Below are 72,089 nucleotides of genomic sequence, written 5' to 3'. Positions count from 1 at the left end.
GAGGTCACTGGCTACTTGGATCGCCCACGACTTACTGTACGCGAAGTTTGATTTGACTGTACTATACGCGATCGCGACTCTTTCCACAGCAGTTTTTGATATCATAATTCAAACAAATCTTGCCGAATGCATTATAAAAGTGCTGGAACGTTTAGACTGCCATGATATTTCTTACAAAGAATACTAGCGACACACTATCGCAAACTACACGGGGGGGGGGGAGATGTAGTCGTCAGCGTGTCGTGTTGACATTCGTCTTGCCAAAAAGAACTCGTTTCGAAACCAGGGATTCCCCACTTTCAGTTGCCATTCTCAGGCTGCACGCATACGAACTGGCAAGATGTAGATCGATCGTCTCTGCCACAACAAATTCGATTTCTTCACATGTCGTAGTTCTCTTGACACCGCGAAACTGTCTTTTCCAGTTTTCTATATTTTCCATTTGACTGCCACAAACAATGCACGTTGTTTCCTTGGTTCTAGGCGATTTAATAGTTTTCTTTGCTATTTTGGTTGGAGTGACTGTATTCATTGTGTTCATAACGTGAATAATCTACGCATTCAGGGGTCATTTAGAGTAAAATTTATTTTGTTACGTCAGTATCAACATGAATTATTCATATCAACTAGAAACCTGCAGACAGGGACAGTCTCTCGGGACTAAAGTTCCTCGCGTGATATGTTTCGCATTTCATTAAGCCTTATGAAACACAATTACATTAGGCCCGAGGACTGTCGACAGTCTAGTATTGCTGGAGAATAACTGGATGTCATTTGACTCAATGAATTGCATATTTTGAGACTTTGATATTCAAACAAACGTTAATTTTATTTCTCATTGACATGAATTAGTAATTGTGCTATGGTATCACAATCCGACTGTTGAAATATCCGGCTCCGGACCGTTTTAACAAAACCAACATCACAATTTTCGCATAGTATGGCATATAATGATCATTTTATGACACAATTGCTCTATTTATTTGAACTTGTGGGCATTATATTAGGATCAGCATTGTCTATGATTAATGATCATGGTAGTTCGATGACAGAATATTGCAATTTCGTACATTTTCTTAGCATATATTTTAATCGCATATTCCACACACTCTTTTTATTCACGATAATTCTTTTACGTTAAGGAGTCATCAACTTTGTTTTCTCGCCAGTTCCCGGTTTTCCAATGGGTACGACGACCTAAGTGAAATAAAAAGAAGGTAAAGTAAGTCAGTTCCTATTGCGAGCGTAGCAAGACCGGTGAATCACGTCTGTCGCTTGACTGTCATCTCGCACTACATATACACATATAAAATTGTGAACAGCAATTACCGATTCCCGAACTACCGTCAAACGCGATGTAATTCTATTTGCGCATTCGTAACCTACCTAGCAATGGGCGAGGGTAGGACAACAATTTAAAAGTAAAAAGAGCATCTAGACAAAAAACCCGGAAGAAGTCAGCGGCATATTTTAAACAGTTTTTTAAAGGTAGCGGAGTGAGTGTTAGTGGGTGCAAACGAGGGAAGCTAGAAGAACTATTTAAAGGGCTTTGGTCGTCGCGTTGCGCATGTGCAGCGTTTGTGTTGATAATCATTGATTTTTCCACAATCCAATGCGCTCTTCTAATGGAAATCACAAGTATGAGGTTATTGGTGACTTGCACCAATTACCGCCGGTGACTCCTTCGATACCTTCCAATCGCCTAAAAATACCTAACTAAAGCATGGAAACGTCTCAGCTTGTAATCTGCGCAATAGCAACATTCGCCATATTTGTTTATATGGTACCCATATATCTCGCGCATGCGTGGCGCGACGAGACAGCCGAGAAACGTGGATTTCCAGTTGAATAAGATGAAAATGAAGTGAAATAGAGATGGTACGTGTGTGTTTCAAAGAGTAAATTTTAACCGTGACATAGTTTTCAACTCCCACAACCCATAGAAAGTTTGCATGCTCGTTATTCTTGCTTAGGGAGAATAGTATGTAAATTTTAATAGGCTTGTAAGAGTTAGTTGAATTTTAACTGGGTTTATTAAGAGCTCATAGCGAATTCGTACATAATTAATTTGGAGTAAAATTGTTCATTACAGTCCCAATAAACTTTCAACCGTGGCAGTAGTTAATTTCCCGTTGCTATTTCATATAAACGTACGATATGACAGTTTGCAAAAACATGAAGTAACCATGATACTGACCAGTGGAGCACCTTCGAAAATCATTTTTTTTAAATTGTATTTCTCCTAAGACATATTTCTTTGCCCATTTAAGTGAATTGTTGTATTTGATAATATAGTTTATTTGCAATTTACTAGGCCTAGACAAATACTTTGTTTCATATATTTATTCTGTATTCCACAGATTGAAATGAAATTCGTTTAAGCATAGCGTGTAAACTTTTTAGCGTCAATATTTCTCACTTTCATCATCACCATCACCATCATCACCAATTGTTTGCTAATCCTTGAAACTAAATACGATTGTTTCTAGCTTTTAGCGGCTAACAAAGCTGGACGCATAAAGAAAATGTTGAGTTTCTACGAAAACAATGACCGAAAAACCACAAAAAAGGCGGCGATGTCAAGGACAGGGCGTCCTATAAATTGGATGCTCGAAATGTAACGGAAACACGCGTGCGTTGCGTAAACCGCCTTGATCAGCTTTGGGAAATAATGAATGGCTGCTTGTATTGTCTTGCGTCAAACAGCTTAACCGGGATTTCGATTTTCTCTCGAACACGTTTGTAATAAAGAAAGCCAGAGATTTGATCAGGATTGATTAATTTCGTAATTTAGAGTGCGATTGTTTCCCTTGTAAAACCATGTCACGTTTCTTCATATACTGTAACATTTTCAAATGTTCGAAAATGATGTGAAATATTCATAGAAACCGAGTTCTCGTCAGTTATTGCACAATGCGCGCAGCTAGCACAATTTAACTGGGCGCCAAAGATTAGTAAATTCTGAAAAGAATTGATGGCATCTTAATGTAGTGCGTGGGCGAACACAAAATTGGGTCGTTAGTTGCAACACCAGTTCATAGATCTTCATACACTGAACAACAACAGAAAAAAAACTATCTGTCACAACCAAGAATATCATAAATCAGACTGCGAATATTCCCGATTAAATGTGGGATTAGATACATTACATTGTTGTTTATTATTTCACCACTTCATTAAAACTCTATTAGCCTCAGCGAAAATGACTTTTCCCCGTGACTTTATTGACCGATGGACGGCACAAGCCTCATAACATTGCACCTGCCGAATCATGTGATTTCATCATCTCGCGTATCGGAGTAACATTACTGTTGTTAAACCCCGAACATTAGAGTAACGAAAGCGCCCGGCTGTTGGGAATGTGGAAAAACATACTGATATGCTAGTGTGTCGACGACTAATTTAAAGCATGGTTATTGTTTGAGGTATTCGCGTTCTGCTCCTAGTGCTGGGTAAGTACCTCGTGTTCGGCCTCGGCTTATTTTACTTGGGTATAATTATCCCCGTATTTGACAATGGATGTCTTAGTCTCAGTAACAGTAATGTAACAGTAGTATTCTAATTAAAATTCAAACTGCTGTTTTACTTCTTTTGTTGTTATTTATCGTCCTATTTCATTCACTGAAATATCAGACAGATATAGTAGAAATCATGAATATTACTCGTTTCCAGTGTTTCCCGGGTCCTAACTTCCACAACACTTCTTCACGATTTTGGAAAGCGTCAAAATGTGTATAACACCCCTATCCAAAAGGACCATGGAAATAGAAAAAAAAACATGTAGCCGGTGCTGAAAATTTCATTCCTAACCAACACGTGTCGTGTGTTTTGTTCACCCCCTCCTCAGTCTTTCTTGTTCTTATAAGTGGCTCGAAATTATAACCTAAACGGAAAAGACGATAGAGCGTTTAGGTTTCCTGGCATTTGAGAATCCATTTAAGATTTGGTAATTCATCATTACTAAACAATGGGAGATTTTCGGAGAAATCAAGATGTTTAGCCTATGTAGAGTTTTCCGCTAGAAGTACAAATCGCGACTCAGCTGATCAAAATTATGTACTCCCAATTACTCGTTTTATACCGAGCGTCCCTCCCGGGTGCACCACCCCATTTTATGATCATCAATCGATACAAAATTACTCCATCGACTATTCCCCTTCACCGCCATGACCTCAAGGCATCACTATTTAGTCGGGGTTCGGCAATGGCACCGTTTCACGCGTAACACGGCGCGGCAACACAATATTTTCCCTGAGAAAATAAGGGCCATATCGCCCCTACTATATAGCCCTACCTAAATCATTCATCTGTTCAGTGTCCTGACCGTTATGCTCATTTCAACAATGTCTATTTTCTCACTCGGATTGTTTCTTTTCTAATTAAAAGGGAATTCATGATCTGAACGGGGTACGTTGTGTTAACCGTGACTGCAAAGCGCTCTCATTAGGCGTCGTCTTCGCATGGTGTCTATAGTCAAACGTATTTAAAAAAAAGAAAAGAAAAGAAATAAAATAAAGTTGTAACCAAAGAGAGTCATGCTATTGTGATTCAAACCCGAATTCACACATTACAACTTTTGTGTACAATAATTAGTGGTGAAATGATGGTGAATGCATAGTTGGTCCGCGATGATAGCCATGTGATGGTGACATTGTAAAGTTTAATACAGTTCAACGGCGTGCTCAATGGGCAAAACACTACTCATCTCACATAGCCCGTCTCGTGTCCTCCTGAATGTTCTCAATGAGAAGAAAAAAATGGCCGACCTTTCATTATTGTCTCATTGAGCACACACCAGCGGGTCAGCGGTACTGAATGGGACGATCCGCCGCACCTGTTGGGTGATGTCACGTGACCGGCGATGTAGAGATATAGCTCGTCTTCCGCTAATAAGCGGTTAACCGTTTGGGCGTGAATACTTAAAATCGTTACCATGGAAATGAATTGTGTGAGAGGAAAAAAAAGCTCGGGGCTCATTTTTTAAACAAAATTTCGTATCGATATTCTTTCTGATGGCTTGTCTTTTTATAAAAAAAAACAAACAAACTACTCGACACGTCGTGTATGTGGCGTCAAACCGTTATGATCGAAATTCGCCCTGTTACATCTACTAAACTTGAAATTTTTAACTGTGGACAAAGGTCAGTAAAAATGTGATTATCTGTAATATATTGATTTGTTTTGTCTGGCCACTCAGCGGAACTGAGCCTAGCATAAATGATTTATCAAATTTAATAGTGATTTTCGAGTCATGTAACCAAAAGTTGTATTCGTCGCATCGGATGATAACGTATTGATAATGTCTCAGGTATGTTTAAATGATATAACTTCCTGGTATCGATTCATACGCGACGCCAGAACAACAGGTAAAATGAATTAGTCATCGTCGAGTGTCTGTCAATAGTGGCGTACAATTACAGTATCCCTAGCTGTAACAAAATAATATGCAAACAACACAGAGGCAATGCATTAGTTTTGTTTTCAAAAACATTAATTCAAATAAAAAAAATACCAGGTTGATGAAGATGTCTTATACTGTCACCGATTGTCGCTACGCAATAACAACTTGAGTTTATGGTAACTTGAGTGTTTTGTATCGACGCTCATAATAATATCTTTCAAAAGAGTGGCCATCGTTACGTTAACCGAAAATGGTATACTGTATCCAGTGTGCTTAGTACGCCAATGTCCTTTCACTCGTACATATGAAATTACAATGAATTCAAGTCGTTTCGTCAAATCGCGATAAATGGTCTTGTATTTATACTTTTTCAGTGAACCGAGTATATAAAGTGGATCGGCAATTTACTCTGAAAACCAAGGACGAAGAGGGATATGCGGTAAATCACTGCGAAACGAAGAATACGACTTAACATCTTTGCCTGGCGGTATTGTTTTGAGGCTTTATACATAAAACGTGAATTTACGTACATTGTTAAATTTCAAGTTTATTAACAAGAATCAACACATTAAACTGTTCTTTGCACATTTGAGTTTGCCAGGGCCCAGGGCGACTGCACGTAACTGCATGTAGTGGCAATATCGATCGGCAAAAACGCTTTTCAAAAAGAAAAACAGATCCGCGTACAAAGAAAACACATTGTTGAACTGTATTCAGCTCATCACCTACACTATCGAACACTTACCCACTAGCTAACTGCTTATCAGCTCTAAATTGTCTACAAACGAGGCCTGTATTAATTATTGGTACTGTGCAGGTGTCTCGGTACATTACGATGGTTTAACGATTATAGAATCAGCTTAAATTAATTTAATTTAAGAGTTTATTCCTATTTATTATTCGTTCGTTGTGATATATATACGTAATCCGAAAAAAAGGTAGATGGTGCTCTGTACGATGAGATGTACAGCTACGTAATGTCATATTCCATATTGTACGGCATAGAGAAAAATAAAAAAAAACATGCTTTCGGTTGGAAAATTGTTCAATATATGACGAAATTTGTCAAACGTTAGCGCGGATCTGACGTACTTTCTCTTTTGAGTAAACTGTACAATTGTGTTCCCGCATCTATGTCTACATAGCAGTTACTGGAACTTGATGGGACCGGGCCGATGGCACTGGGAGAATACATTGTATATTACGTATGATAAATTACTAGAATTACATAAAGAATTTCACTACTAGATCTAACAGTTTGTACCTACGAAGTGATGTTACCCGCTATCAAACATATCTGCGTGAATGAAACGCCGCGACGCTTACCATATATACTACGGCACTTCACGCAGTCAACCGTCACGCTAAAGAATACAACTTTGTATTGCGACACTTTCATGGCACTCTAATGTACTATTTAAAAGTATAAGCAGAGTGTTTAACTCAGTGAACTACCTGCCCACGTTCTAGTATCCTATTTCAGGACTTATTATAGCGAGTGTAATTGGCAACACATTCTGTGTCTCATTTCAGCAACCACTTTATCAATAGAGTGGCATCGATCACTCGAGTCTGCAGCCGCTGCACACGTGTATATGGCGGACGATATTGTATGTCGGCGACACCATATAGCTCTAGCCTAACGAAATATTGTTTAATTGACTCTCAACTAATCCTCGGATTAAATGATACTAAATCATTCTGTTATGAAAACAGATATTTTCATTTGAATCGAACTATGTCGATATCGTTATTAATCTTCAGTATTCTCACTCATCTGCGTCAACCAATACTTGTTTTTAGATATGACGTTTTCTGGATGGGCCTGAAGCTTTCATGTCTGGTGATGGGGTGCACCAGATTTAAAACGCTGGAATCGAAATGCGCCAGCCGCAGGTTCGCTGAAAAAAATTTTGATGTCCTGACTTAGGCAGTCATCATTTGCTTTTGATCACCATAATCGAAAAGTGTTAGACCCATGTTTACGTATGTTTGTTTCAGGATTCTGGTATTCGTAGCGAAATGTGAAGCATATCATATGTTTCCAGCAAAACTGATGACACCGCGGTCCTACAGATACTAACGCCGGATATCTTACCTTCACTCATCGGTTCCCTTTTCGAACATTTCCAGTTTAATGATACAGCTCTATGCTTGATATTAATCAGCCGAGTTTTCCCACGAGATACTCCAGTACAATTTATTTAGAAAACACTGAAGACAGACGTTTATTAAAACGAAACCATTGACAATGATCCAACTTGAACCTCGGGCATGTTGGGGTAGAGTATTTACATCATAATGCAGTTGGATCTTGTCTCGAGTGTAACAACGGGCAAGTGAAAAACTTGAATCAAAGCAGTTGTTTGACACCGTGTTACGGGTTCATTCAGTGTAAGAGAAACACGAGTAGAACGTGAACTGAAGTACAAAATGCTTTGTTAATTGAGTGTCTCTACTTCAACAACTTTGTCCTTACTAAGCGAGCACGTGTCCTCCGGCCCGTCACTGTCAACAATACGTTTGTCAACCCGGGTCGTTGTAAAGTGCCCAGATCAAGTCGGCTGCAGACGACTCTAATAAAGGATGGAGGTGTGAAAAGTCTGACTTGCGATGGAGACGATTGATATTGTCGAGATAATACAGTAATTTGCAAGACCTTGAGACCTATCCTAAGTGAGTTAGACCATGCATGGAGGTTAAAACGATCAAATTTTGAAAAAATATGGCCTGTATCGTATGTTCAGAAATAATGTTAACAAATATGATGGAGAAATAGGCAGGTTACGCTCTCGCAATAGAGTTGCATATAGTGTAGAATTCAACCAAAATAAAATAAATTTGCAATGTGGGATGCATTTGTGCAGAGCGAATGGGGACCGCTGATCTTGGCAATGTAATCCGTCTAGTGAGGAGACCGCCAATGTCGGAGTGGAGATCGCCGACTGAGGCAAGGTAACCTTTCGGGTGGAGATCGCCAATCGAGGCAAAGCAACCTAACGGGATGGAGACGGCCAATCGAGACAAGGTAACCCATACAAATATATACATGTTACAATTCCTTTGATTGTCGATACTGCCGTGGAACACTGAACACCAATGCTGTGGCGAACGTTCAATTGAAGTTGTTATGTAGCTCTTTATACAGTTTTTTTACTCTCAAGTAAACTTTAAGGAAAACCGGCAAAGCAGGAAAGTTTGTGAACATTTCTAAGTGGTGGCCACTAGTTACTTCGTTATCAAGTGACCTTTCCTGAACATTTGTTGTCAATTCAATTAATTGTGTTTTTCCGAGCAATTAGACAACAACAGACACATTTTTTACTAAGTTACAGTTTCCGGTTCCAAGAAACTGTCTCCTATACTATAGTGACCCACACGAGGCAATACTTGTGTGTCACTGGTCAGTTCTTTGTTCGAAGGTAGCCTTAACACAGTGTACATGCGCCTTTGACAATGGCGAGGCTAATTTGGCAGCCCTTGAGGCACCTTTATTGTGCAACGTGAAAAAGTCCATTTACCATGCAGGCAACCGACTGTGATACTAGTATATTATATATAGACTAGTATATTATATATAGGTGACTCGTGTTGGCTCAAGTTAGCATAACCTACTCTGGCCATGGCAGTACGGTTGAAACAGCGCACTCTCCAGCCCGAGCGATGCATATTTCCTTCAAAATTAAACATAATATTCTAAAGTGTCACAGCACGCGTTGAAAATTATAGAAAGTGTGCCCGGCGTCAGTCCGACACACGTTTACACAAGTAACCAGATTTACTCAAAACCCCCAAATTAATTGAAATTACGGTATTAGCGAACAAAAAAGGAAAAGATAAGAACCGCTCATTTTGTTGTGATAAACAAACCAATGACACTTAAAGGAAGATTGGGTAGATGTATACCTTGGCTATTAAGTGAGCATTAATGTATTTAGTAACAGTCACCGATTTAATGATTCCCCTATCATCCGTCACTTCTTTGCGTACCGGGCAGGTGATGACGTAGATACTAATAAAATGGCCTCTTCAATTTTACTCGAGTCGTATGTGTACCGTCTACTAGTACCCAACGTACGCGAATTTGAAATCGAACACATCGCCTTTAGTTAATACAAGTAAATACTTTAATTTAAACAATTTGAGTAAATTGTGAACTCAAAAGTGCAACCTGAAAATACAACCGGAAGATGTTTCACAAACAACGTGTTGTTTGTTCTTTGAAACCAGTGAACAGTCTGTTTGCCATTAAGCATTCTTTTCGAAGTCTGATATTATTATGCATCAAAACTGAAATATCAAATAATATCCTATAAATAAACTTTGCGTCTCAGTGTTCGTTTTTTTACTTTGCTTCTTTGCAATCACGTCCAATTCGCTCAGTCACGGGAACTTTCCAAGTATCTTCATTCCTTTTCTTTTCGGGGACATACATTGTACCATAGGAATGCGGTTGCTTTGCTTCTGTTCAAGGATCTTCATTGACAGTTTGTAGAATCTTTCACGCCTAGTCAGTCCCACTTTATCCAGGAAAGTCGAGCTGTTAAATCTGAGCAAGATAATATATAACAATATTACAATACAAAAGAATTTTTTACACAGAAATAAACATAAACTTGAAATTTTGTCATAATAACGTGGTGTACTTGTATCATTAACATTACATCATAGTCGCGTAGCGCGTTAGCATTCCGTGAAAAAAAAACAATGTATTTCACAGCGTTGTATGGGTCGCTTGGAACCGACAACGAACACGGCCCGGTGTGACGGTTGACACGGATGGACCTACATCGAATACGGTGCGGTGTGATAGATAGAGGTACTTTTAACTGTAATCATTTTTAAAACGTAAAATTAAAGGAAGCTTACCGCTTGTGTTCCAAATCGGTGACTTTCCGTCTTTGAATCCAGACTTCATACACCTTTCAACATACACCATGGGCGGACACCCAGACAGAAGAATCTCACGGAGTAGGGCGATGTAGGCGATTGCTAAGCGAAGGGTGTCGATTTTTGACAGTCTTTTCTCGTACGGAAAGGTGGGCACATGACACCTTAGTTCTTCAAACGCTGAATTTATGCTCATCATACGTTTCCGTTCTCTGATATTAGCCGCATGTCGTTGGACGACGTAGGGATTTGCGGTGGCGATCCGTCTCCGGCGTTGGCCGCGTTTTTCAACTTCGACATCGGTGGCACACTCATGCATGGTCGAATCATCAGGGTAAAACCCTTGACTACCGTAGTCTTCTTCGGATGAGATGGCGGGGTAAGTGTTCGTTTCTTGGTAAAAGTAAGTTTGTTCCTGACCACTGTACGCACACGACGGATAAACATGATGATTTTCCAAATTCTCGTCCGTGTTTTCCACATAAATGGTACTGTTCGTCACGGAACTGGTATTTAAAGCTGCGTATTTCATGTTTTCGTTTTCGTCGTTGCCCTCCTGGTAATACGATTCTGCGCCGCAAATTGGTTCGAACTGACAAGGGTGTCGTTGGCTTTCTGACGTGGTGTACATATTTATCCAGACTTCTTATGCACTGCAAACAAAGCCAAAATAAACCTCCTCCAAATAATGGCAATTTTGTTATCTATTAAACGCCAATTTACTTATCGTGGGCTATTGTAAGTACTTAACCGCCCGCCGTGTGGTCTCTAACTTTTGGCTCGCCCCGGCGCGTGCTACTGAAACAATTGGAGAATCGGGATGGGCGTTGGGGCAGGCAATAGCTATTATAAAATAGTGACGAGCAGACTCTATCGTATGCGCCTGACAGTTTACAAAAAAAAAATTAAAATCAATACTTCCTTGTTTATCGCTATATACGAATGCCTAGTATGGACCCGCGGGTGTGTATGGCACTTTTCGATCATGCAGACGAATATTCTAAAGCTTTGCAAGGTAAAACACTTATCAAAGGAATCCCATTTCGTCTCGAATAATAAGGAAGATTTGAAGCTCATTTAATAGAAAATTGAACATGCTTTCTTGACATTTCAGCAATGATGTTCTCTCAAATAAACTAATTTGCATATTACACTCCTCCCCACTGTAAAAGCATTAATTTTCACGTTTATCATATAGTCTAATTTAACTATTTCACCAGGATTTAAATTCCTGATTTTTTTCAGTACAAGTTCTATTTTAGTGGATCTCACTTATCTGTGAAAATAGAGACATTATGATCATTAAATTGGGATTAATGTATTTACAGTGTTTTGGCAGGCTTGAAACATCAAACATTACAATATTTTCGATGTTGATTCAAGAAAAAAATTCCCAGTTTTTGCAAGTAGATTTCATTTCATTTTGATTACTGTTCCATTTGTACGGCCGATTTTTATTGTTTATATCAAACTTTAAAACACGGCTCATGCGTAATGTCCAATTAATAATTAGAGAACACAAACGTAATTTTCTTTGGTTGAAGGATGCTTTATCTTTTCTGCAACGGAGTTTGAACATTAATGCCGTAGGAGACCAAGGAGCTTAAATGGCATGCAACAACTAACGATGGCTTCCTTGTTCGATCGTATGACACGAACAGCTGACTTTCGGCCTAGTTTTGGATTTGGACCGCATTAAAGGCTACATTACATTCTTCATCCCGGTACTCGTTGAGTTGCCATGGAGACTTTTTGTCTCTCCTTGTCGTCTATGAGTAGAACAAAGAGTCAACAAACCGAGAATATACGAAGCCTACAAAATACTGAGAGCAAGTAGATAAAAAATAAATCGTCTTTGCTCAACTAGCGCCAAAATTAGGTAAAACGCGCGCAGTTTTAGCATGCATCTTTACAACTGCATTGACATTTGTTGAGCTGGTAACATTGCTCTCATCGACATTAATCACTATATTCGTGGATTATTCAAAACTCCCACTTTTGGTGAGTACCGTACGACGTTCTTGACATTAACAAAGCATCAATGCAAAATGTAAACACGCGTTGATAAGTTATTTTTAAGTTTATTTACGATCTAAAGGTGAGAGACAATTGTTCATTATTGCAAAACCACCATTTAATGGTAAACGTTAAAGTTATTCTTCAGATAACCTTGTATTGGTGAATTGTAACGATGTCCTTCACACAACGCGTGTGAAATACAAGAATTTTGAGCGCGTTGCGTGACGAATATGAATCTTTACAAGTTTGATGAGTTGAGACCCACTATTTATATCGAACACGATTTATTATTAGATGATTCAAATATAGTTCTGGTAGCGCGTGTTTCCTATTATACGTCCTGGCCCATTAAGTGTGCACAAGTAGCAACTTAAAGTGACATGTTTCCATGGAGACTTTTTTCCAAAGGGACTTGTTCTCACTTATACAAAATACCATTGCAAATGAATCACAATGGATGTTCATGATAAGTATTGGACGTCATAATATTAACGGCCAAAACGTTTGTGAAGATATATTTTTATTGTGAAAGTTGACTTTTACAGTTCGGCGTTCAAAGTTTAATACCGTGACCGTGACCCCTGGGTTGCCCACTTCGCTATATTGCGGTACTGTACGCCTCGGCGGTAGAAGACGTGAAACTGACGGAACAGCCGACTAATTTCCAGTGGACCGACTACGGCAGACCAACGCCAGCGAGCTTGGACGGACGTGATGAACCTGGATGAATCCGACATTGATTGCCACCTAGTTTAACCCAGACAATATTACATTTATTTCTAATCACTGCTTTGTTTTCGAAGATTCAAGTATCGTATTTCTACATTAGCTATGGAAACCACATGATCATTTACTCGACTAAGTGATGCAATTGATGTCAGTTTGGTGGTGATACAAGTCCCAGTTATTTTTATTGAACAATACTGTACAATTTTATGACACATTAAATCACGAAATACTTATCATTGCGTGATTACAATAATCATAGACGAGAGATTTTAATTAAATCATTAAAAAAACATGCTCACGCGATGTCAACGCGTAAATTATTATTTCAGTGACGTCGCGCTGTTCAGAATGTCCGCCACTCCAGCCAATCAAAGTACTGATTGCAGAGAGTTGACTGATATCATGAACTTTTATTTGATCTGAAAAAATACGTTGGTGATTGTGGCATAATCTTAATAGCTTTATTGTAAATCACAACAGTTTTTTCAGCAGAACAACTATTTTTGTATCAAATACGATCGACGATATAACTGAGATGTTATACTCCATAGCTGTGCATTCTTACTGTAACACTGTCTTCAAATTATTCTAATATCTACCGAAATTATGAATAAATTACTGACTTGTGTTCACTGTTATAATTGTTCCAAATAGACGTTTTCAAAAACTTTCGCTGCCAAAGAGGTTTTTCGGACGTCATATTCTTCAAACCAATAAATTTCTACTGATAAAACAACTACAAAACTACATTTCGTATTACCTTGCATAATGTAAATGTACAGTGACTGTAGATTTAACACAAATATCTTGACACTTGACAATAAGCTCTTCGATTCATTTAAATTATTTCATGGGATATTTTTGGCTAAACATTATATTTGAAATTTAATGCAACTGTAATCTAAAGAATAAAACTGTATTTCCATGCTTTGTTTAGTTTTTCTGATACCCTGTAAATGAGGAAAAGAACAGCGCCCTAAAATTGTGATAAATTTACCGGAATAAATAATCTGTTGAGAGCTTGGAGTGTATATCTGCTTGTTCTGAATGATTTGAGCAAGTTTCGCAGCCAAACTTAATAAATCGTTACTGCAGTCAACGTTTAGCATTACCACGATGGCTGCGAGTTCCTGCAATATGCATAGCTTAAGGTCTCATGCTACTAATCAACCAATGGCTGCTCGTAGCCAATTTAAATGCCTTGCAAGAACCAATGAAATTTTTTAAACATTTATTTTCTCAGGTGCTCCCTGTTTGAGGGCGTAATCACCTGGGTCAAAGGTGAGACCAACATGTGGTCTTTTGTTTACTACTTAGCGGCTGTGTACCTGTGGGTTTATTCTGTGTGTATTTGGATGTTCTAATCTTGGTCTAATCTTTCCAGTAATTTCTCTTGGTGCAATCCAAATACAGTAGGTGTGTCTTGTTTACCTGAGATTTGCAAGAGTTTGAGCTGGCCAACATGTTATTTTTTTCATATGGTTTATTACTGGCATGTTGATTTCCCATTTTTGAGCCATGTTTTCAACTTTCTTTATCATTTTCACATAGCTATCTCGTCATATGTTAACATTGTCGTCTATGGAAATTAGTGGTATGAGCCCATAATGTATATTGCTCACTTCTGACCACGCAGATAACGTTTATTAAAACAAAAATAGACAGCTTAGCGACTGCTTACAGCGCCCTCGTCGTTCAATACAATGTTCATGGGCATAATTTACTGACATGACTGAGAGGTCAACACACAGCTCACAATTGCCTATTGGCCTCGATGACCATACTGTGTTTACGTTTATTTAAAGGGAAACCGCTCAATCCCATGGATTGTACCAAAGAATCATGGGACACTGTTGTTTATGTTGTTTACAATGTTAATCTATCTTTTGTTATCCATTGTTATTTTAATCCAGAATGTAAATTTGTTGTGAGATTAGGCTTAACTGGAAGGTGCCCCTTTAATAAGTTTTGTTCCGTACACCGGGTTTCATGAAAGCGTGAATTTGGTATTTGCTCTTCATTTAAATCTAAAGGAGATGTTTTCATTGGCTGGAAAAACCATCGGTGACGTCTATTACCCACGAATCTTTTAGGGTTTCATCAATTATTGACCGATTTACCGCCATGAACTCATACCATTGATTCCATAGAAATTGTGTAAAACAGTGATTTGTTCGCTGAAGACAATTTAAATGAGTGTCAGTACAAGGAGTACCATTATCGCTTGACACAGAAAAAATGTAAAAACGAGCCAGTGTCAAAGAAGAGATTAAAGGTTAACTGACCACAGTGGAGTTCTTTATGGGCGGTATTCATCCGCTAACTTAAGGCATTTTAATTTATAAACATGACTAGTCTTTGTCTGATATTACAATATTGACAAAGATATATTTTAAACGTAGAATGATTGAAGCGGCACAGCCATCGCAACGTACCGTGATCGAATGGGTCCATATGCTACGTATACAAAATTCAATGTTTTACATGCGCGCTATCCGCGCTGTCGTAAGATTTTAAAATGTCGTATTTCATTTTCTCCACGTTGGATTCTTTCACAACAAATCATATGTGTCCAAAACTTTACGTTCAATAAATCCTTCCGTGAGGGTTATATTGTAAATCAAACATCATGCACAAAATGTTGTCATTGTTGGTCAATCTAGCCTTACAAAGGCTGACGTGCAAGTGAGCCCGTCGGTGAGGGCGAAGTAACGTAAATTGGGGGTCTTGTAGGTTTATTTTCTTTTATTAGACAATTTGTATCACTGGAATCTCTGGTTGTCAAGTGAAATTAACACTGCCTTGGTCATATCTTGAACATATCGTGACATTGTGTTAATTAGTTGTCGTCACGGTTATGCCGTGACGTCACTGTTTCCAAAAAGATTTGGCGTACGCCTACACAACTGCTGATCATCGTCTTCTGCGCTTGTGCCACACTTCCGTATAACCACGATTATACAAAGCTATATCAAGTTCACCGTTGGCACAATTATAATCTGAATACGCGACAGAATAGACAATTCTATTGTAAGTATGCTTGAGATTTTTCATTCAAGTTTCAAGATAAATAAATCAGGCTGAGCCAGTACGATATACTAACATCGCTCATCCAAAACAAACTGAGCGTAAAAATGGCGTACAATCATCTACAGAAAAAAAGTCTAAAAAAAATCGACTGGATGAGCTTGATTGTACAGGGAGGACATGGAAGGACAGCTGGTACAGGTTACAGGAAATAAAAAAAGGCATTTTACATAGTGAGACCGATGTCAATCATACCCAAAAGATTGAAAGTTTTATTCAAAATTGGTGTGAGAACCGTGACGTTAGCCTGAAAACAGGAGAAAAAAAAGACATGACGCACCATACAAGAAGACTTTACAATATAGGGATTAAATGTAATCATTTAAAGTTTTCTTCAAAATACAGGTTATTCCCCAATTACGTGCACGTATAACAAACTTTAAAGACACTTTAAAGAAAATTCCATAAAATCACAGATCGGATAAATACTGTTTCAAAACAGTCAATATTTTTGTTATGAAAATTCAATTATCAATTCATTTCAAATGGTTTTAAATATATTTTACACACCAAATATTTATCAACCCCAAATGGGAGCGGAGAATGTGTCGCCGAAAACTCTAGTAGACAAGTAAATGTGTACAAATGCGTACGATGCAACTGGGTAGTTTTGGGCGAGATATTGTCTGATACATTTGGGTAGGCATTTTAATTCAATGATGCAAATGCGCAATATTGTTGAACCTGGTTAATTTGGGCGTTACACAACGTTTATCGGCTAATTTCTAAAAGACGAATATGGTTTGGATTTTAAATTGTATCTATTGCCACCAGGCTCACCTTGCCAGCTTTGAAGGTGGCATTGATTTGAAGTCAGCGGTAATATTACACTTTGTTTTGCGAAATGCGGTGAGTTTATCTATTCAGTTAGAAATGGTAGACTGCAGGTGATATTACCAACTTTCAATAGGTTCAAAAACCTAACTGGTCATCAGATAAGGATGCTCCAAAAATTATCACACACAAATCAGTTGAACCTCTGAGAACGTCAGTGGTTTCGGCAAGATGGTCGCCATTTTAAAAATGATAATACCTAATTTTGGGGCGTTTTTATTTTTCAAAACGTTTGTTGGATCCTAGTTATTAGATCGCATGGCTTTTCGAAGGGTCACACACCAGATCACAGTGAGAATAGTTGTCGTGTAGCTACTAAGGTCAGTGTACGTATACAGATGTTGCAATAGAACCCTCTGTGTCGGCAGACGTGGTATTTCCACATGTTTGCGCTGAATAACACGTAATACATCGTACAGAAGTGATTAAGCAAAGAATGCAAATATTGATGTCTGGACGTAATGATGTTATTCTGTCATGATAGATCCTGCGATGGCTGATATACGATTATATTTTCCAGAATTCACACAGCTATTCAGTTTACACTATATATCCTGTGATGGCTGATATACGATTATGTTTTCCAGAATTCATACAGCTATTCAGTTTACACTATATATCCTGTGATGGCTGATACACGATTATGTTTTCCAGAATTCACACAGCTATTCAGTGTACACTATATATCCTGTGATGGCTGATATAAGAGTATGTTTTCCAGAATTCATACAGCTATTCAGTTTACACTATATATCCTGTGATGGCTGATATACGATTATGTTTTCCAGAATTCACACAGCTATTCAGTGTACACTATATATCCTGTGATGGCTGATATACGATTATGTTTTCCAGAATTCACACAGCTATTCAGTTTACACTATATATCCTGCGATGGCTGATACACGATTATGTTTTCCAGAATTCATACAGCTATTCAGTTTACACTATATATCCTGTGATGGCTGATATACGATTATGTTTTCCAGAATTCACACAGCTATTCAGTTTACACTATATATCCTGTGATGGCTGATATACGATTATGTTTTCCAGAATTCACACAGCTATTCAGTTTACACTATATATCCTGTGATGGCTGATATAAGAGTATGTTTTCCAGAATTCATACAGCTATTCAGTTTACACTATATATCCTGTGATGGCTGATATACGATTATGTTTTCCAGAATTCACACAGCTATTCAGTTTACACTATATATCCTGTGATGGCTGATACACGATTATGTTTTCCAGAATTCATACAGCTATTCAGTTTACACTATATATCCTGTGATGGCTGATATACGATTATGTTTTCCAGAATTCACACAGCTATTCAGTGTACACTATATATCCTGTGATGGCTGATATACGATTATGTTTTCCAGAATTCACACAGCTATTCAGTTTACACTATATATCCTGTGATGGCTGATATACGATTATGTTTTCCAGAATTCACACAGCTATTCAGTTTACACTATATATCCTGTGATGGCTGATATACGATTATGTTTTCCAGAATTCACACAGCTATTCAGTTTACACTATATATCCTGCGATGGCTGATATACGAGTATGTTTTCCAGAATTCACACAGCTATTCAGTTTACACTATATTGCGAGTGTCGCATCAAAATTATGCGTATAAATGTAAATAAAAAATAAGTAGACCGACCAAGGAGGCGAGTACAAGTAATAATAAGTATACTGATTAACGTACTGCAAGACTCGACTTAAGTAAGCCAGGCGAGGTATACCAACAGTGACTAGTACCCATCTCTTTGATTGGTTATTTACATGTACATGTAGTCGTTGGAGACATACTAGATATCACTGAACTCATATCTTTTTGAAAGCTTACCAATGTCTGAAGTAATGAATAAGAAAGACATTTACAGATGTACTTAAAGTATGTACTAACATATTTAGATTATATGTGTTAGACCCCTTGCAGAGCTTCTCAATTCCAGTCTGGATCTTGATTTTCAGATGATTATTAGACGTGACTGCACATAACATAATGCTCAATAACAAGGAGAAATACGTGTAGCTTACAAGAGGCACATTTGAAATATCTCCCCAAAGCATTGGGTCATTAATATTAAACTAAACTCTTGAACTCGGCTGAAAATCCCCTTAATTTATGGGTCAAATTTGAATGTAAAGTAAACGTGGAATGGGTGAGTTATTTGCGCCATGTTATTATTATAAAGTATGCACTCTAACATTGTTTACATTTTAAAAACACAACTGGTTGAGAGACAGGACACAAAAATATGATTTAACAGTGTCTGTTTTTCGACTGTGTTTGGGGTATTGGACGATAGATGAAAGTGTGAATTAGTTTCCTTTTAACCACGCCATTATGCAATTGCTCTCAAATTATCATTAAAAGTATATTTTAACATTTACTGGTACACGATTTATTGTTGATGATGATGATGATGGGTTGTTTTAAGGTAAGTTGGGGGATTCTGACGGAAATTGAAACTCAAGAAAATTTACTTTATTGATATTATACGTGTCTGGGGCCAGTCGAATACGTTCGCATCGTTTAGCATATGCTGCTAACTTTAATTGGATCGATTCCTCATTACATTAACATATTTATTTTGAAAATATTTACAAATATATAATGACAATATTTTTTTAATGTGGTCAATATAACTATAGTATAATTCTGTCATATTTGGAAAAATGTACATGTTATTAAATTCCTATTTTTGCAGTATTACACACAATGTCATATACAAAGATAAATGTATATACAAATTAAGTCATTAGATCTTAGATACATTTAACATAAAGCATTTTTTGGAAAATTGTTTGATAGTTTGGGCTTGAGTGTGTATGTATGAACCATATTAAGGTAAATTACACATTTCATAACTAATATTTTAACCAGTATTTAAGAATGTCATTTTACAGAAAAATACCTTTATTTGATATTTTAGGTTGAAAATTGTATTCTAAAATATGTATTGATTAATAGAATCAAATTTGCCGTGTTTAGAATATATTTCAACATAAACCACTTTCATTTTTACATATAGAATTAAGGGGTTGTATGTAGTCTGAATAAATAACATAAAACATTAAATCAATCACAAAATGTTACAACGGAAATATATAGAAATGTTTTCATCCCATCTTTAAGGTTATTTCTGAGTTCTACTTTAAAATACATTTCTGAATATATCAGTAGTCTAATGGACATAATTATTTTATTTTGATATAATTGAATAACTTTTCAAAATACATATTTCGTTTTTAGTGTTACTTTGGAACATGTGACATGTGATGTCTGATGTCATTGGGCGTGTTCGTTAATTCATGGACTCTCTTGTTGGCAAATACAATATAGTTTTACGCATTATCAGAGAAAAGAAGTAACTTTGCTGTTACAGCTCCCTGGTTACAAAGACTACTGAGCCAAAGGGCCGCCACGATTTGCAATTGACGATTGATTTATACTTTTAAAATAAATTGCAATCTTATATAGAAATACAATGTAAATCAAACTCAATTAAATTGCAATCTTATATAGAAATACAATGTAAATCAAACTCAATTAAATTGCAATCTTATATAGAAATACAATGTAAATCAAACTCAATTAAATTGCAATCTTATATAGAAATACAATGTAAATCAAACTCAATTAAATTGCAATCTTATATAGAAATACAATGTAAATCAAACTCAATTAAATTGCAATCTTATATAGAAATACAATGTAAATCAAACTCAATTAAATTGCAATCTTATATAGAAATACAATGTAAATCAAACTCAATTAAATTGCAATCTTATATAGAAATACAATGTAAATCAAACTCAATTAAATTGCAATCTTATATAGAAATACAATGTAAATCAAACTCAATTAAATTGCAATCTTATATAGAAATACAATGTAAATCAAACTCAATTAAATTGCAATCTTATATAGAAATACAATGTAAATCAAACTCAATTAAATTGCAATCTTATATAGAAATACAATGTAAATCAAACTCAATTAAATTGCAATCTTATATAGAAATACAATGTAAATCAAACTCAATTAAATTGCAATCTTATATAGAAATACAATGTAAATCAAACTCAATTAAATTGCAATCTTATATAGAAATACAATGTAAATCAAACTCAATTAAATTGCAATCTTATATAGAAATACAATGTAAATCAAACTCAATTAAATTGCAATCTTATATAGAAATACAATGTAAATCAAACTCAATTAAATTGCAATCTTATATAGAAATACAATGTAAATCAAACTCAATTAAATTGCAATCTTATATAGAAATACAATGTAAATCAAACTCAATTAAATTGCAATCTTATATAGAAATACAATGTAAATCAAACTCAATTAAATTGCAATCTTATATAGAAATACAATGTAAATCAAACTCAATTAAATTGCAATCTTATATAGAAATACAATGTAAATCAAACTCAATTAAATTGCAATCTTATATAGAAATACAATGTAAATCAAACTCAATTAAATTGCAATCTTATATAGAAATACAATGTAAATCAAACTCAATTAAATTGCAATCTTATATAGAAATACAATGTAAATCAAACTCAATTAAATTGCAATCTTATATAGAAATACAATGTAAATCAAACTCAATTAAATTGCAATCTTATATAGAAATACAATGTAAATCAAACTCAATTAAATTGCAATCTTATATAGAAATACAATGTAAATCAAACTCAATTAAATTGCAATCTTATATAGAAATACAATGTAAATCAAACTCAATTAAATTGCAATCTTATATAGAAATACAATGTAAATCAAACTCAATTAAATTGCAATCTTATATAGAAATACAATGTAAATCAAACTCAATTAAATTGCAATCTTATATAGAAATACAATGTAAATCAAACTCAATTAAATTGCAATCTTATATAGAAATACAATGTAAATCAAACTCAATTAAATTGCAATCTTATATAGAAATACAATGTAAATCAAACTCAATTAAATTGCAATCTTATATAGAAATACAATGTAAATCAAACTCAATTAAATTGCAATCTTATATAGAAATACAATGTAAATCAAACTCAATTAAATTGCAATCTTATATAGAAATACAATGTAAATCAAACTCAATTAAATTGCAATCTTATATAGAAATACAATGTAAATCAAACTCAATTAAATTGCAATCTTATATAGAAATACAATGTAAATCAAACTCAATTAAATTGCAATCTTATATAGAAATACAATGTAAATCAAACTCAATTAAATTGCAATCTTATATAGAAATACAATGTAAATCAAACTCAATTAAATTGCAATCTTATATAGAAATACAATGTAAATCAAACTCAATTAAATTGCAATCGTCCCTAGAAATGTTCAGCCTATATCAAGGTGATGATTCATATGTGTATGCTGTAGCACAGTCCCTCTATCAGTGATATATGGACTGTGGCTGGAGGGCTGCGGCAAACATTGCTAGATACAATGAGGTCATGTATTGAGGTTATTGTTTGCAATGCGCATGCGCAATGAGGAGCCGGAAGTCTCAGATAAATACTAAATACGGGACTAAATACTACCTCCTCCTGACCTGAACCATGGCAACCCAGGCTTATAAACACCTAATTAATGACCCTGAAACATGTGTTGATGATATGTTAGATGGGGTCCTTGCAATGCACCCTAATTTGAAGCGGCTAAAAGGTACGTTATTTCTGTTCGATATGCGCTAAAGGTAACCTTTTGTTGGCACGGCTGGTGATCTGGGGACCCTTGCTCGACCAACAATAACCCCACTTCCACATCGTATTTCAGAGTGCATGCTACGATTGACAGTGAAGGGTTGTGTTAATGTAAAGGTTACCTAGCGTGTACCACAACGCTTACCCCGAACAACCCCCATATGTGGTTATGCTGAGTTTGAGGTGTACGCCCGGGATGACCACCGTGACTGGGTATACGACGTTGTCAGAGTGAACGTTAATTGCATTCGGTCGTCGGCTTACCACTCAAACATCCCCATTTTCAAAACTGCCCAACTTTACTTTCCTATTCACTCAAACAATCTATACAAGACGACAAATGCAAACACCTTTTATATTCTAGACTTGCAGCTCAGCCGATGTCATTTGCGAGATGCTGAATTGTTCGAGTTACAGACAACTCGATGTTTTCATAACTTGAACAATCCAGCATCTCTCATTTTTTAACTGTTTGTAGCAACTACAAATTATAACTCTGGCGTATTAGTGACTGTGCGTGCATGTATGCAATTGATGTAGGGGCCAATGTTTTGCTGTGGGCGCCCTCTGTTGGTGTATACAAAGTTAACGAGCAGTTGTCGCTGGAGGGCGCAAGTTATACGAGTTGTAACAATTCAACTGATGAAAGTCTAACGTTGTTGTACCTACCATTACTTTTGAGCTTATATTTTCCTTGAAATTTCTCAAAATGAAGTTGTGACATTTTGGGTACACGCTTAGCTGTGAGTTCATGTCCATTTGTAGTGTTGTTTCTGCGAAAGTTTCGTCGCTGTTTTGTGCACAAAGTGTTGGGAAACCTCAAATTTCAAAGAAACAAGCAGTTACTGACGAACATGGGCACAAGTTTGGTCATGGAACCACAGATTGTTAACTCCCCGTTTTGTACGACACGAAAAATATGCACCGATGTACCTTGATGCCTTGAAATGCAGACATTCAATAATGCAAAGAACAAATACGATTTTCATGCTACAGAACTGTGAGTGTAGGCAAGACTCTCAATTTGCACAGATCTCTACGTTGAAGTATTAATTGTAAACCATTATACAGAACTAGTTACATAAGAATCACGGTATGCTTGTAAGCCAACATTAAGATTTTTGATGCCTGTGTCTGCCATAATTGGTGTGCTGACCAAACGTGATAGATTACTGATTATAGAGTACGTCTGTTTTTTTGTGATTCATTCAAGAATACCGATGGTCGATCATGTTGAGTTTATTTTCATGATTTTTTTTTCAAAATAGGTACAAAGACAAACGGTTTACATATACAAATTGTTATACATATTTTTCGTTTTATTGACATTTGACCGACATTTCATTCAATTTGGTAATTGTATTGGTTGGTTAATCATTTAATATAATGCAAAACTGGTGGCAATTTAGCTTTGTTCATGTATCCTATCTCTTTCTCAGACGCACTTTTCCAATTTTTTTTAGAATGTGCTACAAAGTCATGACATGATGTTCTGCATATTCTTTTCAATTGTTTTGGGTTTCGATGAAATTTAACCGGCTGCGAAAATTTTTCGTCCAATAAAACTCAATCGCAAAATGTGAACAGGCATGCTTTGGCCGATTGTATGGACATTACACTTGATAGTTTAGCACATTTGCTTGTTTTGTGATTGGATTGAAAATGGCCAAGTGACGGCCACGTTGGTTTATTTGTCACGTGTCCTTAAACATGTTTCGTCTTGCCTTGACAGATGTTTTTGAAAGTTGTCAAATAAAAACGAGGGATATATCTTTGATAGTGACTTGTTATCATAAAGATCTCCATCATCTTGTCGAAATATATTTCGTTGGGGATAAAATGACCGACAGTTTAGAAAAAATGTTTGCATTTCAAATAATAAATTTTACGCAAATACTGCGTCGTTCCACGATGTGGCTTTAGGTCGCCAACGTTTCGTACGTAGTTTCACTTTAAATTTTGGAGTGTCTAGATGCCGTGCACTTACAACTTGAATCTTTCTACAGTTACACTTCTGCAAACAAAAAATAGGCAAAATTTTACACATCGAAAATTATTCTCGCATTGTGTTGTATGATGGGTAACTGAACGTCATCGATCTGACCTTTGCTCTCGTACTGCATGCATAGGCTATCGCGTAATATTGCGAGAAGACATCGAAGAATACAAAGCGTCCGGTAAAGTGACTTTGCTATGCGGTGGTGGGTCTGGACATGAACCCTTTGCAGCTGGTAAGTAGGTTTCGTGGAATATTATACATATTATATTGTACCGTGATCAGAGCTCTGGTGGTACGGGGAGGCATTGGTAGGTTCTTACCAGCTTTTTCGGGATATTTTTTCTGAGGACTATATTTTGAGAAATCTTCATTGACACCTCTTTATGTTTGCAATCATCAGGCTTGAGTTCATTCTCGTCCGCTAATGAATAAACATCAACCAGCGATCGCTTTAAAGCATTTAGAATGGGAGTACAGATCACAGATTTGTTTTTGTAGATATATTTACATCATTATATATTGAAAATGTTCAATTTAGTGCGTCATATTTCTGTATCACTTTCTGTAAAGTCGAACGAACTCCTTATTGGTACACATACCGTTTGATTGGTTCCAGCACTTTTCACGGACTTTGGCGGTTGGAATAACAGAGTTTGCCTCTTGATGTAACAGCTGAAAACAGCGCGATTCAAGTTGCAGTATGATTGTCACACCACGTTACTTTGCCAGCTGGTACAATTGACATATTCATCATGCAGTTTGTATTTTTGTACACAGGGTTTCTAGATTGAATAATAATAGCGGAATATTTTTACTGTATATAACTAAAGTTAAAATTAACCATTCATTCTGTATACACGTAAACTATTGCCTATCATATACAATTCGCATAACTTTTTGTTGCATGTTAATTCGAGAGAACGAGACATGTCAGTCGACTAGCAACGTTTCAATAGAAAACTATCCGATCCTGTCTTAAACATAAACGGGTGTTTTGCGTAACGCGCGTAATAGTATGCGTTCGTACATGCGCACACGCAATGAATTAATAGTACGTACCACCAATACGAAAATGCAACAAACAATACAAAACTACTAAAACAGAAACTCGAAACTATCGCCCTTTCAGTCACACTGGACATTTGAGTTTGAAAATTGAAAAAAAAATATATCTATGAAAAATATATGATTATATTGTAACTGTATCGCAGTTCAATTCAGAACTGTTTAGGATCATAGTCACAGGAAATATTGTTAATTAATCTTGAGCAAAAAAAAAAAACTAAAATATTCAGTTTATCATGTTTGTTCTTATTTTTAGTAAAATAATACATTTTTCACATTTTCATTACATGTGAATACGCACAAAGGACTGTGGGTATTTTATAACGAGAAAAAGTATTATAAACATGTTCCCATGTGAAATGTACAGTTACATTTGAAATGTGTCCCAGCTGTGTGATGTATAACATATAAACACTATGTAAAATCAGAAGAAAAAAAACAATTGTATTCCCGTGTTTACAATCTTTCTGACCATGTTTCAACATTTTAGGCTACGTTGGGAAAAACATGCTATCTGCTGCCGTTGCCGGCGCTGTATTTGCATCTCCGCCACCCAATGTGGTGCTGGCCGCTCTGAGGGCACTTGCTTGCCCAGGTAAGCGAAGTTTTGTTCGAGTATATTGTTTGTCAGCACTGTTCAAACTGAGTTATAGCGCCACCATGTTCATGAGTTTAACTGTTACTTCGTTTTAGATGGCGACCTTGAGTTAGTCATCAATACGATATCAATGACTGCAATACTGTAAAACATTTTGAAATAACTACTTAAAGAATTTCGATCTCTGACTGAGTTAAAATGTAGCTTATGTCACAAGATTCTTATTATGAGAATACACTTTTTGAATATATCTTGAATTAGTGGAGATATAACGAGGTGGCTACACGAGCCAATGTAATATGTTGTATATACGTGAACACAAAATCTTACTCTATGTTTCCTATGTTCTATGTTCCTATGTTCCATCTTCAGCCGGTACACTGCTGATATTGATAAACTACACGGGTGATAGGCTGAACTTCGGAATTGGTGTTGAACGAGCAAGAGCCGAAGGCTGCAAAATCGATGTGGTGACTGTCGCCGAAGATTGCGCCCTCACTAGTACAGACAAAACAGCAGGGCGACGTGGGCTGAGTGGAGCTGTATTTATACATAAGGTACATATATAGAGAAGTAATTTCCATCAGGCGATTGTGATAAATTAGAAACACTGGAGATGAAAGCATAGTCAGTGATCTCTCAAAGTTGACACGAAATTGTTTAATGGATCACAGCCTGATGTTGTTTGATTCACAGTCCCTCTGTATACTGTAAACTATTCACTAATTTTTAATTTTACTATTTTCACTGATAAGTAAAATCCGCTAATTTAAATCTACATGAATATGCCACTTTAAAACCTGGTAAAAAGTCTCAAAAGTAGTGAAATTAAACACCAGTAAAAAATAAATGGTTCTACAGTAGTATATTGTGTGAATATGGCAGGCCTTGCCTTTTGAAATTGCCAAGAGTCAAACAATGCCTCTACTTGGCACAGAAAGGTGAATAATTAAGGGAGCTATCTCTTCAAAAATGTATGGATTAGGAGACGGATAAATGACTCGTCTGGGTCTTGATTCGTGCGCCGGAATGATAGGCGACGGTGAAGTGATCACATCATGAAATAAAACACTTGCTCCATTTACATAGATTGCAGGTACATTAGCAGAAGAAGGAAAATCGTTGGAAGAGATCGTAAAAATAACATTAGAAGCAACACAAAACATGGGTAAGCTCGATTTTGCTCATCACGAAACTTTTTTAAAACCTGACTACCGCAAGGTTTAGTACTAACTAGTATAGTTTGTTTTTTTAGAAATATAGATGGCGTATTCTCAACTACTTATACAATGTACTTTATTTCTCCGAAATATTGTAATAATATAAGGAGCATTGCAATTACAAAGAGGGATTGTGATCGATATACAGTTCTATAAATTAGGAGGTTACACAATTCGCTTAAGTTTTCAAAGTATCCTCGATTTAACTGCGCGTGGCCCGATTCGATATATCATGGGGTAGTTGTGTCGCGTATTCTTCAACAACTGAGAATATATATATATATATATATATATATATATATATATTGCATGACACACCACAATATTAGAAAGACCTAATATTGACGCATTTTCGTGATTTTTTTAAGGAACCATAGGCGTCGGCTTATCTCCATGCTGTGTTCCTGGATCTGGATCCACATTCACTCTGGGAGACGACGAGATGGAGCTAGGACTAGGTGAGTGCCTTGTCATTTTGACCGGGATTTGCAGTACGGGTTGTGGTTGTGGTTGTTGTGTGTGTATGACGTGCAGACAACCGTTTGTAAGTGGCCTATTGAAATTGTTGTCACTATATGAGAGCGTCACGGTGCTTTGGCAGAGACGGGGGGCGGAGGGCAAGGTTTTATATGTAGCAATCTGAGTTACCATCGAAGAAAGTTTGTAATGTGATTAAGTCAGGTCGTTACTCTGAATGACTTCGAATCGATTAACATTGATAAACGAATGAATGCATTTTTGGGGGTGATTGAAATCGGCTCAATGTTGTTATATTGTGGATGAAACGGAACTGTACATATATAAATATCCATAATTAATAGTGGCAGTGCTTACTTAAAAGGCTTATGTAGATAATGTTGTGAGCATATTGAAAATAAATTTTATTTTATATTATATCTAAATTGAAACATTAGGATAACGCATGCGCACAAAAGTTTACCAGTATTTCAACGAATGAACGCCACTGTTATCCGCCAAAGCACGGGTTTTAATATGATGCGAAATCATGTCCTAATTAATTTAATTTAATTTTAATTTAATTTAATATTAATTAATATGTGAGCTATAAGAACAAAGTTTTCAGTTCATAGTCCAATGTATTTAAATAATAATGGACGACCAAATTTTGTGCTACATATGAGAAAGAAACTAGTTTTTTGTCCACCAAATACTGAATGTATTTGGAATCATTTACATTGCGAGTGGGTGAGTGACTGATGTGTGGTCGGGTGCAGAGTAAAACTGTAGTGAACGCCCCAGTGAACGGCATACGGGTACGCCATCTCAGTGCCCGGCCACGACCTCGCTAGTGTGTGTGTGTGTATGCATAGTTTCCTCCAGATTGCCGCTGCGGATCGACTGTTTCATGAGGGTATACGTTATTGACAACTCTTCTGCATAAAAGTTATTTTCTAATGTTACTGGAAGCCGGTGATTTGACGAAATGCGTAGCGAGCGAACATCGAACAAGAAAACAGGAAAAAGAGTGACCTAATGGACTGTATAAATCATAAAACAAAAACCCGTTGTTCAGTTCCTCATTCGTGGCGCTATCTTCGATCCGAGTCTCTATTTTGGGCGAATATTTTTCTCATTTGGGTAAAAATGCTATTTTTGACTTCTTCTTGAAAACTGCTACCACAATAACGCGCGCCGTACTAGATGGAACGCAGCGGCCGAACGTGATTTTGCGAACCGAACAGATGACGATTGTCGAATTTCTGTTGTTATTAACAATATATGCCGATTTCAGTATTAAATATTTGTTACCTCACAATTTCTCTTCTCTTTAAACCCTATCCCTTATTCGTTGTCGAAAACATCAACTTATCCATGGTACGGGGCCCTTGATGACTTACATGATTGCGAATGATCTGCAGCAATGGCGTAATGATAATGCTATAATATATTTACCAATATGCACTGTCAAACAACAAAACTAAAAATTACATTTTCTCGTTCATATTGCCACTCACAAAATTATGGACTTTCTTTTGTGTTCGAACATCACTATAATCGGAATTGTATCCTCTTATCATTTTGCTATTCAGGAATTTTCATGGAATCAAAAAACCGCTGCGAGCTTAAATTTCATTCAGATAGAATCCTGCGTGAACGCACAGTGATTGGAGTACAGTAGCATATAGGGAAATTTCTGAACACCTGGAAATTCAAGTTCATAATGTCACAGAATATTGTGTACAACAAAGATTCGAACCGAAGTCGGCCCAGCTGTTCCATTTGAGCCAAAGTGTGTGATACTGCGTTATATAATTCGGATCAAGATCTAGCTCAGATGTGGTTTTGAACAGAATTACTTAAACTATCCGCATCACCTAACGCAGTTTATTTATTGCCCCTCAAAATCGTTTTCATTACAACATACTGTGAAACCGTAATCAACTTTATCAACTTTAATGACATACATTACGTTTGGCCCAATCTAATAAGATCTCTTTGTGGGATTGTTTTTATATTATTTATTTTATTTATTATGCATTGTTTATTTTTTTCATAATTTGTATTTAGCATTTCGCCTTTCGTGGAGATTTTGCGATCAGAGGGCAACACATAAAATAATAATGAGAAGAAAGAAATGACGAAATTGCAACTGTACGAAAATCTTATTTTAATCTGGTTGGGGTTTGATCTAACCTGAGGATGAAACAATATAATTAATCTAGTCATGGACTGGTGAAAGCACCCAGATTATTTTAGAAATATCGGAGTTTATAATTATATTTATCTCAAAAATACGTAAATTGTCAAAATTATAATGGTCAACCCATATCGTGACCGGAAACTAAAACAGAATTGTCTTAACATCCTTGGAACAGAGTGATAGCCTGAGGCTAATGGGTTTATTTCAAACATGGCGTATGATTAGTAACAGTTAGCCTGTGCGATTCCGGGTCGAGACGGCTTTTAGAAATTACAGTTAGAACAGAAAGTGGTTTGAAACTCCGTTAAACTGCAGTGACCCGATTTGGCGGATTCGGTTCAGTTCTAGTGAGTACATCACCATTAGACACCCTATTATGAGAGATGTGCCGTCAGAATGTTCGGTTGGCGGGGCGTAGAAGTATTGCTTTGAAACATGAGTTACGACCAATAAAGTGGTATATATGAAAATGGAGCAACACAGGTTGCGCTGTGATTTAATTTAAACTGATAAATACAGACTGGCCCCGGGAACAATTTCATCTTTATTAAAATTTAACTGGATGGTATAACGGCAGCTAAGAACAAACTTCCGTTGATGGGGACATTGGTATTTTGTTCTAATCAATCATTGAACAAATACTAGTAGACAATTTGAAGACTTGACACGACACTTGTAAGATGAATTCTATCCTTACATTTAATCTAACCATAGACCTTAGAATAGAATAGACGTATTTTCGTATACATATTTGTAAAGTATGGCGAATAAAAACATAATTATCTCGGAAATCAAATGCATTTTTCCACCGTTGGGAGAAAATAGCTGAATGGTAAATGCAATTTCTTTATATCTGTGTATTTGCTATTATAACTGTAGATTCCATACATAACCAAACAGTGCACAGTTACTAATATACCATAATTATTCACTTACGTACAGGAATCCACGGAGAAGTTGGCGTCACCAGAATGAAGGTGAGAAAACGAACCAAGGTGGTATAACAACAGAGTACCAATTTATTACTGTCCGTTTAGACGTAGTCCGAAAATGGGGACTTATGGATTGACCTATGTGCGCGCGTGTGTGGGTGCGTGCGTCCTTTCGTCCGTATCCAGCTGTATCTAACACGTGCATGAGCAGTTCAAATTCAAACTTCACACATACATCAGACATTATATCAGATAAACGCACGTGCTTCTTTGTCGCCATCAAATCCAACGTTGGCTAACTCGGGCGGTTACCTTGTTTAAACGATTGCGGTTCTCCACTGAGCCATTCCATAAATAGTGCAGTGATGCGATATCTCGTGCAAACGGGGACTATTTTATTTACAATGACTTGTTAAATTTGTCTTGAATGTGAATGTGTTTGAATAATAGTCATGAAATCACTAGACCCACCGGTTTGTGACGTTATACTAGTACCTATATGAGACTGATGGCCAGAATTCCTTTCTTTACTGTGTGACTTTATTTTGTGTTGTTGCTCACTAAATCACAATAAATACTACGATCACCAAAAATGCTTTTTGCAAAAAACAAATGAAAATAACGATTTATGAGACATTTATCGTTGGTTGCTTTAACATGAACTTCTATGAAAATAGATCCAAAAGAACCACTTTGCCTGTTTTCAGCAAGTGTTTGTTTTCAACAAACGAATTCTTACTGGGTAAAAAGTTTATGACAGTCAATAAATCAAACGTAGCACTTTTGAATCAACAGAATGATTTATACTTTGTTGGATTTTACTTGATCAGTGAGCATTAGAGAGTCTTAAAAAAGTGTTTGTCTTGGAGCTATCTGCGTGGAATGAAGTTATTTGGCAACTTGAAGTATATCGATCGTGGTAGTTGCATTGTTTAAATTTTTACGATAACAAGTTCGTGAACGCCTGTGAAGTGGCAACCTGGTATAGAGCATTGTGTCTCTGACCACAGTCTCTCTAGATGGGGGGGGGGGGCAATCGATGTTCATGGATGTCATGGTAGGCACAAATTCGAAACAGATCAATAAGTATTTTTATCCGACGCAGACAATATTTATTGTTATGCTATATCGTGTGTGTCCCTCAAATTCAAGAGGGTGCTCGTGGTCATGATGGTGTTTTTTCTTGACGCATCGCTGTGAAAACATTACCGTCCAAAGGAGCTTGCTCGCATTTTCCGCGAATCATATTTGAATAAGAGCAGCAACCTTATGCTACCATTGAATCTACGGTACCTGTTCCTTTCGTCACGCTGTTTTTTTTATTTCAAAAAGTCAGTTGTAACCGAATCTCTAACACACAATTTCGTGTATAATTGAACATTATGAGTTATGTGTGTAGCATAGAAATCCATCCCACACAACCCTCTGGGGTTGACTTTATGGGTGTATTGCTTGCGAATAATTATTCCAGATCATTTTCCCCTTTTCCTTGATAGCTTACACCTGCAGTGAATGTAGCTGCGACTATGATAAATCACATGACCAACCCAAGAACGAGCAGCCATATTAAAATTGCCGCGGGTAAGTCGATCCACTGTAAGCCACGTGTCATTTAATCGATCAGCGAGCTGAAATTAAATATCATTTTCTTTCTATGTGTATCCTTGGTTTTTTCTGGTGTTGAACGCTAGATCAGTGTAGCAGGTGCACTGTCTGCTCACAGATACTGAGAATAGGAGAGGAGATGGCATTGCTTAATTCTTTTGTAATAACCCAGATATCATGCAGCTCATTTAAGTCTCTGCTATCGTGATGAAAACGTAACTAAGAAGAACAGATTATTAAACAACTTTAATAAAGCTGATCTACAATAAAATACTTTGTCAATGATAACTTAATAATTACTCAGTCTCCTGCTATGTTATAATGGGACATTTAAGGGATGTTCCGGAAACGCTTGGCCATGTGCGTCTGCTGCAGACATAGTATGTCATTTAGTTTATATCTGAAAATAATAAAATAAGTATTCATTTCCCGCGTTTCATCAGGTGACAAGGTGGCGATCATTTTAAACAACCTTGGCGGCACTTCGACTTTGGAGTTTTGCGTCATGGCTAAAGAAGTTATTGCCTTTTTAGGTAAGTTATTTCGCATAGGATGCTTACCAGGTGAAAATATTGCAGTATTACTGAAGGTGAACTTTGAACTACGTCCACGCAATATTCTTTATGTTTTATACGCATTATTTATTTAATTAATAATGTATAAGTATACCTGCATTTATTGATAATTATGACATGTCAGAATATGCCCTCTGACCAATGATAGCGTGTGTATTTGTGGGAGGGGGTGTCTATGTACGTTCAAGGGGATGCGTAGTGTTTTATCCTGCTGAACTCTTCGTCCAGTTCGTTTAATGGTGAGGGCCTCGCCTGTTGACGTGTACAGTGCATCCACGTATGTTAGAGATACGAATTGTAGTAGCTTGTGATGCTTAGCGGTTTATTTGATTGTGCGTAACCCCAGTGAACGTTGGTTTATCCGATCCCTACATAGCAAGCGGCTCCATGGTTTATTTTACGAACACACGTGAGAAACACGAAGAGTTGAAAGCCCGTCGAATTGAAAGCTCTTCCTCACAGCGTTGTTAAACTGTTCCGCTAACTAAGTATTTCTATGGCAACAATTAAATCATATAGCCCAGATCAAACAGCAAGTAGTTCGGAAAATACGATTGATCGTTGGCTGGCTGGTTGAAGTACTAAACGTACCTCGTTGTTCGCACACTACAGTCGAAAGTTAAAGATTATTATATAAATGCGTTGTTCACGGATATTTCCTGACGTGATGGAGGGGTATTTCTACACGAAAATCATTAACTACGTGAAAATTGGGTCATCAATTCCCACATAATTGACGCTCGGCGTTTTTTTTTGTGATCGCGTTTTAAATAAAACTTCAATACATTCTGAACCGCATCAAATGATAGCCAGACAATTTGTGTCGCTAGTGAAATCTAAACACTATGCTATTTTTTTTTATTAAACCCACGTACACATACACATAAAAAACGCTAGAGTTTACGAGCGGGTCACGTGACTCCGATAGAGATGGTCGTGCCAAGCGAGCGATTTTCGTAATTCCCGCCGTTTCGTTCGAAAACCGTAGACTAAAACTTACGTGTACTAGTATCTTATTGATTGATGGTGTCATTTTGTTCGATGTCTTTACAAGCTCCGCGTCGCTCCATGATACTGGTGATATAGGCGGAATAAAGGCGACAGACGTAGTCGTCCATGTTATTTGCACCCACGTCTGACGTAATAGTATATTCAATTTCCTTAACTCGCATCGAATGCTAGATATACGCGCCTACTTCATGCACGGAGTTTCGCGGACACGCCACCGATTAAATACGTATATATTTTCACTTTAGTGCCGGCGCGTGGCCAGTGTTATCTCTTGGTTTTCGCCGCGGGGTCGTAATGCTATAGGAAAACTGACAACCAGAATCGTGTCTGTTTTGCATTATCGTCGGAGGTCATGCCTGTATTTAAATTTAAATGCTTACTCTACCAGACTACGTGCTGAGGAATAATGTTAACTTAGATAACGTACTCCTCTGTGTGTTTCGTGATGTATGGCCGGGAGTTGTTCAGTCTTCCGTTCATAAATTTCTTTTTTTTGACAGTGAGTAATCCTGAGTGCCACCTAACCTACCTTTGAGCTACCTCTACCTTTATATCTTTGAGAAAAAATTAATTTAAAATTAACGACATGTTTTTTTCATATCAAATTTAATTAAATAACCAATTCGTAGTTTTTTTTGATTGGGAAAAGTTGTTCCCATGACAATATCTCCATGGATACGTTACGAGTCACGGTTACTGGGATGTGCATTTCCCCTATAAAATAACCAACTTTAAACAAGAGAACTCTTTCAAAAGCAACAACCATTATTATTTGTTTGGTCAACAACAAAAAGACGCTACAATTTTAGTATATTGATGTACTTATACTAGTTACTGCGTCGAAGAAATCTCAAGTTGTATTTTTAACTGTTGCTATGGAAATTTAAAGCCATCTGTTGAAGTGGCGCATCATTCGTTATATTATACCGATCGGTTATTAAATAATTCATTGTAGAATGTGTGTCAGATTAATTCCACATTCAATTCAAGTTCACGTACTGGTTATTGTTATGATACCTGGTCAAACACAATACTTCGTTGGCACTAACTGACCACACGCACCGACACGCGAACGCACACAAGCAAGCAATGTGCACGAAGTGGAAACTAACTGAGAAGGTCGAATACTGTTATTGTGCTTTGGTTTTTCTTCGTAATATTTATAGAATATACCGGGAACAAGTTGTTTTATCAATTTATTTTGTACTCTATGATAATGAACCATTGACGACGACCTTGCGTTTACACAACGTGTACCACGTGCACCTGAGGCGATTTTCTTTCGATATGGAGATAATATTGCTAGACAAAAGTCTAATAAGCTTCACCGGGATTCTTCCCACAGAAAGAGCTGTATGGAAAAAATATAAGACACCAGAAAATGTTGTAAATCTATTCCAAATTCCCGTGTTGGTTTTAACAAACATAATGACGATTTGTTATCGACTTTAAAGACCGGTTCTGCAGACCAAATATAATGTATCACTCCTAACAACTGACGTGTTCTAGTCGAATGCTTTCCTTGTCTGTCTGTATATACTACCACCAGTCAATGTTGTTCTTTTTTCCCGTCACGTAGAAAACAAAGGCGTTACCTTGGAGAGAGTGTATGGCGGCCATTTTATGACGTCACTTGACATGGCAGGTGTGGCGCTCTCAATTTTACACTTGGATGGGACTCGTAGACGTTGCTTGGGTAAGCTCATAGCAGTGTATGTTACAGTATTCACCCAAGCTTTCCGTGTGTATTCATTGCTAAGACGTGTAGTCATATAGCGGCAGATACGATGATAGTGTTTGCATGTTTATTAGAGATTAGATATACACGTACTACGAAAACTGCCGTCCCCTGGTCTGAAAAAATATATATTGTGCTTCTATGATTGTTTGCATCGTCGACGCCAGCAAAGTGTTGTCTATTCTGTACTATTTGTCTCTGCAAGGCCCACGAAAACTATACAATGTAATTGATGCGGGTTCGCGTCTTTTTTATTTAAATTTGTATAAAAATGTTTATTTTAATTTTTCGTGAACATTCATTTTTTTTTGTGTGTGAAATCTTATAATACACTCATACATTTTTTCTCTGATCATGTTGTCGATAGTTTTGTCTTGGGCTAAGCCATGCGTTTCCTAAATTAGGGAGGGCATTGTTTTTATTTATTTATTTACAACGCGATATACGTTAATTTTCTTGTAATATAGCGAGTGAACTCCATTTTAACTAACGTTATTGAAAATGTATTACTTGTTTAAATGTTGTTCCATTAATCATAGTTGTATTCTTTGTTTGTGGTTATTTACAAGAACCTTGGGAATAAGTAAACTGGCATGTGACGTCAGCATATACATATCTAAAAGTGAATGGCCACACCATGTATCTAACAAATTATATTTTGATGATTTCTACTGATCTGATTTCTGCTGATCTACTGATCTGATTTCTACTGATGATGTCTACTGATCTGATTTCCACTGATGATTTCTACTGATCTGATTTCAGATGCTGAAACTACCGCATTCGGCTGGCCGAAGACCGTAAGCTCCGAGTCGTTGCTACCGGGAATGAAGCGTAGTAATCGAGACTACGCCGAAATTACGCCGAAAGAACAAGATACACGTGTGGCGCAACCTGCTGGGGCCGATATAAGTGAAGGTATAGAGTATAGCTTGTCTCACAGGGATTGTTTTATACTACCGCCACTGCCTTACTTTATCTCAGCTGTGGTTCTGGCAACTGAACGATCATGGTGGATTGTGTCTTGATATTCTGGCGAGTTTCCCTCGTAGCATCATGTAAGCGTGCACAAAAGTTGGGAGAATTTAACTATTTAGTTAAAGAAAAAAAGACATCCGCAAGACCAGAGAAATAACTGTCATGATCTAACCGTACGAGAGGGAGAGACGGGAGGTGGTCGTTTCCAGTTTAATCCTGTTGTGCCATATTTTTCATCATACTAGGAGTCGGGAATTGATGGTTGCCTCTTTAAGTACTTTGGCACTAAATAATTTTCAGTTACGCGGCGTATAGACAGAATGTCTCGGAAATGGTGATTGTGTCAGCAGCCGTGCATTTCCCACACAATTGTACGTTCATTCATTACTGGGGTTGAGGGCGCAGTTCCCCCGGTGAAATAGAGTCCTTTTTTTAATTATCATTCACGGACACATTGACTGTGTGCATAATTCAGATCGACTGTTTCACTTTTTACCTTACAAAACACTTTTGGGTGCCGCCATCAATGTATTTTTCTTTCTTTCTACATTTGATGGCATGTACATGATATGATGCATGCATAGTGAATCGTGCATATAGCTGCTGGATGGTCTAGATTTCTGTATGTAACCAAATACAGATTTCACAGCAGTAGTTGTTTTCCTCCAGTATTTAGTGGACATGTCATTCTAGTTATACACGATAGGTATATACATTAGTGTAATGTAAAGTTTTAATCGAAATCTCACATATCAGTTCTCCTTCGCTGTTGTATTATTGTAGCATGCAGATGCTAGTAGACTAAACAGCGCAGTCGTCGTCCTAACACACTGATTTAATGTACTTCAAGTTTACTTATGCGTAATTCAGAGGCCGGTTGCATGCATATATTACTGTCTCATTATATTCCATAGTTTTGAAAAGCCTCCATTTTATGGCACGTGGTGAAATATTGTGTTCACTTGGGTGATATTGGAGAAGTCATTATAGAGAGTTCAAAAAACGTTGACTTGGGAGATGCTATGACGGAGTTCTGTCTCGTATTGAGTCGATGTTAACGTCTGCGAGCACGTGACAAACTTAACAAGGAGTTATTTTTTACAACTACTGTGTGGCTCCGTTTAAACTATTTTCCGGCTATGGTTTTATTTATTGCCCTTATATCATAGTATTATTTAGTCTGGCATTACATACATTTAAAAGCATATGTTTATCCCCTGGATTGAAGGTAATCCACCTTGCCAGTGGCGTATAATCTCTTGTCTTGTTCTGTTTTTTTGCCATGAAATCTTTAATGTGGATGCGGTAAACACGTGTGACCACCGGATATTCGGAAATTGTGCTTAATGAAACTCAATATTCTGTATTCTGATTATTTTTCATTTCGAATAGGCCGCCGGAATATGGCTTAATGGCATAGGAAATCACAAAGTCATTGCTTTCATGGAAACCAGTTTGGGTGCCTCAAATTGTGTTTACTCATTGTTATTATTGTATTATAACCTTTCTCTCAGCAAAGAATACCAAGCATTTACGGTGCTTTTAATGTCCATCTTTGATCATGATATATATATATATATATATATATATATATATATATATATACAGGATTGATAGGTGTTGTTTCAAAATGTCTACCTTTCTCCTTTCCCATAGAAATGAAAACATCGGTGGTCAAAGCGGTTCGATCAGCTTGCGAAGCTATTATTGCATCCGAGAGCGTCCTCAACGACCTCGACAGGGAGGGAGGCGACAACGATTGTGGGACCACGATGAAAGGGATTGCTATTGGTGAGTGGCCGTGGCTGTTGGTGTAGTCTTATTTTAGCTATGAAACGCCAATCAAAAATGTAAATACTATAACTCATTCAAAGTTAGAATTGTTGTCTCAACCCTAATGTGGTTGTAACTTTCATCAACATAAGTCTGCAACATTAATCGGTTCACCAACTCAACTAAATCATAAAAAAAAACACGGACGAGACCAGAATAATGAATGAAAATAACGTTGACGAATCGATGAGAGACAGAAATTATCTCAGTCATATATTTGAAATGTTGCACCCACCAGACCTGTTCACAATGTGTTTTAAACGCTTCGTGTACAGGACGCGGCGCGACGACCACAAACACAAACAGGAAGCCTTAGTCTGTATTGGGAATCAGGAAGTAGTCTTGATCAGGAATCCATAATCAGGAAGTAATCTTTTTCAAAAAATTCATTCAGTGAGTAGACTTTAGCAGGGGTTCTAAATATGTAAGATGTACATCTTTTTTCCATAAAGACTTTTATTCACATCACCAAGATTTACTGTAGTAAAAAAACAATAAGTCTGGGTTCGAAGCGGTCACAGCTCGACATGCAACAGACTATTAAGTTAGCTCGATCACGGTGTCTGTCATTAACTTTTGCGCTAAGTTAGATTATGAATATTCATAAGTTGAACATTATGTACATCTTACGCACATGATCTACATGCCACAATTTCAAAATAAAAATCATAAAAAATGACCACGAATTCTATAATTCCAACCCATATACGTGTGCTGTATGCACGCATTGTCGGGCTGGTATATCATGTTTCATTTGAAAACAGGAATATTGTTGACTGGACTCGTTAAACGCTTCTAAAATTACGATCTATAGATAGTTTGGGGCATTGTATTTTTTTCTGATGTTCGTGATTTATAATAACAAGAGTCCCCGCAGCGTCATATCAGATTCGGTTTCACTTCACACTTGTTCGCGTTCAGACGTTTCTCGTCATCCACTATAAAATCCCATGCGAGCCATGTTGCCACGCAGTAATGGACAATATTTTTTTTTTAAATTTCAAAAAAATAAAACATACGAACAGTTGTAACCGTAGAATGAAAAAACCTACAGTGTGGCAAGTGCGTCATAGACTTCAGTCACGCGCAGAACGTTCACAAGCAGACTTGCTAAAACGCGCTGATAGGAAATTTTTTTAGGTGAAAATAACCATAATTTATTTACATGAAAGAATCACGAAGAATTTGTTAAAATGATTCCTATAAATTCAGGGAAACATTGGACATGGATGACCAGTTATCGTCTGATAATAGGGCTGCACGTGTTACTGATCAACCAATTAGTACGCGGCGTCACATAATGGTCAGCGCACGGTACTATAATCAAAAATAGAATAATCTCGCTGTTCCGTTGTCCAGTTTTAAATTAAGAAATGTCGATATTCGAAATCAACTAACCCTTCTGTCACTAAATTGTTTCAGTACGGTGTTCTCAACTTATAGTCTAATTCGTAATCTAATGCGAAGAGACTGAACACTTTAAATTACCCAGAGTTCTCTATAAATTTTACCATTGGTCATTGATTTCGCCAAAATTTGTTACTTGCTCGCAATTTTGGACACTATTAAATTTGTAATGAGTTTTTCCAAATTATGTATTTTATTGTGTGATCAGAATGTCGAATTTACCTCAAAGTCTCGTGAAAGGCAGTTATCCAAGAATGATAAGTATGGTTCTAAACCAAGTTCGGTTTACTGTTGACAACAAAAGCACTACCACTCAAGCAAAACATTAAACATCAGTTTAGAGAAAAGAAGAACAAAAATTACAGATAGCTGTGTACTTTATCAGCCAGTACAAAACACGTGGAATTGTGGGTTATCACAGTCACTGTGAATTGTGTAACTTCTAAACGCATATCCGTGCGTAAATGCCGTACACTCGAGATCTCGATGAGTGCTACATTGGGCACCACAAACAAGGGTGCTTTGTATTGTCTCTGGCAGCGTTACTTAATGTAACAGTTCGTAGGACGTTACTATTAATTAGTAAGTAGTTTATTTAAGTAAGTCCATTGTATAGCATATGTAGCAGCAGATGTTTCCGTTTACTATTTTACGTTTACTATATGGAACACGAATATAGTTTTCGACATTCTAATACATACCCGCAAACAGGTGTCAACGCTATGGCTATCCCTTTTCTTCTCCGGGTTAGTATGTGCATAGATGTAGTAGTCTCCAACAGTTCTCATATGCAACATGAACGTAAATACAGATGTGTTTATTTTCCTCAAATAAGGTTTCTATTGTGTTCACCTGAAGTTACTGGAACCACAGCTTAGCTGTGTTTGATCTGTTTATATTTCTTTCAAATTGTATTTTGAGCATATGGCCTCATATATGGGGCACACTCTAATATTGAGATGTCACTGAAACGGCAACGTGAAACATGCCAGTGTAGTTGTCATGACTACTTCCCTGACAGCAGATCTTGGCAACAAAGGAAATGACAAACACAACCGAAAGATGCTAACAATTATTTTAGTTGATGACGAATAATAGTCAAATCATGGTTTTTTTCTTCTTTACTAACTCCTTTTCGTAATATGCCGTCCTTTCTTTCCAGGAATACTATCTTTGTGTGATTCTTTCTCACAAATGACTCCGTACGCCATGTTTGTCGCTATGGCAACTTCAATTCAAAATACAAGTGGTGGTGCATCTGGGGCAGTAAGTTGAACTTACTTATTGTTATGGTGGTTAATAACAAATGAATTCATCATACGAGGTCCGTCCGTCTAGGCCTGGGCCTACTACATTCAATGTGTACACGCACATCACATCGTACATAATTATGTACATGCATTTATTCCATTATCTAATTCAAGACGGCCGAATGACGGTCATTTTAGTACTAACAATTAATCAATTCAAGCATTTCTCTCATTCCGAATCCGGATCACTGGCTTATTTTTTACGCTGTTAATTTGGCACCATTCTATGCCCACTACTAGTAATAAATATATGTCACGTATCTCGTACATACAAGCTCGTCGCCTTTACCAATAACGCGTACTTTACAAGTTGTAAGTAAATTAATACAAATAAACAGTTCCTGTAACCGTAGATTCATTAGTAAATTATCGGTAATATGAATTCCTGTGATCGAAAAGGTTGGACTGGTGTCGGATCAGCCTTGATAACATTTATTAAAAGTGATAAAAAGAAACACAGTACTTGTCTTTGTATTATCGTGTCTTGCAACAAGACGGTGTGCCAGTATTTCCGCCTAGACCATTTCCACTGTGCCATATTTGCCGCTCACCATCCCCGACTACCAATGCTTCGTTAACAGATAAGGTGGTAATTTAACTAAACTACTTCATATTTTAAGTGATGTTTTTGGTTCTTTCATTTCATTTCATTACTTCTAACTATCTGCCCCACACCAGCTCTATGGTTTGCTGTGTACAGCTGCCGCAACGCCTTTGCAGAGGTCAACAGACATCGATGCTTGGGTTGACGCCCTTGGTTCTGTCATTACAGCTTTATCTAAGTGAGTAGTCTTGTGACCAGCCTATGATTATTGGGATTATTGGGAGTCTTGGGAGTCTTGCAGACCACATTAATCCGTTTTGTTTAATTTACGCTCATTTGCACGTGTATTATCCTGATATATTGAATATATGCGCGACCTTTATATACGTGTAAAATACACATTTTGAAAATTCGAACCTGTTGCAAAATGACTGTGGTGCATTAAATATATTCAGATACCAGATTTGCATGATAATCCCATTGTTCTTTGCGTGATTTGCATTGAATTGTAACTTCGAGAGCCTTTTTGGTCTCTGGTTGTATTTTCACCAAACTAAACATAATAACAAAGTAACCAAACAAACAAAACAAAAACAATTAATTGCTGTGTGTGCGCTATGTAATTGTCATTAAATGGTTGACATTGTGTTTGCCTCGTAGATATGGTGGCGCTGAACCCGGGGACAGAACCATGGTATGCCCACATTAGGTGTTCTTGTACCATTAGTTTGAAGAGAATGATTTAAATATAGTCAATCGGGTCAATATCAGGTCAAAATATAGCGACGTGGTCAACAGTCTTTTAATACTTCCTTCAGAGATTAATGAAACGGTTATACAAAACACTCGGATATCATTGACCCGTTCTCACGTACGACTGCGAATACAATCTAAAAAATGTGTGAATGATGTTAAGTAACGGTAATTTGAATTCTCAGTTCTCATATATAGGAATGATATGTATTTATTCGTAGCTGGACCCGTTGTATGCAGCATATAAAGTTCTTGTTTCGGAACTTAAGGAAGGGGGCGTAACGTCACTGGATGCGTTTGGAAAAGCCGTGCGGGTAGGTTAATAATGTATAGTCTCCCCCATAATCCACTACAAACACACGTGACGAGAGACGTATTTGTGTGATCTGAGAAAGGGAATATCGTCGATCGAATATTTATAATAAGGCGAATAACGCCGAAGATGCCCCTACAAATGTTAGGGGGCTGCAAGCCTCATGGGCCAAGTGTGTAATTTCGTCTTAGAAAAATAGTAACCTAAGTCTTCGTCTTTTCTTGTCTATAGGCGGCCGAAGAATCTGCCGAAGCTACTGCAAAAATGGAAGCCAAAGCAGGACGTGCTAGTTATGTGAGTCAAGACAAATTAACCAAGCCTGACCCAGGGGCCACAGCAGTTGCCATTTGGATGACAGCTATTTATGATATATTAATTCAGTGAAGAGAAGACAGCTTGTGCTGTGTTACGTATATGCTTTCATAAAGACAGATAGTTACACAATGGCACATAAAACACTAATTACGTCATATTGACAAGATCTAGTAATTACTATGAATAGATATTTTTCTGATGAGCGGGGGATCTGAAAAGAGCACACTGTGCATCAAAGAATCCCTAATTTTTAGTACCACAACAGTTAATTGTAAACAAAGCAAATTGTCGCCCGACACCCTGCCTTGTAACAACACCGTGGGACGATCACGGCATCGTTGTACACATACGGAGATTGCCCCCGCATATGTTTTGAGTAATTGAGTCATGAATGCGGCTTGCGTCGGGCATTCTAGAGGTAATTTGAATTAAATAAAATGCCAGGATTTTGGATGACTCTGAGAGCGTTTTCTTGAATGTTACTTCAAACAAACCACAAAGACTATAGAGAGACTGTCAGGCTCGTTAGGTGCCATTTTGATTTTGATTGACGTTGCGCAATCTGTGTTTGCTGTCAAAGATAAGATTCTAATTATCTGTATATTTGTTAACGGAGTTTCGTTTCAATGCCTTTCCGGATTTCAATCTTCCAAGTCCCTCTATAAAGGGAATGTGTTAATGCTATGATTTTACACCATGTAAACTTGATTCCAAAAAAAGTAATTAAAATTGCGAAATTGAAGCGTGCACTCCTTGTTGATCACGTATTTCTTCAGAATTATATATACTTTATTTAAGTTTCGATTCAGACCATTCATCATCGAAACAGCAACCCGTTGTATGGAACTACAAACTTCCACTTTCCAACGGCAACAATCATGAAATTCAAATAAATAAGAAAAACAAAAGGCTAATCATCCTTATCCTCTCTGCTCAATCTCATCATTGGTTAAATTCTATCACCGCAAATTCTGGTCAATAAAAATAATTATGGATTTGTCTTTCGTAGATTATTCGATGTACAGACGTATTATAACCGTGTGCAGGTTTTTGGTCTACATTTCTATCGGGGTGGGGCGCATCATAGTGACATGTCATAATTAACCTGATTATTCTTACAATGTCGCCATTATCTTTACGTTGGTTTCAAATATATAGCTCAACTTTAGGTTAAGACATTGTGACTGTTAATTTCTGTAAAAATAACCCCATGCATAAAGAGAAAGTTTAGGAAGGTTTCGCGCAGTAAAATTTGTTATTGTGAGTGTAGTAAAATAGGTGACATTTTTCGTATCCTTTCCAACTTGAACGTTCGTTATAACAACGTGTTAGTTGGCAATGCGAAAGCTTCCGTGCAATGCTCACGCTGCTGGAATTAAGATATCTCAATCATTGCCACGTGACCAACTATGTCCGTCCGAATCCATGCCTGTCAATCCCGAACGCCGAAACAGCTGAGATGTTCCCCAAGCTATTGTTCGACTGGATGACAGTACATTTACCAAGCTGAAGGGCGGCTGGGTTATTGCCCTTGAGTCAAGGTTCCCATGGATGACATGCCCTCTTTTCTCTCCCACACAACTGATAAATTAATACATCACAACAACTATGTGGCCGGCCTCTCCCCAGCAGTCTCAATGGATGAAGTTAGTTTCGTGACCGTCGGACACAACATGAGAAAACTCCAGGTGTTCGAAACCGAATTCGGGCAAAAAATATGCCTGATGAAAATCAGTGTTCGGAACGCCATGCCGCGTTCAGTTGTCAGTGCCGTTTCCTTTGTGTTCATTACCGCACTAGATAAAGAGCGTGTGCTTCATTGCAACGTGGGTTGCTTTCAGGGTCCTCTAATACGGCCTTCAGTATTTCCCGAGACGGCAGTAGGTTGGGGATAAAGCCCTTCCTTAATATTACATGGCGAATAGTTTTCCCATCATTAGGGTAAAACCGCAAATTTTATTTTCAATGCCTCTGCTATGTACCTTTAATAAAGTGTGTACATACGTATAAATGACGAACGCTCCCCTATCTCCTCTCCTGTTGCGAGTTAAAGAAACGGTAGGCGTTCCACTCTTCCAGTATTATCTTTGCTATTGAATGGAGTTATTTTTCCCATCATTGTACACAACCACAAATCTCATTAGTTTTAAATACGTAATTCCTCGTTAATGGTGAAAGACACAATTGAGAAGAGACTGGCTCACCAGCTTCAGTATCGATTATACGTAATACTTGCATTACTATGGGTTCCCTTTTTATCTAGGTTCGTACCTAGGATATCGTTGATGAATTGTTTGGATGAAGTACTTTATATCACAAATCTATCGTCGAGTATTACAGTGTGCCAGTTTGGGATGATTCCCCGTGTCGCGTGTCGTCTCATACAACTCACGAAACACTACCAAGTTATAATCAGCCTCCCTTCAAACGCCGGTAGAATGCTTACATTGCTGAGAATTTCGAAACATCAGAATCATAGTAATAGATAACTCGAAAACTACTACCAAGTAAAGCAGAAATCTCGTCCCAAGTCAACAGCCGTTGAGGATTTAGTATGACGTGATTAGGGACTCGTTCTAACTCTATACATTTGTGAATGTAAAATTTCTGACACACGATCATCCGTCACAGAGACGACCGTCGAGTGGTGTGGAGTGGTCTATGCAAACCCAATCGACCCAAGGTACTCTTTTTCGACTCGAAACAACCAAATGACTTAATTAATATGTCATTTGTAACTGTGCGTCGTTACAGTGAAAACGGAAACTTGTGTGTTCTCACAGTGTATCAGGCTGTCACCGTCCCAGAGGAAATACGCTCTTCACAGCGCATTTACGCGCTTACTCCCATGCCGTCAACTAATTTTAAACTGACTGGGTGAATAAACGAACGAATGAATGAATGAATGAATGAATGAATGAATCGGAGTTGTATCAGCTCCGTGCTTCTCTCCTTTAATTGATGCAAGTCAATGCTCACATCTTTTTCTAATGCGCTTCTTGAAATCTATCCTGCATCAAAATGAACGAAGATACATGGCCGAGTATATACATGTATATGGAAACACGTATGGCAATTACAATAAACACGTTTATGTCTGAAGCAGACACGTAACAGTTGGATGTGGGACGCGCGCTCGTCAAAAAATCCTGAGAACTAGCCTAAACGTTTACCACTCGTGTGTGGACGTTCGGGTCTCTGTTTATCAAAAGACTTTGCTCGATTTTCCCATGATAGTCTTGTATAGTTTAGAGTAATAGTACTTGTCCTAACGACGTTTTAATTTAACTTTGATTTGTTGTAATAACGGGATGATTCTCTTAATACGAGAACGTAATTCTATTGGACTATTGTTAAGTTCGTAAAAGAAAAAAAAAGCCTTTTTCTTCCCCTAGCAGACGTGCGCAACCTACACCGCGCACTGTTTGTGTGTCATTCTTTTGTGGGGTACACAATAGAAATAAATACTGAAAAGATAAATAAGTAAAGGACTTAGCGCAAAGAGAAAATTGTTTAAATTTGTCACGACGCCTTGGCAATTTTTCCTACAAAGACTTAGGAATGGCCAGATATAATTGTACATAATATACGGGCGCTCCCCGGAGAAACGTAATTCGATGGTTACGCAGCCGCGTACCGGTGACATTCTGAAACGCGATGTAGCCACCGTGACTGCATTGCCCTAAAATAACGATCCTTTCATCTCCGGCGTACATTTTGTTTTTTTCAAACATGCAAGTAGAGTCATGGTTCGACGAGCGGGTACCGTTGAGCACATTTCCCGTTCGACAAACATAATTTACTGTGATTGAATGGACTTAATAAATTCTACCCTCTTTAATAAATTATTAAAATGAAATGACATGCCCGACGAGCTGATGCATAAAAGCGCCCAGCTATGTTCCAGACAGCGGGCTCGTGGCAGACTTGTTACACGTCGCATGCGAGCGTAAAAATTGCGCACGTGTGTGTTAAATGGGAGTATTTTTCCCGGGGTTATTAATTTCCAATTTTCCCATGTACTATCAATTGGCCTGATCATATGCATCCGGAGAGAAACATATTGTTTGTTTCTCCGCAAACAATGGAGTGTGAACACCGGCCAACGCTCGCCATTATAAGAGGGCGCCACCACGAGACTGAAGTGGAGTACTAAAATTATTCTGGGTAGCCGCGATAGTGCTCTGCGATGAAACAAGGCGTTTCACAAGTGTCAGTCGCCTGAATAAGAAATATTGTCTTTATAATGGACTGGAGCGAAATGTTTTTTTTTTATCTGTTGTTTTCGTTCAAACTCGCAATGCTTGCATCATGACATTTGGGGATGTCATAGTTCGAGTGTTCTGTTGCAACAAAAACAAAACTGGGAAAAAATGCTCAATAATGCATTTTCTAGGAGTAACCAATAGTAGAAATGAAAGACTCATTTTTTTTATTTAAAAAAAACATAATAATAATAGAAACATTGGTGCCCCAAGATTCACCAGTGCAGTCCCCAGGATTGACTGAATCTACCCGCTGTGGCGAGAGTGTGATACAAACTCCACAGCAAACCACATCTCTAATATACTGTAAACAAGTTTTTTTCATCAGCTAGCATGTCATTTTAGCTGATTTAGCTAACCTGTAATTTCGCTAATTCAAGATGTCGCTAATTTCGAATAAAGTATATTCTCACAATGAGATTGTTGGCATTTTAGCTAAATTAAGATTTTGTTAATTCAAGTATTCAGTCAAATTCGCTAATATGGCATGTTGCTATTTCAATGTGTTTTACAGTATTGTTAAACACTGTGATAGACATACTGATAATATTAATATTTTATTTACGTTGCACTTTTATTCAGCATATAATGTCCAAAAAACAGTACACTGAAACAACCGACCATCGGTGTACTAGGCTTGGGATAGCTACCTTCCATTGTCACTACCTGGAGATAGACCATATTTGCGGCGGGTGGGATGATGGGGATCAGAGTCGCGTAGGACCCGTTACCGAGTACTCCAACCACGCTTCAATTAAAAGACAATGGTATTAGTAAAATGTAATCTTTCTATCGCCGGCCCAGACTGATAAGTCGATCATCGTTCTTTCGTGCTGCAAGTACTTGTTAATTTAAAGCAAACTCGGCGATTGAATCTGAGACAATATTGATGTAAAATGGTAACGAATGAAAATTGAATCGTGGCCAGCCAAGCGGATTCTTTATTCGGCTGTCATAATATTTGCCTACTCTGGGTGTGCTTTTGCAGCACATTTAGATTCAATGACTTCAATTGTTTGGTGGCGGATGCAACGTGATTTTGGGGTGTTTTTCATGCAGCACTGTATAATATGAGTACAATACTAGGAATCGATTGGCCATCCTTCACTCAATACATCGAGATATATATGATATATGTCTACACCTAAAACCATGTGTTAAAAAAGCTTGCTCGGATCGCCGTAGTTAATTAAGCAAACAAGTAACGATTGCCTGGTTACTTGGTAAAGTTGGGTTCGTAGACGTTTTACCGATAAACCAAAATATGATGCAAATGAAGTGAGAATTTATTATGTTATTCGGCGGATTACAGTGGTAATTCTCGAAATTAAATTATATTGGCTGTCAATTATATTAACAGTCTGTTTCCCAGATGTGAACCAAAAAATGTGATTGAACTGGATACGCCACTCAGAAAAAAAGCTACATCTTTTCTGCAGTCTGCACAACGCAGGGCATAATTAAGTTTCTGTGTGTGTGTAGATTAATTTGGCATCACCCGGGTACGGCAACACGCTGCGCCTCTGTTTTGTTTTGATATCCTCTTGTGTATAATTGCAATGCTACAACGGAAGCGTTTCATTCTTTTCTTCCGTAGCTTGTTTGTTCGTCTCGAGGAGTTCGTCTCCCACTTCAGTTTATAATTATAATGCTCGATTGGTACTTACTGAAGTGAGTAAACTTGGAGTAAAGAAAGGTGGTGCATGTAGGGTCGATGTTAGTATTCAGAACGGGTGTTAAGTTCGATTTGCCATACGTGGGCAAAAAAGGTGGAGAGCTAAGTTTTGCTTACTTATTTTTACAATGCAAATTACATTGACGACTTACTATGTTTGAACTGATTACCCCTTTGCTAACTCCATATTTTGAGTGTGCCTAATGTCAGACTTGTTTCAAATAATAAAACATATACTGATATCGTCTTGGAAATAATGATGAATCATGCCTCTTTTAAAATAGGTGTGGCTACCCTCATGACTAAAAGAGTGGACGTTCATGCTAAATGTATTTCTTGCACCAACTGAACGAAGACCATTTTTTGGATATCTGCTAAAAACAAGGTATGCATTTGGTGTGCAACTAATTGACAAACAAGTGTTGGCTTGATCATAGTCTAGACTCAGACTCTTTTGTGACACTAACGTATTAGTCAAGACAGTGAGTTATGCTTATGTATAGCACGTATATGCGTATAAACATAGACGCTAGACAACTATGAGAAATTAAGGAACATGACAATAGAAATCAACATGTGTGATGTATGATGTATCTTTGCATAATTAAAACATTTAATTGGATCAGGGAATTGGATTAATGAGCTGTGTTCCATAGTGGCTAAAAGAACACACACATTATCTCCCGATTCTGAAGTATTTTTGTTGCTTTGATAATAGATCCCTGAGAAGCGTTCATGCCCCAATTTATTACTTATCTCTGTTACTCATTCGTAATTTGTTTAAAGATTAGTTTGCAAATGTACTTTTCAGGGGGTAAAAATATGTGATGAGGACCAAGCAGCAGGTTGTGTAACCCGTTTGTCAAATGTGATAAAAAGTGAACACTTTCATATTGCTCAGATTATGATATGAAATCTCACACAGTGTGCACTAGTACTAGTTAAATATCTGTTTTTTTATAAACAACTTGAAAGTCCACAATGATTGACATTTCATGCAGGCGGGACGCAATGACTTAAAAATAAACATTGAATCATATGCAATAGCTAGAAAACTTCAAGTTAGCAATGACCGCCAAACTCAGCATGATCCCAATGACTGGAGAACTAAGCATTGGATGCAATGACTGAAAGCATCGGAATTGGATGCAATAGCTGGAAATCTATGAATTGGATGCAATGGCTGGAAATCTATGAATTGGATGCAATGGCTGGAAAACTCACCATTGGATACAATGCAGGAAAACTAAGCATTGCATGCAAGGCCGTAAAACAAAACAATGACCCTAATAACTGGAAAGCTCAGCATTGGATGCAATGGCTGGAAAATTAAGCAATGATCGCAATGATTTGGAAACTTAGCATTGGATACAATGCCAGGAAAACTCAGCATTGGATACAATGCCTTGAAAACTCAGCATTTGATGCAATGCCTTGAAAACTCAGCATTTGATGCAATGCCTGGAAAACTCAGCATTGGATGTAATGGCTGGAAAACTAAGCATAGGATGCAGCGGATGGAAATCTAAAGATTGCTTACAATGGGTATACAACTAAGCCGTGGCCACACTGACTGGAAAACTCAGCAGTGGATTCAATGGATGAAAAAATAAGCATTGGATGCAATGGCTGGAAAACTAAATCGTGTCCGCAATGACTGGAAAACGCTGCATTGGATTCAATGATTAGAAAACTCCGCATTGGATGCAATGACTGAAAAAATAAGCATTGGATGCAATGGCTGGAAAAATATGTATTAGATGCAATGGCTGAACAAATAAGCAATGACCGCAATGACCGCAAACTCAACATTGTATGCTAAAAAACTTTGCAATGACAGCAGATACAAGAAAAATCACCATAGGGTGCGATGGCTGTAAAGTTAGGCATTCAAGTTGGATAAATTGGATGGAGAACTAAGCACTAGATGCAATGGCTGGTAAATTATGCGACGGCCACCAATGCAAACTCAGATGTAATGGATGAAAATAAGCAATGTCTGCTAAACTCAGCATGGCCGCCATGACTGAAGCACTAAGCATTGGATGCAATGGGCGCCATCACGAGAATGAAGTGGAGTACTAAAATTATACTGGGTAGTCGCGATAGTGCTCTTTGATGAAACAAGGCGTATCACATGTGTCAGTTTCCTGAATAAGAAATATTGTCTATATAATGGGTTGGAGCAAAGATTTTCTGTTGTTTTCGTTCAAACTCGCAATGCGTGATATGCATTTGCATCATGACATTCGGGGTGTCGTAGTTCGAGTGTTCTGTTGCAACAAAAACAAAAATGTGAAAAATGCTTGATAATGCATTTTCTAGGAGTAACCAATAGCAGAAAGCAACTTTAAAACTCTTTTTTTTTCATTTATATATTGTGCTCGAATATATAAACTATAAAGATATTCCAACAAGTGATTTTTTTTCACAGGCACTTTACACGTAATCTCAGCAAATTTCTTATACTGAATTGAATTTAAAATGTAAATAAAATAATACAATAAAAATAATAATGTAAACACAGAAATATTGGTGTGCCGGGATTGGCCGGTACAGTCCCCAGGATTGACCGGTACAGTCCCCAGGATTGACCGGTACAGTCCCCAGGATTGACCGGTACAGTCCCCAGGATTGACCGGTACAGTCCCCAGGATTGACCGGTACAGTCCCCAGGATTGATTGAATTTGCGAGAGTGTGATACAAACTCCACATCTCTAATATATTGTTGAACGGTGTGACTCGAGGGTAGGCATACTGATAATATAATTAATATTTTATATTAGTTGCACCTTTATTCAGCACATAATGTCCAAAAACAGTACACTGAAGCAACCGACCATCATTGTACTAGGCTGGGGGTAGCTACCTTCCATTGTCACTACCTGTACATAGGCGGGTGGGATGATGTTCATCAAAGTCGCGTAGGACCCGTTACCGTTAGTATTGCATCGAATGCTTAGTTCTCAGGTCATGGCGGTCATCTGAGTTTGGCAGACACTGCTTTTTTTTTTATCCATTGCATCCAATGCTAATTTTTCCAGCCATTGCATTCAATTTTTAATGTTCAAGCCATTACATCCAATGCTGAGTTTTCCAGCCATTGCATCCAATGCCAAGTTTCCCAATCATTGCGGTCATTGCTTAATTTTCCGCCATTGCATCCAATACTAAGTTTTGCAGTCATTGTATCAAATACTAATTTCCCCAATCATTGCATTCAATGTTTAGTTTTCCAGCCATTGCATCCAATACTAAGTTTTACAGTCATTGTATCAAATACTAATTTCCCCAATCATTGCATTCAATGTTTAGTTTTCCAGCCATTGCATCCAATACTAAGTTTTACAGTCATTGTATCAAATACTAATTTCCCCAATCATTGCATTCAATGTTTAGTTTTCCAGCCATTGCATCCAATACTAAGTTTTACAGTCATTGTATCAAATACTAATTTCCCCAATCATTGCATTCAATGTTTAGTTTTCCAGCCATTGCATCCAATACTAAGTTTTACAGTCATTATATCAAATACTAATTTCCCCAATCATTGCATTCAATGCTTAGTTTTCCAGCCATTGCATCCAATACTAAGTTTCCCAATCATTGCGGTCATTGCATACTTTTCCAGCCACTGCAGACAATGCTTAGTGTAGTTTTACAGTTATTGTATTCATTGCTGAGTTTCTCTGTCATCGCATTAATGGCTGGAAAACTAAGCGTTGGATGTAATTGCTGGAAAACTCACCAATTACTGAAACAACACATCATTTGATGCAATGACTAGAAAAATCTGCATTGGGTGTAATGAATGGAAATCTAGGCAATGAACGCAAGACTGGAAAACTAGGCATTGGATGAAATGATTGAAAACTACGCATTGGATGAAATGATTGAAAACTAGGCATTGGATGAAATGATTGAAAACTAGGCATTGGATGAAATGATTGAAAACTACGCATTGGATGAAATGATTGAAAACTACGCATTGGATGAAATGATTGAAAACTACACATTTGATGAAATGATTGAAAACTACGCATTGGATGAAATGATTGAAAACTAGGCATTGGATGAAATGATTGAAAACTAAGCATTGGATGAAATGATTGAAAACTAGGCATTGGATGAAATGATTGAAAACTAGGCATTGGATGAAATGATTGAAAACTAGGCATTGGATGAAATGATTGAAAACTAGGCATTGGATGAAATGATTGAAAACTAGGCATTGGATGAAATGATTGAAAACTAGGCATTGAATGAAATGATTGAAAACTACGCATTGGATGAAATGATTGAAAACTACGCATTGGATGAAATGATTGAAAACTACACATTTGATGAAATGATTGAAAACTACGCATTGGATGAAATGATTGAAAACTACGCATTGGATGAAATGATTGAAAACTACGCATTGGATGAAATGATTGAAAACTAGGCATTGGATGAAATGATTGAAAACTACGCATTGGATGAAATGATTGAAAACTACGCCTTGGATGAAATGATTGAAAACTAGGCATTGGATGAAATGATTGAAAACTAGGCATTGGATGAAATGATTGAAAACTACGCATTGGATGAAATGATTGAAAACTAGGCATTGGATGAAATGATTGAAAACTAGGCATTGGATGAAATGATTGAAAACTACGCATTGGATGAAATGATTGAAAACTACGCATTGGATGAAATGATTGAAAACTACGCATTGGATGAAATGATTGAAAACTACGCATTGGATGAAATGATTGAAAACTAGGCATTGGATGAAATGATTGAAAACTACACATTTGATGAAATGATTGAAAACTACGCATTGGATGAAATGATTGAAAACTAGGCATTGGATGAAATGATTGAAAACTACGCATTGGATGAAATGAATGAAAACTACGCATTGGATGAAATGATTGAAAACTACGCATTGGATGAATTGATTGAAAACTACGCATTGGATGAAATGATTGAAAACTACACATTGGATGAAATGATTGAAAACTACGCATTGGATGAAATGATTGAAAACTACGCATTGGATGAAATGATTGAAAACTACGCATTGGATGAAATGATTGAAAACTAAGCATTGGATGCAATGACTGAAAGCATCAGAATTGGATGCATTGACTGGAAAACTAAGCATTGGATAGCCAAACATCACGGTGCAGTTCAGTGGGCTATCCACCTTGCCAATAGCCAAATATCACCGTGTAGTTAAGTGGGATCGCCACCTTGCCAATAGCCGAACATCACCGTGTATTTCAGTGGGCTATCTACCTTGCCAATATCCAAATATCACCGTGCAGTTCAGTGGGGTAGCCCCCTTGCCAATAGACAGACATCACTGTGCAGTTCTGTGGGATATCCACCTTGCCAATAGCCAAATATCACCGTGCAGTTCAGAGGGCTTGCCACCTTGCCAATAGGCAAACATCACCGTGCAGTTTCGTGGGCTAGCCACCTTGCCGATAGCCAAACATCACGGTGCAGTTCAGTGGACTAGCCACCATTCCAATAGCCAAACATCACCATGCAGTTCAGTGGACTAGCCACCTTTCCAATAGCCAAACATTACCGTGCAGTTCAGTGGGCTAGTCACCTTGCCAATAGCCAAACATCACGGTGCAGTTCAGTGGGCTATCCACCTTGCCAATAGCCAAATATCACCGTGTAGTTAAGTGGGATCGCCACCTTGCCAATAGCCGAACATCACCGTGTATTTCAGTGGGCTATCTACCTTGCCAATATCCAAATATCACCGTGCAGTTCAGTGGGGTAGCCCCCTTGCCAATAGACAGACATCACTGTGCAGTTCTGTGGGATATCCACCTTGCCAATAGCCAAATATCACCGTGCAGTTCAGAGGGCTTGCCACCTTGCCAATAGGCAAACATCACCGTGCAGTTTCGTGGGCTAGCCACCTTGCCGATAGCCAAACATCACGGTGCAGTTCAGTGGACTAGCCACCATTCCAATAGCCAAACATCACCATGCAGTTCAGTGGACTAGCCACCTTTCCAATAGCCAAACATTACCGTGCAGTTCAGTGGGCTAGTCACCTTGCCAATAGCCAAACATCACCGTGCAGTTCAGTGGGCTAGCCACCTTGCCAATAGCCAAACACCGCCGTGCAGTTCAGTAGGCTAGCCACCTTGCCAATAGCCAAACATCCCCATGCAGTTCAGTGGGCTAGCAACCTTTCCGAAAGCCAAACATTACCGTGCACTTCAGTGGGCTAGCCACCTTGCCAATAGCCAAACATCACCGTGAAGTTCAGTGGGCTAGCAGCCTTTCTGAATGCCAAACATTACCGTGCAGTTCAGTGGGCTAGCCACCTTTCCAATAGCCAAATATTACCGTGCAGTTCAGTGGGCTAGTCACCTTGCCAATAGCCAAACATTACCGTGCAGTTCAGTGGGCTAGCCACCTTGCCAGTAGCCAAACATTACCGTGCAGTTCAGTGGACTAGCCACCTAGCCAATAGTCAAACATTATCGTGTAGTTCAGTGGGCTAGCCCCCTTGCCAATAGACACACATCATAGTGCAGTTCTGTGGGCTAGCCACCTTGCTAATAGCCAAACATCTCTGTGCAATTCTGTGGGCTATCCATCTTGCCAACAGACAAACCTCACCATGCAGTTCAATGGGCTTGCCACCTCACCAATAGCCAAACATCACCGTGCAGTTCAGTGGGCTAGCAACCTTTCCGAAAGCCAAACACGACCGTGCAGTTCAGTGGGCTAGCCACCTTGCCAATAGCCAAACATTACCGTGCAGTTCAGTGGGCTAGCCACCTTGCCAATAGCGAAACATCACCGTGCAGTTCAGTTGGCTAGCCACCTTGCCAATAGCCAAACACCACCATGCAGTTCAGTGGGATAGCCCCTTTGCCATTAGCCAAACACCACCGTGCAGTTCAGTGGGCTAGCCACCTTGCCAATAGCCAGACATCACCGGGCAGTTCTGTGGGCTAGCCACCTTGCAAATAGCCAAACATCACCGTGCTGTTCAGCGGGCTAGCCACGTTGGCAATAGCCAAACATTATCGTGCAGTTTAGTGGACTAGCCACCTTTCCAATAGCCAAACATCACCATGCAGTTCAGTGGACTAGCCATCTTTCCAATAGCCAAACATTACCGTGCAGTTCAGTGGGCTAGCCACCTTGCCAATAGCCAAACATCACCGTGCAGTTCAGTGGGATAGCCACCTTCCCAGTAGCCAAACATTATCGTGCAGTTCAGTGGACTAGCCACCTTTCCAATAGCCAAACATTACCGTGCAATTCAGTGGGCTAGCCACCTTGCCAGTAGCCAAATATTACGGTGCAGTTCAGTGGGCTAGCCACCTTGCCAATAGCCAAACATTATCGTGCAGTTCAGTGGACTAGCCACCTTTCCAATAGCCAAACATCACCGTGCAGTTCAGTGAACTAGCCACCTTTCCAATAGCCAAACATTACCGTGCAGTTTAGTGGGCTAGTCACCTTGCCAGTAGCCAAACATTACCGTGCAGTTCAGTGGACTAGCCACCTTTCCAATAGACAAACATTACCGTGCAGTTCGGTGGGCTAGTCACCTTGCCAATAGCCAAACATTATCGTGCAGTTCAGTGGACTAGCCACATTTCCAATAGCCAAACATTACCGTGCCGTTCAGTGGGCTAGCCACCTTGTCAATAGCCAAACATCACCGCGTAGTTCAGTGGGATACCCACCTTGCCAGTAGCCAAACATTACCGTGCAGTTCAGTGGACTAGCCACCTTTCCAATAGCCAAACATTACCGTGCAGTTCAGTGGGCTAGTCACCTTGCCAATAGCCAAACATTACCGTGCAGTTCAGTGGGCTAGCCGACTTGCCAGTAGCCAAACATTACCGTGCAGTTCAGTGGACTGGCCACCTTGCCAATAGTCAAACATTACCGTGCAGTTCAGTGGACTAGCCACCTTGCCAATAGCCAAACATTATCGTGTAGTTCAGTGGGCTAGCCCCCTTGCCAATAGACACACATCATAGTGCAGTTCTGTGGGCTAGTCACCTTTCCAATAGCCAAACATCACCGTGCAGTTCAGTGGACTAGCCACCTTTCCAATAGCCAAACCTCACCGTGCAGTTCAATGGGCTTGCCACCTCACCAATAGCCAAACATCACCATGCAGTTCAGTGGGATAGCCCCTTTGCCATTAGCCAAACACCGCCGTGCAGTTCAGTGGGCTAGCCACCTTGCCAATAGCCAGACATCACCGGGCAGTTCTGTGGGCTAGCCACCTTGCAAATAGCCAAACATCACCGTGCTCTTCAGTGGGCTAGCCACCTTGCCAATAGCCAAACATTATCGTGCAGTTTAGTGCACTAGCCACCTTTCCAATAGCCAAACATCACCATGCAGTTCAGTGGACTAGCCACCTTTCCAATAGCCAAACATTACCGTGCATTTCAGTGGACTAGCCACCTTGCCAATAGCCAAACATTATCGTGTAGTTCAGTGGGCTAGCCCCCTTGCCAATAGACACACATCATAGTGCAGTTCTGTGGGCTATCCATCTTGCCAACAGACAAACATCACCATGCAGTTCAATGGGCTTGCCACCTTGCCAATAGCCAAACACCGCCGTGCAGTTCAGTGGACTAGCCACCTTACCAATAGCCAAACGTCACCATGCAGTTCAGTTGGCTAGCAACCTTTCAGAAAGCCAAACATTACCGTGCAGTTCAGTGGGCTAGCCACCTTGCCAATAGCCAAACATCACCGTGCAGTTCAGTGGGCTAGCAACCTTTCCGAAAGCCAAACATTGCCGTGCAGTTCAGTGGGCTAGCCACCTTGCCAATAGCCAAATACCGCCGTGCAGTTCTGTAGGCTAGCCACCTTGCAAATAGACAAACATCACCATGAAGTTCAGTGGGCTAGCAACCTTTCGGAAAGCCAAACATTACCGTACAGTTCAGTGGGCTAGCCACCTTGCCAATAGACAAACACCGCCGTGCCGTTCAATGGGCTAGCCACCTTGCCAATAGCCAAACATCACCGTGCAGTTCAGTGGGCTAGCCACCTTGCCAAGAGACAAACATCACCGTGCAGTTCAATGGGCTAGCCACCTTGCCAATAGCCAAACATCACCGTGCAGTTTAATGGGCTTGCCACCTTACCAATAGCCAAACATAACCGTGCAGTTCAGTGGGCTAGCCACCTTGCCAATAGACAAACATCACCGTGTAGATCAGTGGGATAGCCACCTTTCCAATAGCCAAACACCGCCATGCAGCTGAGTGGGCTAGTCACCTTGCCAATAGCCAACATCACCGTGCAGTTCAGTGGGCTCGCCATCTTGCCAATAGCCAAACATTACCGTGCAGTTCAGTGGGCTAGCCACCTTTCCATTAGCCAAACATTACCGTGCAGTTCAGTGGGCTAGCCACCTTGCCAGTAGCCAAACATTACCGTGCAGTTCAGTGGGCTAGCCACCTTGCCAATAGCCAAACATTATCGTGCAGTTCAGTGGACTAGCCACATTTCCAATAGCCAAACATCATGGTGCAGTTCAGTGGGCTATCCACATTGCCAATTGCCAAATATTACCGTGCAGTTAAGTGGGATCGCCACCTTGCTAATAGCCAAACATAACCGTGCACTTCTGTGGGCTATCCACCTTGCCAATAGACAAACAACACCGCGCTGTTCAATGGGATAGCCACCTTGCCAATAGCCAAACATCACCGAGGAGTTCAGTTGGCTAGCCACCTTGCCAATAGCCAAACACCACCATGCGTTCAGTGGGATAGCCCCTTTGCCATTAGCCAAACACCGCCGTGCAGTTCAGTGGGCTAGCCACCTTGCCAATAGCCAGACATCACCGGGCAGTTCTGTGGGCTAGCCACCTTGCAAATAGCCAAACATCACCGTGCTGTTCAGTGGGCTAGCCACCTTGCCAATAGCCAAACATTATCGTGCAGTTTAGTGCACTAGCCACCTTTCCAATAGCCAAAGATCACCATGCAGTTCAGTGGACTAGCCACCTTTCCAATAGTCAAACATTACCGTGCAGTTCAGTGGGCTAGCCACCTTGCCATTAGCCAAACATCACCGTGCAGTTCAGTGGGATAGCCACCTTCCCAGTAGCCAAACATTATCGTGCAGTTCAGTGGACTAGCCAGCTTTCCAATAGCCAATCATTACCGTGCAGTTCAGTGGGCTAGCCACCTTGCCAGTAGCCAAACATTACCGTGCAGTTCAGCAGGCTAGCCACCTTGCCAATAGCCAAACATTATCGTGCAGTTCAGTGGACTAGCCACCTTTCCAATTGCCAAACATCACCGTGTAGTTCAGTGGGATAGCCCCTTTGCCATTAGCCAAACACTGCCGTGCTGTTCAGTGGGCTAGCCACCTTGCCAATAGACAAACACCGCCGTGCTGTTGAATGGGCTAGCCACCTTGCCAATAGCCAAACATCACCGTGCAGTTCAGTGGGCTAGCCACCTTGCCAAGAGACAAACATCACCGTGCAGTTCAATGGGCTAGCCACCTTGCCAAAAGCCAAACATCACCGTGCAGTTTAATGGGCTTGCCACCTTACCAATAGCCAAACATAACCGTGCAGTTCAGTGGGCTAGCCACCTTGCCAATAGACAAACATCACCGTGTAGATCAGTGGGATAGCCACCTTTCCAATAGCCAAACACCGCCATGCAGCTGAGTGGGCTAGTCACCTTGCCAATAGCCAACATCACCGTGCAGTTCAGTGCGCTCGCCATCTTGCAAATAGCCAAACATTACCGTGCAGTTCAGTGGGCTAGCCACCTTTCCATTAGCCAAACATTACTGTGCAGTTCAGTGGGCTAGCCACCTTGCCAGTAGCCAAACATTCCCGTGCAGTTCAGTGGGCTAGCCACCTTGCCAATAGCCAAACATTATCGTGCAGTTCAGTGGACTAGCCACATTTCCAATAGCCAAACATCATGGTGCAGTTCAGTGGGCTATCCACATTGCCAATAGCCAAATATTACCGTGCAGTTAAGTGGGATCGCCACCTTGCTAATAGCCAAACATAACCGTGCAGTTCTGTGGGCTATCCACCTTGCCAATAGACAAACAACACCGCGCTGTTCAATGGGCTAGCCACCTTGCCAATAGCCAAACATTACCGTGCAGTTCAGTGGGCTAGCCACCTTGCCAGTAGCCAAACATTACCGTGCAGTTCAGTGGGCTAGCCACCTTGCCAATAGCCAAACATTATCGTGCAGTTCAGTGGACTAGCCACCTTTCCAATAGCCAAACATCACCGTGCAGTTCAGTGAACTAGCCACTTTTCCAATAGCCAAACATTACCGTGCAGTTTAGTGGGCTAGTCACCTTGCCAGTAGCCAAACATTATTACCGTGCAGTTCAGTGGACTAGCCACCTTTACAATAGCCAAACATTACCGTGCAGTTCAGTGGGCTAGTCACCTTGCCAATAGCCAAACATTATCGTACAGTTCAGTGGACTAGCCACCTTTCCAATATCCAAACATTACCGTGCAGTTCAGTGGGCTAACCACCTTGTCAATAGCCAAACATCACCGTGTAGTTCAGTGGGATAGCCACCTTGCCAGTAGCCAAACATTACCGTGCAGCTCAGTGGACTAGCCACCTTTCCAATAGCCAAACATTACCGTGCAGTTCAGTGGGATAGCCACCTTGCCAGTAGCCAAACATTACCGTGCAGTTCAGTGGACTAGCCACCTTGCCAATAGTCTAACATTACCGTGCAGTTCAGTGGGCTAGTCACCTTGCCAATAGCCAAACATTACCGTGCAGTTCAGTTGGCTAGCCACCTTGCCAATAGCCAAACACCACCATGCAGTTCAGTGGGATAGCCCCTTTGCCATTAGCCAAACACCGCCGTGCAGTTCAGTGGGCTAGCCACCTTGCCAATAGCCAGACATCACCGGGCAGTTCTGTGGGCTAGCCACCTTGCCAATAGCCAAACATTATCGTGCAGTTTAGTGCACTTGCCACCTTTCCAACAGCCAAACATCACCATGCAGTTCAGTGGACTAGCCACCTTTCCAATAGCCAAACATTACCGTGCAGTTCAGTGGGCTAGCCACCTTGCCAATAGCCAAACATCACCGTGCAGTTCAGTGGGATAGCCACCTTCCAAGTAGCCAAACATTATCGTGCAGTTCAGTGGACTAGCCACCTTTCCAATAGCCAAACATTACCGTGCAGTTCAGTGGGCTAGCCACCTTGCCAGTAGCCAAACATTACCGTGCAGTTCAGTGGGCTAGCCACCTTGCCAATAGCCAAACATTATCGTGCAGTTCAGTGAACTAGCCACCTTTCCAATAGCCAAACATCACCGTGCAGTTCAGTGAACTAGCCACCTTTCCAATAGCCAAACATTACCGTGCAGTTTAGTGGGCTAGTCACCTTGCCAGTAGCCAAACATTACCGTGCAGTTCAGTGGACTAGCCACCTTTACAATAGCCAAACATTACCGTGCAGTTCAGTGGGCTAGTCACCTTGCCAATAGCCAAACATTATCGTGCATTTCAGTGGGCTAGCCACCTTGCCAATAGCCAAACATCATCGTGCAGTTCAGTGGACTAGCCACCTTTCCAAAAGCCAAACATTACCGTGCAGTTCAGTGGGCTAGCCACCTTGTTAATAGCCAAACATCACCGTGTAGTTCAGTGGGATAGCCACCTTGCCAGTAGCCAAACATTACCGTGCAGCTCAGTGGACTAGGCACCTTTCCAATAGCCAAACATTACCGTGCAGTTCAGTGGGATAGCCACCTTGCCAGTAGCCAAACATTACCGTGCAGTTCAGTGGACTAGCCACCTTGCCAATAGTCTAACATTACCGTGTAGTTCAGTGGGCTAGTCACCTTGCCAATAGCCAAACATTACCGTGCAGTTCAGTGGACTAGCCACCTTGCCAATAGCCAAACAATATCGTGTAGTTCAGTGGGCTAGCCTCCTTGCAAATAGGCAAACATCTCTGTGCAGTTCTGTTGGCAATCCACCTTGCCAACAGACAAACATCACCATGCAGTTCAATGGGCTTGCCACCTTGCAAATAGCCAAACACCGGCGTCAACCACTGAGCGATTAGTAATTACGGAGACGGCATCTATCAATTTGGAGCGGTATACACGGGGATATAATCTTAGATTTGGTGGAATCGCAGAAAACGAAAAAGAAGACTGTGCAACTATTATAACTAACATTTTAACAGAGAAATTTGGAATGTCTAATGTATTAATTGACAACGCCCATCGCGTTCCAATACGTGACAATAGGAAGGAAAAAAGTGTACCACGACATATATTGGTTAAATTTCCCGTACGTCTTCAGCGTAGCGATATCCTTGCTAAGAAACGTTCCTGTTTAGGTGATACAGGAATATTTGTAACTGTAGATCTCTGTAAATCAGATTTGGATGCCAAACGTGCTTTGAAGGATGTTATGAACTCTGCTTATAAGAATGGTAAAAAAGTACGTTTCACAAATGGTAAACTATTTATCGATGGCCAGTTACATAATAGTCTTAGTAATATATAGTAATGTAGATTATTGTGTAATGTAACAATATAACATTTATCAGACCCATTACTGCATGTTATGTCGTCGTGCTACAAGGGAGTCCTTATATAAGTTCAAACTTATTTGTTTTGGTATTTAGAATGAATATACTACACTGCCAAAAGTTTCAACCTCCATTTTAAGTGGAAATAATTAAAATAACCAAAATGAGTCAATTGTATATGTGGGATCTCCTGCACTGTTTTCAAATAATGTGATACATGTCTACCAAGCTTTGTCTTCATGGTCATCTACATGTGGCTCAAATTATATAAAATAGTTGTTATCACTTTTGCTTCTTTTTTCTTGAGTCGGTGGATGGTAACGCTAGTCGAATTTTTTTTTTATTGTTAATACTGGTATAATGCATTTAAAAATACACATTCTAGAATTCAAATATGGTCAACAGTGTATCAGAGCGTATAATTCCAAAAATTTATTGTATCTATTAGATTTGTCACTTTTATTCTCTTGAATACCAAACTATTTTTGTTTCTACTAAAAGGCCTATACCTACCTCTTAATAGCTATATATAACAATCAATTTAGAACAGAGAGCTTGCCATGCCGAGCATCTCTCGCGCTTTTTATTTTTTCCTGGCATTTTGCCCTTTTTTGGTATACAATGTCATGGCTTTTTGCCTCTTTGTTTTTTTGCCCTTGTGTGTTTTTGGGCACTTGTGTGTTTTTTGTGGACATCGTTGTAGATGGCTGCTGTTTTTTTGACGTTGTTTTTCTTGTATTTTGGAGACTAATCCATTACCTGTAACTCACCCGATTGATACTAGATGCATTTATGTAGACACAATTTACTGTAATTCCTGTAATGTTGAGTCATTTTAATATAATTTCTTTAAATGTAAGGGGTTTAGGGAACCAAAAGAAAAAAAAGTCTGTCTTTGACTGGCTAAAAAATAACAAATCTCAGATCATTTTTCTTCAGGAAACGCACACAGTCGAGAAAGACGAGCAGGTTTGGACAGATCAATTATCTGGTCATTGCATATTTTCTCACGGAAATTCATTAAGTAGAGGCACGGCCATCATCTTTCGTAATCTGCAGGATTATACAATACATTCAGTCACAACAGATTCCATGGGAAGAGTCATTATTATCGCAGTGGATATTATGGGTAAGCCCTACACTCTTATTAATTCATATGCACCTAACAATGAAACCGATCATGTTCTCTTTTTGGAATCCATTATTTCGTTGCTTAATTCTATTACTATTCAACCAGACAGTGAATTTCTTTGGGGAGGGGACCATAATTTTACCCCAGATATTCTTCAAGATAGAATGGGAGGTAACCCGACACTTTGGCGTAAGTCACTTTCAAAATGTGAGGGAGGATATATGCTCCGAACTTGATTTGATCGACATCTGGCGGCTGCGTAATCCCAGCACTAAGCGTTGTACTTGGCGGCGCCTAAGACCTAGGCTTATACAGAGCCGTTTAGATTATTTTTTAGTTAGTAGCTCGATTCAATTAGCAGTGAGTGCCACAGACATTGTTCCCTGTGTGCTTTCGGACCATTCTGCTATAACTTTAACCATTGGTGATAACCGTTGTAGACTTGGAACATCATATTGGAAATTCAATAATAGCTTTTTAGAAGATACAAAATTTATTAATCTAATTCAGGATAAATTTTTAACGTGGGTTGACGAGTTTGGACAAAATAACAGTATACTCTTGTGGGAATTTCTTAAATACAAAATCAAAAAATGTACAATGAAGTATAGCAAATCAAAAGCGGTTGCCAGGAAAGATAAAATACGTGATTTGAAAAATAAACTATCGGAATTGGATAAATTGATGTCAACCCGTCCAACTATCATTATTCAAAATGAGCTCGAAAACGCACAAAAACAATTACAGGGGGAATATGCGTACATTACAAACGGAGCAATAATCCGTTCCCGTACAAGCTGGTACGAACAGGGTGAAAAAAATACAAATTTTTTCTTGCAAAATGCAAAAAAATCACAAATTTCTATGCTGATTGACAGTAACAACAGATCTCTACATAACGCAAATGATGTTCAAGCAAAAATTAAACATTTTTATTTTAATTTATATCGCAGTAGGCGGATAAATCAATTAAATATGGACAATATATTTACAACCCACTCCAAATTAAATCCTAAAGAAAGAGATTCGTCTGAAGGCCCTATCACAATGAACGAGGCGTTTGAAGCGCTAAAGTGTTTACCAAGCAATAAAGCCCCAGGTAATGATGGATTAAGTCCAGAATGTTACCGCACATTTTGGCCTCTAATTGGAGAAATTGTCGTAAATTCCCTAAATACTGCATATATACACGGTAAACTTAGCAACAGTCAACAACAGGGGGTTATCACACTCATCGAAAAAAAGGGGAAAGATAAAAGATTTATCAAAAACTGGAGACCAATAACCTTACTTAATACTGATTACAAAATTGCATCAAAATGCATTGCACGAAGACTTGATGAAATTCTTCCTAAAATTGTTAATGAAACTCAGTCAGCCTTTATTAAGGGTAGATCAATTGGGGACTGTGTACGCCTTATTGAATCAATTATGCATTACACCAAAGATACTAATCAACCAGGAATACTTATAGCCATTGATTTTCAAAAGGCGTTTGATAGCTTGGAATGGGATTTTATTTTCCACTCCCTTAACAGTTATAATTTTGGCCCTTCCCTTATTAACTGGATTAAATTATTTTACAATAACCCCTCCAGTTGTGTGATGAACCGAGGTCTAAGCACTGGTTATTTTGATATAAGAAGGGGAGTTAGACAGGGTGACCCGGTTTCGCCCGCCCTCTTTATTTTGTCACTTGAATTAGCTTTGAATTCACTGCGATGTGATGACTCTATTCATGGAATTCATATTCAGGGCAAGGGGGTTAAGTATTCTGCATTTGCTGACGATCTAACCTGCTTTCTCTCGGACAAACTTTCTTGCATTAATTTGTTCTCCCTTCTTAACAAGTTTCAGACATATTCAGGGTTACACGTAAATTATGACAAAACAGAGGCAATGTGGCTTGGGTGCTGGAGGTCTCGTACGGATAAACCATTTGGGGTTCTCTGGCCATCAACTCCAATCAAAATTGTTGGTATATATTTTTCTTACAGGTACGAGAGTGCCTATCTACTAAATATGGAAGCTCCTATTGACTCTCTTAATAAATGTTTGTATCTTTGGTCCTCGCGTAGTCTGAGTCTTATTGGCAAAATTCAAATTATTAAATCACTGGTTATTCCAAAATTTCTCGATATATTTAATCTCATAATTGTCAAAATGGCGGATATTAAAAAAATAAATAATAAACTTCATAAATTTATTTGGAAAGGCCCAGACAGAATTGCACGTAACACTTTGATTGGGGATGTTGGCCGGGGAGGTCTAAATATGCTGGACATTTTTGCTCTTTATCACGCTTTCAGAGTTAAATGGGTTCAGCGCTTTCTAAATCCAAAAATTAATCATCCCTGGAAACTTGTTTTATCACACTATCTGCTTCCCCTTGGTGGTTCCTTAATTTTTAGATGTAATTATAAAATTGAGCTATTACCTGTTACTCTACCCCCTTTCTATCACAGTCTATTGTGCAGTTGGTGGAAATTACATTGCCAGCAATCAGTTCAAACAATTGCTAACAATATAATTTGGAATAACGCCAACATTCTCATTGATAACAAGAGTGTGTGTTATCTAGATTTCATTTTAAAGGGCATTGTCTATATCTCGGACCTTTATATTTCAAATGGAAAAATAAAAAATTGGACACAACTACAAGAAATTGGGTTTACTCCTAGACAATATCTCCTTTGGCACGGCATAATTTCCGCTATACCACCAGAATGGAGATGCTGTACTTCCTTTTTTGTTAGACCAGAATTGCCTATTGGTTTGTACATTAACAACATATTTTGTCCATTGAATATGGTAACATGTAAAGTAATACGGAATGCTCTTTCATCTCTTTATTTTATTCCACCAAAATGTAAAACTTATTTTCAGCAGTTGTTTCAATTAAATAAAATTAAGTGGGAAATTATTTTCAAGTTACCATTCAGAGTTACCATTGAAACAAAACTCCAAGAATTCCAGTGGAAACTAAATCATAATGTTTTATTTATGAATACTATGCTTCACCGTATGAGACCTCCTCTCGTCACCTCTAGCCTTTGTTCTTTTTGTCATAATAGCGATGAAACTCTAACACATTTATTCGTTACATGCAACTATGTTACTGTCCTTTGAACATCAATATGTAATAGATGGGGTGAATTTTTAAATACCCCAGACACTTTCACAGATATTCAAATTTTACTGGTCGATGATCAGTTCTCAAGTTTATTGAACCATATTATTATTATAACTAAACACATTATTTATTCCTGTAAATTAAATGGCACTTCACCTTCATTTCGTCTGGTAGAAAAAAAAGTAATGGAAACAAAAGAAATGGAATATTGTATATGTAGTAAAAATATCACTATCGAATTGTTTCAGGTGAAGTGGGGTAATTTTACCTAATGTTGGTTTGTGCATCTTTCAATTTTCAATCCACAATTTTTTTCAATACAATTGGAGTTACATGGTAATCTGTCTTCATTTTTGTTGGTTTTGTTTTGTTTTCTTATTTGTTTTGTTTATTACTGTACTTACTGTATTTATTAAAGTCCTGTAATTTTTTTTGTTATGGGTAATAAAAAAATATTTATCAAAAAAAAAAAAAAAAAAAAAAAAAACACCGCCGTGCAGTTCAGTAGGCTAGCCGCCTTGCCAATAGCCAAACATCACCATGCAGTTCAGTGGGCTAGCAACCTTTCCGAAAGCCAAACATTACCGTGCAGTTCAGTGGGCTAGCCACATTGCCAATAGCCAAACATCACCGTGCAGTTCAGTGGGCTAGCCACCTTGCCAATAGCCAAAACCGCCGTGCAGCTTAGTGGGCTAGCCACCTTGCCAATAGCCAAACATCACCGTGCAGTTCAGTGGGATAGCCACTTTGCCAATAGCCAAACATCATCGTGCTGTTCAGTAGGCTGGCCACCTTGCCAATAGCCAAACATCACCGTGCAGTTCAGTGGGCTTGCCACCTTGCCAATAGCCAAACACCACCGTGCAGTTCAGTGGGATAGCCACCTTGCCAATAGCCAAACATCACCGTGCAGTTCTGTGGGCTTGCCAACTTGCCAATAGCAAACATCACCGTGCAGTTCTGTAGGCTTGCCACCTTGCCAAGAGCCAAACATCACCGTGCATTACAGTGGGCTAGCCATCTTGCCAATAGCCAAACATCACCGGGCAGTTTAGTGGGCTCGCCACCTTGCCAGACATCAAAGTGCAGTTCAGTGGGCCCCCTGGTTTTCTTCATCTTAAGGTATCATCAAGTCTCCGAATCGCACGTGAGATTCTCGGTTCGATGACTGTACAAAATCAATATCCGATTTGAAGCATTTTTCATTAAGTTTAATCTGTGGTGCTCACCGGACTTTAGTTAGTTCGCGTACAACCATTGAGTCCTTCCTTTTCGATTGTGTAGCCTATTTTACTCGTCTTACCACTGCATGCGAGAGAACTTAAGAACATCGAACATTGCGTAATTCATAGGTTAGGTGCTAGTGTTCGCCGTGCACCCAGTGCAGAATTTTGCAAGATAATGCACGACGTTGTTTATTGTAGTGAAGACAGTACATTTCTTAACGGTGCAATATGTCAGTTTCCTATCGGTATAACTCGCAAATGCCGTAAGTTTTAAATTTGTTTTTTTGGCCAAGTTACTAAAAATCAAATGTGAGGAGTGCTGTTTACATTGTACGTTTCCCGACCCAATAAGTTCAACAGGTTAAGTTGATTGGTAAACCGATCAACTAAAGCCACGCTTGAAAAAATATATTAATGGAAATGCCAAAACTAGTTCTTTTCTGGTATAACAAAAATACTCATGCATGTACATTTTGGCTATAAAAATGAGCACGATACACTTCTATTATTTCCATGGTTACGACGGGCATGGAAGGTAATGCAACGGGGTACCTCAACTCCGAGTCCTCAATACGCCGTCACGCCCAAAGTCGCTAGACAAGCTTTGTCGTTTGCATGTTGGCCGGGTGTTAATTTGTTGTCCGTTGCCATGGCTTCGTTTAGGTGGCACTAGTGACGATCGGCATTCTGCTAAAATATTCTGGCTTTAGATTCATTAATATAACTTCCGTTCCAAGAGAGCTAATTATACGCAATAATTCATTGTATAAGGTGGGATACCTGAATAACGATGTATTCGACTTCTGACAAACATTTTCGGCGTGACGTCGCGAGCCGCGTTGTATCACCACCATGTGTTGGGTATATCACTTACCATTACCGTGAAATTAATTCATCATTTAACGTGGGCGCACAATGAATAGATAGATAGATAACAGCTTTATTACAACCGTGTAGAAAATTTTACATTTCTAATTTGGTGTTTAAAATGTAATAAAGTTAATAATGAATAACTAAAAAAGTAAGTAGGCGAAAGTTGAGTAAATAAAAAGTTAAATAAGTGTGACTGAGTGTATATGTAACGTGGGCAGGTCCTGTAGATATCGGTGTATTTGTAATCATTGCTGACTTTTTATAGCGCGCGATTTTAAACATGCTTTGTGCCTGTCACTCGTGTGCCGGAATGTTATAACAAAAAAGAATTGGAAATAAATTGCAAAAAAAAAACATTAGCGCAAACAATAGATTTGCCCCTTTGACACTCCTAGATCACTCTCACCATTTGTATCTAACTGCGGGTATCAGCGGTACCTATTCTGAATAAGTCATTCACGCAATTTCACAATTGGTCGAGTCTTTTGTTTCTGAACACTACCAGAACAAATAACGTGGCTAATCCAAGGCAGGTACATGACTGTCACCACTAACGTTAGGCCACCATCAACAATATACTTGATTAATATCATTCAGTATAAACCGTTTTTGGTATGTTTTCTCCATTCGAGTTCAAACTACCCAATACAACGCGAATGCTTCTTATACATAAAACTAGTAGCGCCCCTCCACTTTGTAGAACACAGTCATTCTACATGTATTTTGTTTTGTCGATACGTGTGTCACAGGATTGAGCGTTCTTGACACTGGACATGTAGTAATGTTTTAATTCCTTGCCACATAATGCCCTCGACAAATACAACATGTCACTGATTTGTATTTACGTACAGATTGACGTTCTCCCTATACACTCGTGGATGGGCGAGGAACTAGGCTACCATGTACTTCCGCTCACGTGATGTGGCCGTTGAACACTGCATACTTTGTATTGTTGGATTCGGAAGGGCGGTTTGTGTGTATGGAGGGGGTAGGACAAAACCCCTCATTTTTTTGCAGATACTTGTGTGCAGCGCAATGGCGAAATTATGGATCTGTGGACGGAACTTTCGCCAAAACACAAATATTATATTTTCGATTGAGATCTTGGAGTCATATATATTCATTACTTACGTATTGCGTATTTATATTCATTTATTCGTGCGTTACAGCGTATTTATGTAATTTAATAATAATTCGTCCGTTTTCCGGAGATGTGTTGTCCAGATACTACATAGGATAATCGGAGAAATGTGCGTTCCCTCAAATCACACAATTGGTGTCCATTACAGTTAAAAGTTATGTATGATTATACAATTATACGACCGAGTCTACATTTTCTTATGAGTACCAGCGTCGTTTCATACGACTCTAAGCGAAGGTGTGAAATGGTTGGCGTCAAGATATGTACAAAAACGGATACCATTCAACGGCGAAAGGTGTGCAAACCGCATTTCGTTTTTTTTTTCATTCACAACTTCATCCGGCACGCGACCACCATTCACAGTTTTTCGTTAAGGCCGTGTACCTTTTCGGAGAGTGTATGGCAAGGTTAATTAAAAATCGTTTGTTTCATTGAAGTAGGTGCAAATCGTGCACCTCGCTCTAGTTGAGAAACGGTCTCAACGAGGTGAGAACTAGGTACTCGTGGCGCGTGCCAAATTTGCCCAATCCGTGACTTTGTCCGTATTTAATGGCACGTGGCATACATCAACGAAATAATACGAATCACAATATACAAGTTGACTAAATGCCAAATATCTGTTTCTTGTCACATTTCCCTACCACGCACAAATTGTCCGTTGCACATTATCAGGTCGTCATTCCCATATATTTAAGATAAAACAAACCCAGTATGAAATTGGAGGTCACTTACACCTTCACACGACAAATGGGCATTATAAACCACTGAAATACATTCGAGCAGCTGACAGAGTCATATTGTTATACGTGTTACCCTATAGTAGAACAACTAATTATAGTAAGATGTTTGTATCATGTGGAAGTTTTTCTTCCATTGTTGTACACATACACCATAACACTAATTTGTACTATAAACATTACAGTACCTGTTCGAAATATTAATCACTCACCGGCGTACCAGTCACCGCTTTAAACTGAAACAAAAAATAACCACAGGTTGTATACTTGTATCATTGTATACTTGAAACAGTTTGAGTTAACTAATCAAATCTCGACACGCGCCAGGCCGGTAACGGCACCCGTACTGTACCGGAATACGTCATGAACATCGTTCATCGATGTGTTCATTCATTGAAGCTGAAGGTCAAGTGATCCAACTTTTTATATAGTGTCATTCTAATATATCTTTCTCACCAGTTACATGCATATTTGTCATCAATGCTATCTGAGCTTAGAGTTCTAATCTCCATCGACATGTAAATGCACGGTATACACATTGAAGACCCTCACTGAAACGAGGGCGTTTATCTGAGCTTAGAGTTCTAATCTCCATCGACATGTAAATGCACGGTATACACATTGAAGACCCTCACTGAAACGAGGGCGTTTATCTGAGCTTAGAGTTCTAATCTCCATCGACATGTAAATGCACGGTATACACATTGAAGACCCTCACTGAAACGAGGGCGTTTATCTGAGC

The 72,089-nt window shown here is 38.7% G+C and overlaps 2 protein-coding genes across 2 annotated transcripts; one reads left to right on the top strand and one right to left on the bottom strand.

The window, feature by feature from the left end:
• Positions 1 to 9,831: 9,831 nt before the first annotated feature.
• LOC100371251 (basic helix-loop-helix transcription factor scleraxis-like) lies at positions 9,832 to 10,882 on the bottom strand. Its single transcript, XM_002733148.3, has 2 exons — positions 10,271 to 10,882; positions 9,832 to 9,950 (listed from the first exon to the last, which is right to left on the bottom strand). Exons 1-2 carry the CDS (start codon positions 10,821 to 10,823, stop codon positions 9,913 to 9,915), a joined length of 591 nt encoding a protein of 196 aa, XP_002733194.2. The 5' UTR covers positions 10,824 to 10,882; the 3' UTR covers positions 9,832 to 9,912.
• Positions 10,883 to 22,513: 11,631 nt separating this feature from the next.
• On the top strand, positions 22,514 to 44,049 carry LOC100371401 (triokinase/FMN cyclase-like). Its single transcript, XM_078007904.1, has 17 exons — positions 22,514 to 22,691; positions 24,859 to 24,960; positions 26,284 to 26,388; positions 26,764 to 26,948; positions 27,481 to 27,559; positions 27,980 to 28,069; positions 31,216 to 31,250; positions 32,702 to 32,786; positions 33,254 to 33,343; positions 35,976 to 36,092; positions 36,900 to 37,052; positions 38,769 to 38,903; positions 41,515 to 41,618; positions 42,341 to 42,444; positions 42,867 to 42,900; positions 43,181 to 43,273; positions 43,504 to 44,049. Exons 1-17 carry the CDS (start codon positions 22,586 to 22,588, stop codon positions 43,654 to 43,656), a joined length of 1,770 nt encoding a protein of 589 aa, XP_077864030.1. The 5' UTR covers positions 22,514 to 22,585; the 3' UTR covers positions 43,657 to 44,049.
• The last annotated feature ends 28,040 nt before the right edge of the window (positions 44,050 to 72,089 follow it).

Source organism: Saccoglossus kowalevskii, chromosome 7, assembly GCF_978046115.1.
Source record: "Saccoglossus kowalevskii chromosome 7, keSacKowa6.1, whole genome shotgun sequence".
Taxonomy (NCBI): domain Eukaryota; kingdom Metazoa; phylum Hemichordata; class Enteropneusta; family Harrimaniidae; genus Saccoglossus; species Saccoglossus kowalevskii.
Note: the sequence above shows the minus strand (reverse complement) of the source record. Positions and strands in the feature narration are given on the sequence as shown.

Bases quoted from the DNA above. Each gene is read 5' to 3' on its own strand.
- LOC100371251 (XM_002733148.3), bottom strand. From the start codon at position 10,823: ATGAAATACGCAGCTTTAAATACCAGTTCCGTGACGAACAGTACCATT. The intron at 9,951-10,270 runs GTAAGCTTCCTT...TATCTTGCTCAG, and splicing joins ACCGATTTGGAACACAAGCG to ATTTAACAGCTCGACTTTCC.
- LOC100371401 (XM_078007904.1), top strand. From the start codon at position 22,586: ATGGCAACCCAGGCTTATAAACACCTAATTAATGACCCTGAAACATGT. The intron at 27,560-27,979 runs GTAAGCTCGATT...GATTTTTTTAAG, and splicing joins AGAAGCAACACAAAACATGG to GAACCATAGGCGTCGGCTTA. The intron at 42,901-43,180 runs GTATGCCCACAT...ATTTATTCGTAG, and splicing joins AACCCGGGGACAGAACCATG to CTGGACCCGTTGTATGCAGC.